Below are 69,787 nucleotides of genomic sequence, written 5' to 3'. Positions count from 1 at the left end.
CCTGCAGCAGTGCTATGTGTTTTGTCGCCAAGAACTAAAGCAATGAGTAACTAGTCTGAATTCTCCCATCAGTTGAGCAGCAGAGAAATGTTCTTCTAGTCAGACAACACACAAACAGGTGACATGGCTTTCTACAGAAGAAGAGTGGCATGCGCATGGAGAGTGCTCTTAGACAAGTGTTCTTGCTTGTACAGGTGCACTACAACATGAGACCAGTTCAATAAGAGCCCTTAGAAGAGTGCCCTTAGCAAGCTGGTGATCAAGAGGAGGGCTTAAAATGATGGAAATAGCTTGAATGTGCATGGGGAAGCTGACAAGAGTTGGTGGAGGCAACCTTATCCTCATTAGCAACATCTTAAATCACCGAGGGAATGTCCTTTCTCATGTTTCCTGCAGTTGCTGCAGATAATTCTGAGTCTATAAAACTCTGTTTGCAGGATCTCATTCCAGTTTTGAGGAGTAAGTACATTCTTGTCCGGTCTTCAGAGTGATGCAGTTTGGAGAAAACAACATACCAAAGCAGTTTTCCTCCATGTGGTCCTCCATCAACATAGATGTCTGCACTATCTGTGCCCACCAAGTGAGTGACACACACACCTTTCAGTTTAGAAATATTTAGAAATGTTGTGGGGATGATAGTAGAGTATCCGTCTATGTATGCTATTTATTCTCTTTAAATGAGCATTTGCCCTTTAATCTTGCTAAGAAGCACAGTTTAATTCAGAGGACACTCCACTGTGAAACTTTTTGGCTCATAAGGGGCTGTAACAACTTCTTGCCATGTAAGTCTCAGTCTAGCAAGGTACCATGGGATACAGTAAGGTGTCAAGAAATCCCACCTCATGCTCAAACATATTTGCAGTTGTCATTTAAAGATGTGTTTACATATATTTTTCAGTTTAATCTGATTTGGTTTAATTGGATTTGGAGTGTCCCTAATGATTGTGCCACAGCCGTGTGATCACCTGACTTGATGCTTCAACCAGAGGTTGCACAAAACCACATCATGCAAACCTGCTTTCACCCTTGCACCCAGCACCTGCAATCCTCTGTTCATCACATATCTCAGTAAAATGAAGACTGCAACTCTTTGCTGATCTTGAAAAGCAGGTTAGACAAACATCTGCCAGGAATTGTTCAGGTGGCTCATACCTTGGGCTGGAAGAATGACTTTCTACAAGCAATTGCAACGCAATTTTCTGAGACCTCTAGGAAATTAACATGATGGTTAGACTATTAGAGGGGTGACAAGCACAGCTACTAGCTAGTAGTCAAAATTAAAACAAATCATATTAATTATTCAGATTTTTCTGCAGCTCTTAAACCTTTCTAAGTTTACCTAGGTATCACCTTCAACAAGAGAAGACGGGGAAAGAGAACGTTTTCCTGTTGAGAAGAGAATCCTTTTCAACTTACTGATTGAGAGGACATGCTTTCCATCCTATTTTGTTTTTTATTTCTCCCAAGGATTGACACAGGCAGAAAAAAAGCCTAGATCACAAATGGCTATCGTAAGTCCCTTGGGCAGCTAAGTTCAAAATGTTTATGCTGTGAACTCCCACCCTAAGCTGCTGCTTGTCTGTGGCTAAATGTCCCCTGTAGCTCCATTTCCATGGTAAAATCTCCATCTCATCAGCTGCTGGCCATAGTTACAACTAGTCAAATCCAAATGCTTTTGTCTGAGCACAAGGCCTGCTGGATTTCCCAAACAAACACTTTCCCATCTATTTCTCTTTGCAAGGCAAAGACCTAATTTTAAGTCTAACCCTTGCTTCACATCATACTTTTCTGAATGCCTAGTTGAACACATCTGTAACATCTTTCTCTAGGTAATGGTATGCTTAAGCCTCTTTCACACCAGAGGTGCAGTTACAACAAGAAGGACTGTGAAAAACTGACTTAAAAATAACCATCAGCCTGTAAGCTGCACTGCCATTTTGGGAAGCAAGAAAAGAGTGCAACAGAGACAGTTGTACCTATAAATCATCTAGCTGTGGATAAAAAGGGGCTTTCAGTGTCCCAAATTTTGTTATTTTTCCAGCAAAATAGGTTTATTTTGGAGAGTCGGGCTTATATCTTATCTTAAAATTTAGTATCTTGGGTCCTTCTTAATCACAGAGGTCTGATTGATACAGTCAAAGGAGCTTGAGGGATGATTCATATGCCCTACCAGCACAGATGGGCTTCCTTTAATGTCGGCTTTTCCTGCCATTTGATACTCCAGGACTGATGAGACATCTGCACAGGGCTTGCAGATATGATGTAAGACAAAGGAAATCCATGCCCTTTTGGTGAAGCAACTGGATGCCAACCAGGATACTCCACAACACCTAAAATAGCATTAGACACTTGCTTTTAGGCAACTGAATCCTGGTTTTAGAAAGATTAATTATTTCTAGGTTCATTGATTATACAGAATATATTTCCATGGACTTAAATGAATTCCCACATTCATGCCTGAATTTAGATGTTCTCACCTGGTATTGAATGTCCTCTCCCAGCAGGATTAAGTGGCCTAAATATGGCTGTCTAGTACAATCTCAGGTACCCCACCTGGACTCCAGCTGCTGCTGCAGGAGGCTGAGGGTCCCCCAGCAGTACCATGTCTTCTGTCAGCCCCAAGCAATTATTCCAGACATGCTGAGGTATCTCAGAGGGCTTTGGGCATCTGTACTCAAGCCATCTGTGTCTTGAAGAGGGCTGGGAGAATGCTGTCAGTATGGTCAGTGCCAGGAGCACTCTGATGTTTCTGGAAGGGGAGAGCCAAAGTCTGCACTGATATTATTCACAAGACTTTTGTCACGTATGCTGGCTACAGTGGGTTCACCACTGGCTCACATGGGCAGCATTCATCCACTCCATGCTTATTTTGCACTACAGTCTGTTTTCCATCTCAAAAAGCATATTGGAGACCGATGCTGAGATTTCCATTTTTTATCTGATCTGGTGGTCCTGTCAAAGTGATATGAGCTGTACCCTCTGATACTAACAGCACTTTCAGAGATTCCCAGCACTTTCTTATTAGTTAGATCTGTGCTTTGTATTTTTTTCTACCAACCCAGTCCTCAAGAGAGATTTGTAAATTTTCTTTCAATATTCAGTGGTTTGAAATTCGTTTTTTGGCATCAGCATAGACTTTGCGGAGCAGTACAATGTGCAGTGGAAGTCTGAGTAATTCAGATAAAATTCATCCTTGGAGTACACAGGCTTTGCCTGACAGTCTTTTTTTTGGGTGAGAACAAACTTTAGCCTTTGTGCACAGCCTTTGTCAGGAGAAATCCTGACCTGTAGTGGAGCTGTGACAGGAGGGATTAAACAAAAGAAATTAATGGGGATCCACCCCAGGCTAAGGAGGAGAGAGTGAAGGTCTTGACAAATTTAATGCTCCACGGTGCCTTCTCTGACTTTGCAAGGAGATCCACTCGATCAATGTACAGAATTGTCTCTGTATACTCCTGCTGGTGAGCATGTCTTTCCATTGTGAGACAGCAATTCACATAGTTCTGATCTCTTATTTTACCTCAGTGAGCAGGTGTAAGGATAATAAACTCCCTTCCAATAAACTGGTAATGCCACTTTGCTGTTTCATGCCAGGTGAGGAGCAGCAGGGATAAATGAAACCTCAGTGCCAAGGTGATGAAATGTTTCCATTGTCAGTTTGACACAAGCAGGTGAGCGGTCAGAGCACGGTGCTAATAACATAACGCCAAGGTTGCAGGTTCAATTCCCATATCAGCCATTCACCTAGGAGTTGGACTTGATGATCCTCATGGGTCTCTTCCAACTCAGAATACTCTGTGATTCTGTGAACAAGAGAGCAAAGATGACACCCAAATTGAAAAGGGTTTGGGTGAACTTGTTATTTGAGAGTACATCACTGTGCGCTCACACCTGTGTGCCTTTACAGGGTCTGGTCAGCAAGGACTGAAAAAACATGTCACAAGTGCCTTTGCAATAGATACCTCTGCAAGAGCACAGCAGGAGGACCAATAGCTGGGAGAGAAGTACATCCATCACCAATGGGCAGGCACTCCACGCTGCTCCCTGCCTCCCAAAACCTGCAGATGCAGCAGGGAGCTGTGGCTTCCATCAGCGGAGGAGCTTTACTTATGGGGACATGCAGGGTCCAGCACTGATCATGTTCAAATCCAAGTGACAGCGATGGCCCAAGCACCCTCCTACAAACACTGCGCTCTGCACGGGAACAACAGGAGACTGCAGTCAGAGGGAACAGCTGCCTCAACTCAGACGGATGCTGGATATAGGCACAGCAATTAATACTACAGAAATAATGTATTTAAAAGCCAGTGTGACACAGTTATGCAAGTTACAATGATCTCTTTTGCAAAAGGTTGAGTCATGCTAATTACAACAAATCTTGCTCATAGTAGACAGTGTCTCTTGTCTCTGTTTCTGTTTTTTCCTTTTGCCTACAGCAAAGACAGACTTTGCTGAAGATTGGGTCAGCCGACCAACAAAGATGACTGAAGTCTCTGAAACATTAGGACAAGAGTGTGGGCTAAAGAAGACATTATTATAAACAAGTCTAATACTGCAAAACTCAGTTCATGGAGGTTTGGAACACCAAGTGTAATTGTCCAGGGTTGCTACTGTTGTAGCCTATGCTCTGTGGCACAATATGGCATACTTTTCACTTGAAGATTATTTCCTACAGAGGACAACTACCCTTCCTCTGAGCTTCTGTCTGTGCTGTAATGCTGCAAGTGTGGTCCTTAAAGAGTTTTTAAAAAAATTTTCTTTTTGATCAATTGGCTTGCATATGGAAGCCTGGAACTACGTCCTCAGAGGGGAGCAGGACAGCAAAGTGTTTGTGGGGCCCATCACTGGCTTAGGAGGCTTGAAGTAACCCCTCATCTTTTTGGTGGTGCTGGCAGGGAATAGTTTTAACCTTGATGTAATAGCCATCCCAAAATATCTCTTCTGAATAGCCTTACAAAAGCTGCCAGGCAAATCTTTCATAGCTTTAAGTATTACTGGTACTTTCCAGATAACGTAATTCTGCTTTTTCTGGGCCATTCCTAAAATATTACAGACACGCTGCATGATTGCAGAGGCAGCAGAACAACAAAACATTTGCCAACTCTGACTTTCTCCCTGCCACTGAGTTCCTGGGCCTTCTTGCCTCTCACATCCACAAAACACACTGATACAGTAGGTGAGGCTGTGGAAATGAGCTAAGACTCTGCTGTCCCTCTCATAGAATAAAAAAGCCAAATCTCTCCTTCAAACAGTTAGACTTTGATTTATGTCTCCAAAAGGCAGCAAAGTCCAATTTGTGCTTCTGCAGATCAAGACCAGGAACTAATCTTGATGTCCTAAAGAAATCATGATGGGTACATTGCCAGGGGATCCCTTTTTAGTGAGCTAGGAAGGGCTTTATGACAACTTCTGACTAAAGTTGTTTGTTAAATATCCAGATTGCAATCCTTTTAAACTTCTATAGAGCCAAATCAGCATCCTATTCCTACTTAAGAGATGGACAGCACAGGTTTGCCTGTGAAGCAGGTGCACAGTAAGATTTGGACAGCAGTTGAAAAGATGTGATGATAGATGTTGGAGCTAAATAGATTCTTTAAAAATAAATATTACTAGTGACTTAGGATTAAATTCTGCAGTTCTCACTTACACAAACCTGCTGAGCTTTCAGACTTATTGCACACTGCAGCACACAGATGTTGATTAAATCCGAGTGAAACTGGAGGCTTCAAACCTAGCCCTTTCACACCCAAACTCATTCTATAAATGGAAAAAAGGGGAGAAGAGAGAAAAGAAATCAGAAAAATAAAAAAACCTACAATGCTAAATATATAAGAGCCCTGCTACAGGTAAACTTGCAAAAAATATGAAATATATATTTTTTGCGGTTCAAGGCAAAAAACCCCACTGACTCCAATGACATAGAAATCTACCTTATTGTCACCATCTCACATTTCAGCTATGGTTCCAATGTCATCAAGAGTCTGTTGACTAATTCAGGCACAGAGCTACCTTGATTTGCATTAGCTTTTTGATTTGCACACACAATAGTTAAGGAAACAGACATTGTATTACCCTTTGTATCTGTACAGTTAAGCTCATACAAGCCTCGGTTTGTTAAAAACTATATGGTTTAGTGGTGGGCTTGGCAGTGCTGGGTTAACAGATGGACTCAATCTTCAAGGTCTTTTCCAACCTTAATGATTCTAGAATTCTAAGTCAATAGAAACTCTTCCATCTAATTTTTTTTTAATAAGGTCAAGTTACTTATAATATTAGTCTGTAAAAACTGATTTCTGACTACTTAATTCCTCTTGCAAAACAAATTGATTCATTGTAATATTGCTTGAGCTACTCATTAGCCTTTCATTTGAAATGACTTTAAATACATTTTTATCTTCCTTCTAGAGAAACATCACATTTTTCACAACTGGAAGAGAAGCAAGGACACTCTTCAGTGGGATACCACTAATCAGAACCTGCATTCTTGTTATTCAGCCATTTAATCATCCCTTGTCATGACAAAACTGCCTGCTTTCAGCAGCTTTACCTGAAAAAGAACTTGAAGAGTTTATTGCTTGGCAAATATTATTACAATGGGGGATAACTAAATGTCTCCCTCAAAAAACCCCAAACCAAACCAAAACCAAACAATTCAACAAAAACAGAAAGGCAAGATGTTAAAAAAGCCCTGACATTATTAATGGTAGTAACTGTAGCCAAGCAAACGCTGTAGCACTGAGAGTGGTGTGCTCCTTCTTGACACAGCCAGCTTAGGCTGGTCCCTGATTTGTGTATATAGTAACCAGCCCCAAACAGACCGAGTAAAGGGAGCCCCAGCTGTAAAACTTCCAGTTCAGTATATTAAGACCATCACACTCTTTGCTCTATAAAAAGCCACGTAGAATTAGGTCAAGATCTCTTTCCTTGCCACAAAGAAAAAATAGAAGGTGGCATTGAGTCCTTCTCTAAACAACCAGCTGAGAAATGGCACAGGGACCACAGAAGGTAAGACAACACTCCATGGCAGGGTAGAGAGGGATCCTCAGCGAAGAGCTAAAATTCTTCCCAAGCTTTGAGAGAGTTCAAATGAAAGTTCAGCTTTAGTGACTTCTGAGGGAGTAGCGGCTCTCCAAACAGGTGGGATGAATAAGCAGATGAGAAAGAGGTAGCACCAAGGGAAAAACCTATCCCTATTTAAAACAGAGGAGAACTAGGATTAATGAGGAAACCCAAACTAAAACAATCCCTTGAAGGCAAACAGCTTCAGATTTTCAAAAACTAACTACAGAAGGCTTGAAGACACCCCAAAACTCATTGCTGAGGGATGCGGAAGTGTGTGACTTTATAATAAGACAGGAATTAATCTGCTGCAAAAAAACAATCCATGGATTTTAGTTATATTGTCTCTACTGTCAATATGTGAAAATGAGGGCAAAGGATCTGATTTGCCTGTGGCTTCATGCATTCAAATGCACTTTTCACATGCAGCAATACCAGATGTTGTGCCTCTGTGTTCCACTTCTGACTTCCCTTTACAGTTGTACCTCTCTCGCCAATCTCCTCATGCAAATGCATGGCATCTAAATTATCTGTTTTCTTTTATCTAACAGGTCTTTGCCATGATAAGGGGCACATACAGAAGCTGGACAAAAACCTCAAGAAGGAAATTTGTAATTAAAAATAACCCGAATCTGTTAATTCTGGTATTAGAGTTTGTGCTTAAATAATATTCCAGGGCTCTTCACTTAAAGACAAGTGAAGGAAGGTTCTGCTCAGACCACCCAAAGCCAAGTTTTGACTCACCTGTCCTCTTGCTTTTTAGCAAGACAGGAAGAGCTCTTGTTCAACAGATCACGTAGATGGACACAGGAAGTACAGAACACATGTATTCTCACAGGAATAAGGCTCTTTAGCCTAATCCAGAACAGCCTAAATCACAGAGGATGGTTAGATGATGGAAATAAACACTCATTTAGAGTCCCATTCCTCACCATCTTGGCTCTTGTGATGAGCCCAGGTGGTGCAACACTTGGGGTTTCCCCAACAGCTTTGCTACTGAGCAGCAGCACTTGCACTGCCAGGGAAGGAGAGAGCAGGCATTAAATGCACAATACACGGCTAACAGCAGTCAGAAGCCACTGACCAGGTGGGCACAGCCTGGTGTCACTCTTCTTAGCATAAAATCTTGGAGCATTTCTTCATTATTCCATGCTCCTGAACATGAAGATCTCCTATATAGCCCCACAATTTTAAATAAATACTTAGAATCACAGAATGGTTTGGGTTCGAATGGACCCAAAGATCACCTAGTCCCAAACCCCCTACCCTGGGCAGGGACGCCTTCCACTAGACCAGGTTGCTTAGGGCCCCATCCAGCCTGACCTTGAACACTTTCAGGGATGGGACGTCCACAGCTTCTCTAGACAAATTGTTCCAGAGTTATCTGCTTTGTTGCCTTCTTTGAGATGTGTGTCACCTGATTGTATGCGAAAATAAGGTTAGGCCTGATTAACTTGACATGAAACATTTAATCAGCTAAAGAAAAAAAATAAAAAGGTTTCTGTAAAGCACTGGAACGGACTGCCCAGGGAAGTGGTTGAGTCACCATCCTTGAGTTACCTCAGCTAGGCGAGCAAAAGGAGCTCTCTACCAATAAGAAAGGATTTCTTATTTCAAAAACAATGAAAACAGTGTGTGTGGTTTGAGGATCATATTCAGTGTTCAGTGTTATCCTTCGCCTTTGGCTGCCCTTGTTTAGGAGGGCCACCACAATTAACTTTGGGTATTAGTGACTTCAAGCTAAGGAGTCATTCCAGAGCCATAAGGAATAGGATAAGAAAGTGCCAAACACCAAAGATCATAGAATGGCTTGTGCTGGAAGTGACCTTTAAAGGTCATCTAGTGCAATCCCCCCTGCAATGAGCAGGGACATCTTTTACTGTATCAGGTTGATCAGTAAAAGGTCCAACCTGACCTTGAATGTTTCCAGGGATGGGAATCTGTTCATCTCTAGCCTGTATTGACACTGGGAGTTGCCCCAACCCAGGTGCAGCACCTTGGACTCAGTGTTGTTAGACCTCATGAGATTCCCACAGGTCCACTTCTTGAGCTTGTCCAAGTCCCTCTGGAGGGCATCCCATGCTTCAGGTGTGTCAACTGCACCACTTAGCTTGATGTCATCTGCAAATTTGCTGAGGGTTCACTTGATCCCTTTATCTGTGTCATTGATGAAGATACTAAGTAACACTGATCCCAGTTTGGACCCCTGAGGGACACCACTTATCACCAATGTCCATTTGGACACTGAGCCCTTTACCATTCCCCTCTGGTTGTGACCATCCAACCAATTCCTAATCCACCAAACAGTCCACTCATCAAATCCATCTCTCTCCAGTTCAGAGAAAAGGATATTATGGGGGACCATGTAAAATGTTTTAAAGAAATTCAGATTAATGACATCCGTAGCCCTTCCCTTGTCCACTGATGTAGTTGCTCCATCACAGAAGGCCACCAGGTTGGTCAGGCAGGACTTGCCCTTGGTGAAGCCATGCTGGCTATCCCAAATCACCTCCCTGTTCTCCACGGGCCTTATCTTACCTTCTAGAAGGATCTGCTCTATGATCTTCTCAGGCACGGAGGTGAGGCTGACAGGTTAGTAGCTCCCAGGGTCCTTCTTCCTACCCTTTTTAAAGGTGGGTTCAACGTTTCACTTCTTCTAGTCACCTGGGACTTCACCTGACTTTTCAAATGTCATGGAGAGAGGCTTGGCAACTATAGCAGCCAATTCCCTCAGACTCTGGGATGTACCTCCTGGGGTCCCATAGACTTAGGCACAATCAGGTTCCTCAGGTGGTCATGAACCTGATCTTTGCTAACAGTGGGAAGCTCTTTTCTGCTTGTGAGCTCGATGCCTCCTATAGCTGGAGCAAAAAGGCTTCATCAGTAGGGTCGCCTTGATCAGGGGCCTGTCATAGACACTGACCAGGAAGTTTCCCTTAGTTGTTTGTACTTGAACAAACTGCACAGGTAATGTCAAGACAATGCCGTAGACATTTAGCTGGCTGCCAACTGCAGTTAAGAAGTCCCTGTGAGCTGGAGAATGCAAACCTGCTTTCCACATCCAGAAAAGTCCAGCAGATGCCTCCAGCAATAAGGATGAGGAGAATATACTCTAGAGCTGTGAGTTTGTCATTCTTCACCAGTCATTTGCCAGATCACCCACTTCAGCAAACTCTGTAGGATTCAGGACCCTGAATGTTTTAATCAAGGACTTGAGGCACACACTGAGCACATGAGACAATCTCTGAATTCCTAGAGTGGAAAAAACAATGTTTCTTTTCCATTGTTTTTTGTTTCCTGGTTTGTTTGCTTTTTTCCTTATAAATGCAAAAATCTCTTTATGTTTTTGATTACAATGTGGTTTTGCAGAGGTATTTTTACATAGCTGTCTCTGGTGCCATTAAGATCTCTTTCCCAGGTGGTTAGAGGCTGTCTCTGTGTATTATGTTATACTTGTCAACACTGAATTTCATTTATCATATTATCACCTCTCGTAACATGTCAAGAGATTCTTTTGGAACTCTGCAGCTTATTTTTGTTTTCACGGTCTTGAATAATTCTACATTATTGTCATCACGTTATTTTCTACATTTCCCATTAACTCTTAGGAATACACTCAGCAGCACAGTTGCTCCTGGGTCATTGTAAACCTGACCATTTATTGCCTTCTTGCTGTTAACAAATTATTAAAAAAAAAGCAAAATGACTCCTTATCCCAGCAAAGCTCAATTCCTGTAAAGATCTTAAGTTAGTGACCTTTGAAAAGGTTGTGGAAATTCACATATGCTGTAAACTGGAGGACCCTGAACTACATGTTTGTAGATACCGTCAAAGAACATATAAAACCTTCTTCCTTTCCCATCCTATGCCTATTACTTATCAGCTAACACCAACACTGCTGTTCTTCTCAGTTTCCCTGACACAGATGTCAGACTCACTCGCTCCACTGTTCCCTAGATCCGTCCAAAACCCCCCTAGACGTACACCTCACATTTGTATCATTTCCTGTGCTTTGATACCAAGCCTACTTTCAGATGCAGGCACCGTGCTCTGGTTCACAGCTGGTAACTTAACTGCAGAGTTCCGGGTAGCCACCATCTGATCCTGGTGCTCTGCTTCTATTAAATTCATTGACAAGTACATCTTTTAACTTTTCTGGTTTAACCTTGCCTTCTTTTGGTACAAATCTGGCAGGTTTCTTGCTCCTGATGGGTTAAATGACCATAACATTTTCCTATCTCTCTCTCGCAATTTTTCTAACTGATTTTTTAACAATTTTACATTATTTTACATTGAACTTGTTACCTTTAACAGCAGAGAAACTTTTAAATTTAAATTTGTTTTAAATTTAAATCACTGTAATCTATAATCCAATAATATGAGTATAGTTTTACTCTGCCTGTACACTACCTACACTACCAATTAGGTTTCATATAAGTGGGCTTAACCCCCCCCAAACCTACCCAAGCTACACAATTCATACTAAAAATAAATACATTCTAAAAATATTTGAAGTTTTCTTTACTTCATTGCATTTTTCAGCCTGTTGCATTTTGTCTTCCACCAATGGCAAAATTCCCATGAGTGCTTTGAGAAACAGAAAAGCCAATTGCATAATCCAGAGCTTTGTGGAATTTGATGTTGAGTTAATAACTGAAAATCACTCTTTTGCACATAGAACTGAGGAGCTGTACCCTCCCCAGCCTTACTATTCATGGAAGTCAGAAGGAATTTTAATTCCATGGGGCTACCCCTCCAGACAACACACATTTTCAATGTTAAAGAAGTGCTTGGAGATAGAGTGTAGAACAAGAAGTATTTATAGAAATTACATAGTAAATCTTTGTCAACTAACACTACATTTCAGAGCATTAGTGTCGATCCCTTTATCAGTTATAAAAAAGAAATTAAGCCATGCCTGCATCAGTCATAAGCTGTAACACTGTCCATACAGTTGGCATCCTTTCTAAAAGAGATATAACACAGAGTAAGCCAGTTCCTCTGATTTAATTTAAAAAATAAACTGTTTATGTCCAGCATCAACCCCATTGCCAAAGCTTAGGACACAACTTTGACAGCAGCACCAGTCTGAGCTACATTCACCCCTGGTGACAAATACAATAAATATGACAGTGGGAACATGCCTGTTAAAAAAGAACCACATCTTAACAAAAGCTATGGCAGTCATTCCAACAGCAGTATATTTGCTCCTTTATTTCCAATAACAGGACGTGGCTCGGGACCACTCATTTGCAGTACTTGTAAAGTCAGGCGGGTCTGTGAAATGCAGTGCTTATATCAACCTAATGCAGTTAATATCTTAATACTAGCTCCCAAGTATAAATTAAAAAGTATCTTTTAACTATAAACTTTCAGAGGAAATAAACTGGTGAACATCTGAATGCAGAGCCAAGTGTCTCCTATACTTGGTGTGACTACTAGAAACAGCAGCTAATGCGTGAAACAGCCACAGTGACAGGAAAGGTTCATTTTTTCCCTCTGCCACTCTTCAGGAGAGCATTACCTGAATTCAAAAGCTCTTCATCCAAAAATGCAGATGCCTATACATTGAGTTAAAAATCTACATTTCCTCCCACCTCCCCCATTTCTATTGCCAGCCTTCAGTTGTTCATTAATTAGCCAGGGGTTGTTTTCTAGCTTTATGACTTTCAAAGTTGCTTTTAATTTTTTCTGTCTTCTAGTTAAATTTCTTTCCACAGAAACTTTTCCAAGAAGGAGAAAGGAGGGCAGAAGGGCAGCAAAGGAATAAATGCATATAAGCCTCTCAAATTCTTGAACCATGAAAGGAATACACATTTGATTTATCTACAACATCTACAACATCCACCTGTTTTAAATAAAGTAACTGCAAGATTTTCTGATTAAATTGGTATTTTCAGGTTTGCACTCTCTCTTTCAGTGGATATAATATCTCCTATGGTTATGACCTGCACTAAAGACAGTGGGAAAGTTGTTGTTTCCTTAGGAATGTCAGTTCCCTATACCCTCTGTGACTCAGGACAGGGGAGGGTACCCAGAGCTTCCCCAGCCAGACACTCAGCAGGGCAAGTAAGACTTGACCTTTTCCTGGCAGTAGGAGCTTCACAAACTTTTCTCTGCACTCTGCTGCCAAGTGGCCACACACGTTATTTATGCTCTAGTTTGCCCACAGTAAGTTGCTTGCTTGGTTCAGCTCTGCTGACCTAAGGCAAACACAGGGAGCACTCCATCTGCAAAAACAGAACAAGAGGTTGGAGGAAACTGAACCTTATTTCTGAAGGTTAGTATGCTTGGGACTTCAAAGTCTAAAAGAGTTTTCATTTTGTACTGCAAATGTGGAAGAGTTTAGTGTAACATATTAAGTTCTTGGAGCGCTGCCTGGTAATGTTACTCTAAATAGCCTGCAATCCGACTGGCCAGAGAGGAGAGTTATTCTTTTCAGGTGCACGCCTGTATAAAAAACCTCTGGAGCATGCATCCACCCACAGGAAACTTCCCGTGCCCTGTCACATCAGGTACCCACACAGCTGCTCAGCTAACTTCATTTGTGTTCTCTGCTAACTAACAACAGAATTACCTTTGCCTGAATTCTTGTATTTCAGGTCAGCTCTGTTTGCCAGCAGAATCCAGCTTTCCTAACCCCTTCTGTTTTGTGAGGATTGACTGTCACTGCTGGTTTTCAGTATTTGGGTCCATTTACCTTGTGAATTGAAATATCATATAAGTTTCTTATATTGATATTCCTAGCACTGGCATTTTCTTTATTTCCTAGCATTTATACTGGTTTTTTTTTTGGTTTTTTTTTTTTTTTTAATGTAATGTATTTTTTTAATGTAATGTAACATGAGAAAATTGCATGACCTTAAGAAACAGAGATGTTACTGTGTGGTAAGAGTCTATGGTTAAGCCCTGTCTTGCAAAGAACACACTGTAATTACATTTCCCATGTGAGCAAATGAAATTGGCTTTTGCCCAAATACTTCAGACTAAACCAGAGTACACTGTGCAACTTTGTGTAGAGGTGAGAGAAACACATTTCAGCAGAATTGTGTTTACATTACCACTCAATAATCTACTTTTTTTTTTTTTTTTGCCACATAGCTAGATTTGAAAAGCTCTTTCTGAGCAATGGATTTCAACAGTTTAAGAGGCACAAAGTTTATTATTATAGGGGATAAACTGTGTTACCTTAAGGTTTATCATCATCTTACAATTTGCCCTTAAATGTTTGATTACCTTGTTAATTCTATGTGGTATTGTCAAATAGATATAATTTTATGAATTATTCTTTCTTCCTTAGGTTTTGAAGAAATCAAATGTGATTTTGTAAGTTTTGTTCACAACAGCTTAAGGCTATTACTGAAGTCAATGCTGGTCTTAAAACTCTGAAAGAATTTAGATGATTATTTCCCAACAGGATCAATTTGGAAAAAAACTGGCTGCTCACATTCAGAAAAAGCCAACACTTTCAAAGGGAACAGATTTTACTCGCAACATTATTAAATCAAAATTCTTTTAGAGATATATAGTTTTCAGTAAAATATGGAACAGAAAAATATCAAACCAGTAAGAAATATTTTTTATAATTCTTGAAGCGCATCAACAACTTGACCATATTACATATAGAGGGTGTAAAAATGCAACCACCTATTTGCAAATAGCTTCTCAATACTCACCTGTAGTCTTCAGGTAGTTTGCCACTTAAAATGATAAAATAAATGCATCAATAAGGCCAAGACACTAATATTCTTGAATTCTTGAATTTATATGACTAAAACTGTCCTGTAGAGTTTGCAGCTAAAAAAACAAGCCATACTTTTAACTCCTATGAAATATATAACATAATAATTATGGCAATAGAATGTGTATATATATATATATACACACACACATATAAACTGCTTTCTGTTTAGCAAAAGCTACACCTATGATAAGATATTAATATAGCATCGTGAAGCCCCAGTGATAAACCAGAGCTCAGTGTGTTAGATGACATACAAATGCAGAGTGCCTAGTGTTTATCAACAAACTTGTATTTATTAAGCATGTTTTCAAACTGTTTTCTGGAATTCACCACTACCCACAGCTAACTGAAATTGTGGCCTGTTGCAGTGACTCGTTTAAGGAAAGAAAAAAAATACAGAGGGATCACTTTCTACTCAGACTGACAAATTACAGTTTACTCATTAAAAAAGCCCTTCTGGTTTTATACATGGAAAAGTACTGGACAAGATAAAGTTTCCTCCTGCTGTTTAATTTCAGGATTGGCTTTTTCATTTATATAGCACAAATTTCATGCTACAAGACCCTTACAAAAAAACCCCCACCAAAACAAAACAAAACACTCATCCCAAACTCCCGGAATATGGCAATGTAGTGCTCTGCATGTTTCAGCATGAAATGTTAAGAAGACTGGGTCTTTAACCAACTGTTTTCTGGCTTTAGCCATCACCAGTTCTGACAGATTCTTCTCATTTCATTATGTACCTTCCCAATTGCCCAAGTCTTATTTTTCACAGAGATTTCCTAAAACATTTAAACATGACCAGATTTTATTCTAGCTCAAGGCATGAAGGAGGTATTGCTGAAAACTAGAAGTCTACTTTTGATTACATGAGAAACCACTGTCGTTGGAAGGAGGCACAATGTCATGTGTGACCCGTGGACATGGATGAATTCACTCGTCAGGGAATGCCGTAACTGCAGCATTAACTTCAGCCTCTTAAATACTGTCATCACATCTGAAATCACACACAAAAAGTGCACAGCCAGAACTTGTTACTAGCCAGATGGAGGGCCTCTGAAGAAAAGAAAATCAAAATCTGCAGAAATCAATTTCCTTCAAAGCACTCTTTTCTGAAACAGTATAAAATTGCTGTCAAGACTGAGCAAATGCAGTGTCAGAGGAATTAGAATCTAAATCCCATCCTTGTGAATAAACAGAGCAGCAATAAGGAATATATCACGTATCAGTAAAACTGCAATAGTGTCAATATCATGTCCAAATAAACCACTCACACAAGTCAGCAGGTACTCTGCTCCTTAAAAAACTACCTGCAGGCATTGCTGAACTTTTTGGTCACTGCCAAACATTTACCCCTTCTGGTCAGGATATCCACAACAGCCTCCTGCAGTATGATGCAACCCAAATTATACAACGCTTAGTCTGCAGTGCCTGGGGCTGGAGAGAGCAAATATGCAGTCTCAAGAATGAGCAGAATGGATAAATGTTTTCATCATGGATAAAAACATAGCTCACTCCAGCTGTCAGGTTATGTGGGAAGGGTGAGCTTGTACAGCCTCTGGCCAGAGCAGGTTATGAACCTTTTTTTTGCTCTTTACTGTGTGTGTATACCTTATCTATTTTTCTATCTATATACACACACAGATATAGGCTGGTGCTTCACTGAATAAAATTCCAGTCAAGCAAGAAGTGTCGCTGACATATTACTCCCCAGGTAAATTTAGATCCAGTCCTATTCCTGCTTTTATTGATATTAGTTGGTATCAATCAGTTCCTTTTTAGGCTGGGTGCTGCCCTGTACACTGAGGATGCACAATCATTCACAACACATACAATTCTCCAAAAAGCCCTATGGATTCAAACTGCTCACTGCAATGATTTCCTGACTGCTATCTGCATACTCTGCAGTTCACTACATTTCAGAGTAATTCATTAAGCTGTTCTGCAAGAAAAGGCAGGGAAGATTAGGTAACTGGATGCTGAGACAAAATCAAGAGCACTGGTTGCAGCAAATGAAACAGTTTTATCTCAGGAATGCCAAGTCCCAAGTTTTTTGGAAAACAGTAAATTGCACAGATTAGAAGTCATAGATGTTAAAAGACAGTTATCTTTCTCAGTTATTGCTTCAATTGATAAAAGTAGCTCAATTTTCAGACTGATTAGTGGCATCAATTCAGTGACATAATGCAAAGAGTCTGTATAAATGTTAAAATAAACACAATAATAAATATGATAAATGTGATAAAATAAAAATTCTGACAGCATTACTGCATTATCAGAAAGTGGTCATAACACTCAGTGGAGTGGGAATATTATGTCATCTTGTCCCTTCAAACCATCACTGAAAAAAACCCCCAAAAGTCCACCAAAGTCCACCCAAACTACTCATGTCTTCTTCCAGTCATGTCTCATACAAAGAGAGTGCCTGCAAGATTTTACATTAGTTTTCCCCTTCTGTTTCAGTTCTTCTGCTATGATCTCTGCACAGCAGCCACCATTTCCCAACAAAATTCAAAGAGCAATGGACTGCCAATCTGAGGAAGAAGAAACCTGTGAAGAGCAGTGTGACTCTGAAAACTGCACTTGCAGCTCCAAGCATGCAGAATCTGACACAGGTTTAATCCCATTTAAATTCTGCAATTGCTATGGCATGCTAGCAGTTCCTATTTTGATTTTTGTCAGTCTTCAAATAGTAGATGTCACCATGTCACTTTGCCTTTTGACATCCAATTTTCCCATTTCTCCTTATGTTTGCATATATTATCAGACTAAATCTACAAAAAAATTACTATCTCCATAATTCAGATGTATATTTAAAAAGGTCTCTGAATTTTACTTGGACATCTAAGAATTATTTGTCAATTACAATCAGAGATATGATTATAATATGCATTAATTGGGCTGGCACTGTTGAAGCTGTGGTATTACAAATTTCAACAGGCTAAACTGCTCCAACAGCTACCAAGGATTCCTGGCAGGTAACAATTAAAATCCATGCTAGCCAGAGCAAAATTTTTCTTTGCAGTTAAGGTTAATTCTGTGCATATCCTGCTAACAGGCTTCCAGCAACAGTACAGTCATTCAGATCTGTGTCCTTGTTTTCAGTGAGATCAGATGGAACAGTTCAGCACAGCTCTTCTGAAAAGCCTCACCCATGAGCCTGCTTGCTATGATGAGACACACTAGCACAGCCATAGTACTGACTTGCTGAACCACACTGTTTTGTCAACACATACTTAAAGAGTATCTTACAACTCTCCTTCTGTGGAAGGATGCTTAAAAAACAACCACTAAAAAGAGTTAGGTTTTCTTCAATGAAAGAGGTAAATTCTAATCTCTTCTTATTTAAAAAGACATTTGATGTTCTAGAGCTGTTGACCCCACAAATGAAATCTACAGCACAAACACCTACATACTATCTTCATACTCAATATGAACTATCTTACCCCAAAATACAAGGTAACTTGGTCCTGAAAGTCTTCTAGCTGTAATTAGAACAACTTTATATTTGATTTAGTAAATTGCCCACGTGAACACTCAGAATGGCAGGAAATGACCATTGTTTCTTTCACTACCTGGTCAGCCAGAGTGTCTGCTTTTGGACAGCAGCTAGTCTTCACTGAAAGGGTGGTCAGGCATTGGAACAGGCTGCCCAGGGAAGTGATCAAATCACCATCCCCAGAAGTGTTTAAAAGATGTGGCACTTGAGAACATGTTTTAGTGATGAACACAGAGGTGCTGGGTTGGTTAAGGGTTAGATTCAACAATCTCCCAGATCTTTCCCAACCTTAATGATTCTGAAATTCAAGGCCGATGGCCTGACAGCTTTCTAGTCTGTGTGCCCACACACTATTTTTGCAAGACACTTTTTACCAAGTTGCATATAAAGACACCAATTTCAACTTTTCTCTCACAGGCTCACCAGTAACTCTCAAAATACTGCAGAACTGGGTTCCTAGAGTTTCGCACTACTTCGATAAAGAGCACTATACATATGTTGGCCACCGGATCATCATTCAGGAGTCCATAGAACACTTTGGAGCCGTGGTATGGCCGGGGGTAAGTGCATGACACGGCAGAAAGCTGACAGGACACAAGAGTAAACCATGACAGCAGCACACAAACATTAAGGAAGCTTTCTTAGATGATACTTCCGACAATGGAGGTTTCCCTACGCAGGACAAAGACCTTCAGCAGAAAGTTCTGCCTTAGGGTAATTTGCCAGTTCACACCAAAAGGACTATGGCATTAAAGCATTCGTAAATTGGATGCAGGCGTTCAAAAAAATTCAGAAAGGGAACTGAGGAAGAAGCATTCAGCTTCCTTCATGTTTCCAATCAGTCACTGCTAGGAGGTAAGCAATCAGCAGTACAAAAAGGAGGCTGAAAAAGAAAATTGTGAGAGATTAAATAAAGGAGGTTATAACAATTAAACATGCTTCCTTTAAAGAACAGGCTGGAACAGCTCCATCACAGTATAGGAAACCACACTTGCAAACAGTTCTTCAATCTCTGTTTCTCCTGCTCTTAAAAACAGAATTTCACATGGACTGAGAAAACTGCCTTTGAGGGAAGAGAGGGTCAACGATAAAGACATGAAAATTAGGATTTCAAAATTTTCAGATCCACATTTATTTAAAAAGCTCACAAAAAAATGGCAGACAATTTCAAAACAATAGAAAGAAAGCGTATGTGTGGGTGAAACAGTATCTTATTTTGACATGTCCGATCATCAATTCGCACATTAATCAGGTGTTAGAATGCAGATGGTACAACTATCCAAGAAAATGGAGAGGTTGCACAAATTGGACTAGTGATTTATTAGCTGTCAGCTTTCTCAGAGTAGGTAGACAGTGTTGCATTATGAAAAGCACAAGAATTAAAATAGTAACACAACTCTGAAGAAGAGAAGCAAAAGGGGGAAGACAGTTTCTTTGGCATCAGTTTATGTTGTTTATAAACAGCCCCTTTATATTCTATTGATAAGATCTTTACAAAGGCCTGACAAACAATATTTCCATACAGTGCTGTTTCCTTTTTAAAGTTTATATGATTACCAAGACAAGTGTCAAGTTGGTAAATAAATTTTTAATATTTCCTTTGCTAAAAAAAATTGAAAAAAAACAGGTTTTCCAAAAATCTCTGCTGAAGTCTGAATTTACTTGATAATAGCAATAATAAAGCATAACATTTATGATCATAAACCAGAACATTACTTTTTACATATTGTTAAATCTCGTTTGGTGCTCTGACTGTATGGTTTACATTTTACCACTGCGTATCTTGAGCTGTCAGAAGACTCACATAGAAATGTGTAGCAAATCCATATCCCATAAAAGTAAATTAAAAATAAACTGCTTTAATTTTTTAATATAAAAAAACAGAACATCGCAATTCTTTCCATATTACATTTTTATGTTACACCCTTCAGTGTTTTTCATTTTACTAAAAAAACCAACACCTTTGCATAAAAACATCTAATGAATTTTTGTGCAACTTAGCTGTTACCCTCTTATGGATATGTGTTAACCATTTTAGGCACTGGCTTTATCTCAATATCTGGAATCAAATCAAGAACAATTCAACCTCAAAGACAAAAAAGTTTTGGAAATTGGTGCTGGAACAGGCTTGCTTTCCATTGTGGCCTGTATCTTAGGTTGGTAAATTTGTATTTTCTTTTAGATTTTCTGTGAAAGATGATTTAGTCCTGCCACTGTGACTTTAAGGAAATGAAACAACAATTGAAATAAACTTCGTCACTGGTTGTTTGGTTTTTTTTAAATGAAAATTATTGTAAAAAACTCTTTTGTTAACTACCCTAGTTACTGCCAAGGGGGAGGCTGGAGAAGTTATGTAGATAAAGTTTTATATATGTTTAACTATTTATCTATGAATTCTGCCATGTTTCGAGTGAAAGGATGAGAGGAAATGGCCTTAAAGTTAGATGTTTTATTTTTTTTACTGTAGAGTGGTTTAGGCATTGGAATAAGTTGCCCATGGAGGTGGTGTAGTCACCATCTCTGAAGTTTTCAAGAGGCATCTGGATGTGGGACTTGGGGAAATGGTTTAGGGGTGATTATGGCAGAGCTGGGTTCACAGTTGGACCAAATGATCTTGAAGGTCTCTTCTGACCTTGATGATTCTGTGAATTGAAACAAATTCATGTTTTCTTTAGGAGCTCATGTTACAGCTACCGATCTGCCTGAAGTTCTTGAAAATCTCTCATATAATATTTCAAGAAATACACAAAACATGAATATGCACAAACCTGAAGTGAGAAAACTGGTATGGGGAGAAGGCCTCAACGAAGATTTTCCTGTATCAACTTACCATTATGATTTCATACTGGCAACTGATGTTGTGTACCATCATGCAGCTCTGGATCCCCTGCTAGCAACAATGGTGTATTTTTGTAAGCCAGGAACAGTATTACTATGGGCCAATAAATTCAGATTTACTACAGACTACGAATTTTTGGAAAAACTTTCCAATATATTTAACACAACTATTCTAGCAGAATTTCCAGAATCCAATGTCAAGTTGCTTAAAGCCACAGTAAGAGAAAATTAAAGAGAAAACTATCACTATTCTTGATTTAGTGGCAGGACCTCACAGTTTGGAATGCTTTGCAGGATTATGTTGCACCTTATGTGCATTTACATTTGTAAAGTCGCAGTTGTATTTCAGTTTTGCATTGCAAGTATTGAAAAAACTAGCAAGGCAAAGGATACGGCAATTTGTCTCTGGTTGATACATATGACCTGTTCAAACAGACCAATTTCCCTTCACTGAAGGAACAATTTTCATAGCAGTAGTCAGTAACAAGGCTTTAACAAAAAGCACTGATCTTCTGGGCTGCACTGAACTTTTGTTTGTAAGGTGTTTTCTTTCAGCAAGTTTTTTTTATGTACTAATCCAGAAACCAATACAATTTTTAGCTTCAGTATTTTTATTAATTATAAAAATCTTTTAAAGTATCAGAGTGCACATAGTGTTTTTTTGATCTTCAGCTTTGCACATTTATTCTGCTGTGGTTTATACTTTTAACATTAATAAACATATATGTATAGCTTTACAATATCCGATCAAGATGTAACTGTCTGGCACTTTCATACATGTATCAGTCTGTCCTTGATACTCAGCTTCACACAGATTTTTGAGTTTGTCTGAAATCACTCCAAAATGAAGATTTACAAGAGCACCTATGCATCAGCAATTCAAACACCATAACAGTTTGAGAGGTTGAATTTTTCTTAAAAAAAATTAAATGTAAACTCTTGCAAACAATACACGTATTCCATTATTTTTGTCTAATAAGTAAGAGTTTAGCCACTCTTGAAGTAGCTTTAAGGCCTTCATACAACTGAAATTAAGATCAAACATGTTAAAATTCAGTTTATCGTAAAAAATACAGAACTTTTACAGGTTTGCAGTTAAAAGTAACAGTTCAGAACCTAACATGCATGCAGTAAGTCTTTCCAACCTGATTCCAAATCCTTGGTGTTGGCAGTTCTGGCACATCCATTGCCAGCAATGGGATGCACAATAAGGAAACTCCCTAATTATAGGAGTTAGGTTAACAGGTATTAACTGTACCCAGGTGCCTTTACTGATAAATACACACAATTTAATAATCAGCATTCAGTAATGAAAACATGCGTTCGAATAAAAAGTCAAACTTATCTTTTTCTATCCTGCCCCATATAAAATCATTTTAATTTTACAACTGTTGATTTTCTAGAATACGCAATAATCAGGTGGATACATGACAGGAAGCCAATTCTCAGTGAAAGTTGCACAATGAGTCCATCCAAGCAACTTCATTAGCTGAAGAAAAAAAGCAGACATTAAAAAAAGAGTCATTCTTTTTAACATCTAAATCTAAACGAACACTGCACAGATATCAACATCTTACTAAAAATGTCAGTTATAGAAAGATAACAGATTGGAGAACTAGTGATCTTTGAATTCCTTAGTCCTGAAAGGGGGAAATTTCTGCCTCCCCCATATGATCGACAGTCTTTTAACTCAATGCACAAAAATCTTATCCTAGGAACTACCGTAATTTCCATTAATTCTCCACCTATATTCTACTAACAGTAATTATGATTAATAATAGTAAAAAATAATAGTGGTTAAACCGCAACATAACAGGATTTTAAATATGCAGATATCTTTGGCTAAGCTGTCTACCTCCTTTATGCCCCAAAGGAAGTTCCATAAAGTAAATCTGCTAAAAATGACAGTTACTCACAAATGAGTTATTCTAGAAAAAGAAATCACTATCAAAAATGGAGGGCAAGCTACCAAAGCCTGGATAAAGATAAAATGTTCCATTTAGTGGTTTCTAAAATGTAAAAAGTATCAAAAATTCCAAAAGACTTATATCTTGCTCTTAAAAGTTTACTCAGCATGATCATAGTCTATTACTTGACCAAATACTGCTTACCTGAATGCAGTTTTTCAAGTTGTCCTTTGTTGGTTTTTCTTCTGCAAGTTTTGTGGCAAACTTGAGACCTCTCCCGTACATTTTATTTACCAATGCATGCTTATAGGCAAAAGTCAAAACCTACAATGCAAATTAAAAAAACCAAAACAAATTAAGTATATCTTACAAGGTTTGACAAGTAATAGCAAATTCTGTTCAGGCAGAAGAAGTGATTCAAAATAAAACATTTACAGAAGATAGCTTTTTCTTTGCAGTAAAACAGATGATTCCCAGTAGTAGTTATAAACATGAACTTCCTAGAGACTATTTCTGACGAACATATTTGACTTCAGAACGTCTTATGTAACACAGATGTCACTATTCTAATTTTTCATTTATCACACTTCTAGCTTCTTTGGATTTTCATTCTCTAGAGGCAACTGTATGGTACATTAAAAAAAAAAAATTAAAAAAAAAAATCAAGAACCAGGCAGGTATATCTTCAACCCACAGAAGCAAAGACCCAACTGAGATTTTTGATTCCTAGGTAGTCACTAACTTACTGCAGAAAAAAGTATGAATGTACATAGTGAATGATATATATACAGACACAGACAGAGAAATGCACATAATTATAAAAAAGCAATGAAGACAGGTAAGCATGAAGACAAGCCTCAGGTTTCAGGTGAGCTCCTCACTATTGGTAATGTCTTAAGAAGAGATCGTAAAAAAAGCTTTCTCTTGATAACACTAACTAAAGAGCCAGTTGACAGTCCCTATCAATGCAGTAACTAACATAAGCAAACAAATGTGTTTCCTTGAGTGCTAATGTGAAATAAATCAGGTTCTTAACACCAAACACTGATAGCATTCAGGGTTCTGCAAGATAGTTCATACCATTTCACCAGCTACAGCGCTAAAAATTAGAGCAATCAAGACACTTATCTTTTATTCCCTTTGGAACACTCATAGCAAATAGGTATTTTTTTATTTTTTACTGAAAAGTGACATAGCAGTAAAGTTGGTGAATATGGTGGTATGTCTGTTGTTGGCAGCGTTTATGAAATCTTGTATTAGAGTTTGCCATTCATTTCCCCTCATTCATCACAATATTTGTCCTTCCCTCTGACTCCACAATAAAAGTTAAATTTTCCCACTTAAATTATCCCATTAAGAAAAGCTAACAAAAACTCTTACAGGATGTTTGGAAATATGTTTTGCATAAAAAAGTAAATTAAATATATCTCAAGAATATAAACATTAAGGAACCAGAGACCTGAATCTTGCAAGGACTGAGGAACCTGCCTAATTTTATCAGCCTGAACACTTTCATTTAGTGTTAATCACATGCACAAGTCTTTGCAGGATCAATATTTAAAGGACAGGTAAAAAAGAAATAACAAGCTCAATTATCAAGCAAGTAAAGGTGCAATTTTGAAGCTCCAAAATACTATGTCAAGTACTCAGAGTTCCTCATTCTTGTTCTTCTATCTTCAGGTACTTATTTTGCTGTGTTGAAGTATTCACTTAATCTGTTGTAGCTTAAAACACACACATATATGCAACAATGAGCATACAGCACCATTCACAGATACGATTTTCCAAATATTGCTATTGGAAAAACACTTTGCCATGCTGCATTCTCAATCCAACTATGCTGGATATTTTCCTAAAGCAAAACACATTAGCAAACATTTCTGAATAACCTCTCAGTGGATCCATTAGCATTTAGTTGGTTAAACTAAACTTAAAAAAAAAAATTCCCTTCTGTAAAAGATGATAGAACCACAAAACAAAAAACAAACAAACAAAATAAAATCAAATGAAAAATGCATTGGAGCTCTCAGCAAATATAACATATCGGAGGCTAACCAGAAATAATGTCACTGCTCTATTAAGAAAGCTCTTACCTGACCCTCTAAGTTTTGAATGGTTATTGAACATCAGTGATAAAGGCAGGAGGAAAGCCACTTGACAGCATTTCTTTCGTAACAGGGCTTCCTAGAGTTTTTATGGCAAGAAAACAAAGCATTTTACGAAACACCCTTGCTCTGGCCAAATAAAAGTTTGGGTATTTCTAAATGAGAAAAAGGTTCTCTGCTGGACCAAAAGGTTGAAAACAATGCTCCAAGAGCTCTTGATAAAAGACAATTTCTGTTGTAGTGCTTGGAAAAAAACCCTCAATCAACCGTATACAAGTTCAGTAAAACTACTAAAAATTCATTAGCACTTTAGAAGTTAAGAACAATCCATGAATTGCTTTAAGATCGGAACTGGTTTACGAAGAAAGGTGTTAAGATATTTTACAACTTGTACACATGTTGGTCAAATTAAGCCTTATAATTATTGCAAGCTTTATAAGGTCACAGAAGTAAAGATTATGGTTCCTTGATGTGTGTAAACAAAATGTAACCTGGAATGCTATTCAGATATAAAACAAAAACCAGCTGCTATATGAATGTATAAAACCAGCAAAGAAACCAATTTGCAGTATCCAAAAGCAAATTTCTAGATGAAAGAAGAGGAATTAATTCAAAGTATATTAGTATTATTTAATAATTGCAACAAATACAATTAGGGCTAGCTTTTACATCACAAATGATACGGCCCAGAGATTGTACAAAGAGCGATAAGAAGGGTAGTAAGAAAAGGTAACACATACTTCTAGGATACTGAGGGGAGGAAAAAAAAAGATATCACTGTTAGATACTTTATTCCCCAAGCTAACAGCCTGGAATACTCCACGTGCTAGGAGTCAGACCCATGAAAATGGTTGAACATCTGACTCCTAATTAGCTGCCTAACTTGCTATTGGCTATAAAGATGTTTAGGAGAGTAAAATGCTAAAACGATTTCTCCTAAAACATTTGTAGGGCTGAAATATTTAAAAACCTGAAAACACTCTTAGAAAAGTGTTTGAATCCAGCAACACTAAACTACCTAAAAAACCTGTTCTAGTGTCCTAATGTTGTTACCTATGAAAACAGATTTGTATAATCAATTACTTCATTATTTAAGCAGTTGATTAAAATATATCTACATGTACAAATCGTTAAAATACTAGATTAAACAATATAATGTGTAGATAACATACTGCAACTACTTATTAAGAACACTGAGGTTATAATGTTTACAATTCACAGCAAACGAAAAAATTGACTCATTTTCAAGAGAGGGAAGGCAATTAAGGGAATCAAGTATCCAGCAGCAAGTTTTTGGCAGTGACTGAATACAATCAGCTGGAAGAAACAGCTGCATCTAATGGTGCAGACAGTACTAGGAAAAATAATGCAGGCTAAAGATGTTTAAAGGACAAGATGGAAAAGTCTGCACCTTTTACTTGTTTTTAAATGTGACTTTAGGTTTGTCCCCAACAGCTAATAAAAGTTGAGGGGCATTAAATTATACAGATTGGTCATTCCCATTAACAAACATACAACATCCTACTACTCTCCTGTAGCAGCTTTGTTTAAAACTGAGGATTTTGGTCTACAAAATTTAAAGCTATGTTCTAGGTAAAAGAAAAACTGCACAACTTATATTCCATTACTGAAGACCCTACAGTGCTGTCATAAACATGTCAGCATAAGCAATCAAATGCTGCATAAAGCTGTCTCAACTAGAGTTTACTTGAAATGCTTTTGTGTACACAAGGGACATAAATATTTTCTTTCATGTTTCATTTAAAATGAACCTTCAGAGAAGAGCTGAAAGTCTGAACAAATGCACTTACTATCAAAAGGAAATTTACTTCCCTACACATTTGCTACAATACAGGGAACAAGCACAACATTTCCATGAGAAACAGGCAATTCAAGGAAACCAACAAATGCCCTGTGGCCACAGAGGTGCAACAGCTGCAGAGGAGAGATGAAACAAGTGACAGTACTTGGTTTACTAGAGGGTGAGCAGAAGCACACAGAAAAGTGATGACATTCCTGATTCATCTCTTTGTTTTCAAAAATTTACTTAGCCTTTTAATTACTGACATCTGGATGTAATTTGATTGGTAGAAAACTTAGAACTAAAAACACTTAAAGCAATGTTTCTATCTAAAGCTCTCTATATATACTTGAATGATCAGTGCAGTATTCAAAAGCCTTATTTCCATGCTTTCTCATCCAGGTGTTCCATCTTTCAAGTGCCATGTCCACATACAGAAGAGGTCCACATTTTAATTTACTACACACTGCTTTAGAATATGCTGGTTGCTTCTTGAGGATTCTCACTGAAGGACATTCATACAAAGTCTGTCTCCTGTCTGACTTGACTATTCCACTCTACCCTTCCTTCTCTTTCATTTCTGCGCTGGTTTTGGCTGAGCTAATTTTCTTCATAGTAGCTGGTATGGGGCCCTGTTTTGGATTTGTGCTGGAAACAGGGCTGATAACACAGGGATGTTTTAGTCATTGCTGAGTAGCACTTGCACAGAGTGAAGGCCTCTCACCCCACCTCACCAGTGAGCAGGCTGGGGATGCACAAAGAGTTGAGAGGGAACACAACCAGCACAGTTGACCCCAACTGACCACAGGGATATCCCACACTGTATGGTGTCATGCTCAGCATATAAAGCTGGGAGAAGAAGGGGGAATAGGGGAGATTTGGAGTGATGGTATTTGATTTCCCAAGTCACAGTTACATATGAGGGAGCCTGGCTTTCCTGGAGATGTCTGAACACCTGCCTGCCCATGGGTAGTGGCAAATGAATTCCTTGTTTTGTTTCACTTGTGTCACGGCTTTTGCTTTACCCGTTGAACTGTCGTTATCTCACCCTGAAAGTTCTCACTTTTACTCTTCCAGTTTTCTCCCTCGTTTCACCACAGGGGAATGAGCAAGTAGCTCTGTAGCTCTCCTGACCATCAATCAGTTTAGATTTCAAATTGAGTAGTAAAACCAAGAGGAAAAAGAAGACAAACGTACTACATAAACAGGATGGAAATAATTTCCATACAAAATGCTACAGAAATGTAAAACAGTTTTGTTGGCTTTTCAGTACCAATTTAACAATACAGCAGCATAATTTTCAGAGCAAAATCTGAATGTGCACTTAGACAAATCCATACTTAAGCCACTCAAAGAGAAAGGTTCAAGTTCCTAATCTGTAGAACTCAAATCAGTTACTTATTCCCGACCCAGAGCATTCAGCTCAACAATACCTGGAATCACTACATGTCTTGAAAAAAAAAGCCATTAACAAAGAGTGATAAACTCCTAACAGAATGTCTATATAGGCATTTTTCCCCTGAAATTCTATCAGCTTTAAAAAATAAAAACCAGAAGACAGAAGTAAGCCAGGAGTTACTATACTGGAACAAAGTACTCCATTTACAAACAGATAGCAAGAAAATTACGTACCAAGGAATATGATTAAAGCACAAAATCTGCTACCACAGAATATTATAATCAGTTAACGATTAGGAGAGGTATGCTGAAAAGATGTATGGGTACAAGGGCATACACACTAAGCGAGAGTGAGCACCATCAAACTTCTTGTTCAGGCCTCCACCTAAAGCATAAGTTCTTACACGGAGTTTATTTACTGCCAAGGAAGTTAAATGTTTTGGGGCTTTTTTTTTCTCCACTTTCAAAGTTTTTCTTTTTTAACTACTTGAAGTGCATTTGTAATTTTACTCAATTATAAACAAATACATTGGTCACTTCATCTTCTACTAAAACAGTCACATGTGACAGCTACGTACAGCAACTACATAGCTCAACAGCCAAAAATACAAAATCATAACCTTTATAAATTAAAAGCTACATAACTAATCACCTACAATGACTTTTTTTTCCTTCTGGAATAACTGTCTTGAATGAAGCAGACAAAAAAAAATTCAAGTCTCAGGATCAGGAACCTTGAAATGTCAAGAAAGTCTGTGCTAATAAAAACATAAGTGTAATTATTTCCAAGGGATTCTTCCTTTACCTCTACAGATACTACTGACAGCAAAACACAAAACTTCTCTTGTCCATGGTGTGGAAGAGACTACAGCATGCAGGACTGAACAGAGTAGGGCTGCTGCACACTTCTATGTGCACAGCTACAACAGTGCAGAGGTTAATCAAAAATATTCCCTGGAAAGTACAGAAAGAAGCAATTCAATAAAGCAAGTAGCTTTTTTATGTAAATCTGGTACTGTCCTATACCCTTCCCTTAACCTCTACATTCATATGCACAGAGATGGGCTTACCATGGATTTGACAGGCTTGGCAAAATCTGTGGAAAAAGGTCATTTAGGAAGCACAAGATATGGGGACAGCATGAAAAAGTACAAGGGAGGAATGTACAAGGTTGTGCACACAAAGGTGGTGCATAATTCCAGGAGAAACTATCAGAAAACCCAACATGCAAAAGAAAAAAAATCCGTTCTGGTCTCTTACCTTGCTGTCAAAAAGATCAGTCCATTTTGTTGTTTCCCAGAATGTCTCTGTCAAAACTTCTGAGCACCTCTCATGATCCTCATCTTTGCCCTCTGTATCACTGGAAGCAGCCCCTTCTTGGGCCTGCAGATGAAGCAGTTGGTCAGCCAGTGCACTTCCTTTTCGACAAAGTGCATCCACTAAAGTACTCTTCTGTTTTTCCATTTCACTAGAAAAAGAAAACAGCATGAAAAAATATTTAGAATTTTTGCAGATACCTCATTAAGAACAGAATCAGTGCCAACTGAGTTTACAGTAGTTAGTATACACAAAATGAAAATAAGCACAAAGATAATTTTTAAATCAAGGCTAGTTACTATAACTTAAAATAATCGTAAAAAATTACCTTAAGACACTGTGCATTACAGAAACTCAATCATTCTTCTAAGTCTGAAATGCCTTTGATGTCTTAAGGCAAGGGCAACTCAGACTTCTAAAAGTAAGCCAGCATTTAGATATACAGTTTTATAGTTCCTGGCATTATCAACAGAGAGAGTTGAATCCACCACTAACATAAGCAGATACAATTCTGCTGACTTCAAAGGAATTGCATCCATTTAAAGCACCATTGAATCTGGTGTTTAATTTCAGATGTTAGATTCAACTGCATGACCTAATGGGTCAACTTACCAAGAAATGTTTAGAATGAGGTTTATTATGTCATGGTTTTGCTTTTACAACAGCAATTCTAAAATTACCCACAAATCTGAATTCAGGATAGCCAGAACAGATAGACTAGATTTACAACTGAAATACACTATTTTAATATTAATATTAATTAATATTAATCAACAAATATGCATCTCCCATGTCGAGGGCCTAATCTTCAAATCTGCTGCTCTGTTCATGACTAAAACAGCACCATACTACGTCCAGCAAAATCCACCACTTATTCTCTAGACTAGGATGTCACCTTCAAAACAGTGTCTCCTTGGAGATATATATATACACACTGGTAATTAAGAGGAATAATCTAAAACTAAATAAAAACAATGAGTCTCAAAAATACTCTGAAGCAGAAGTATGGTCATCATGCTTATCACAAATAAAATCTTTTGCAAGCAGTTAGTTCTTTGGCTGATGTCAATTTTGTCTTCAAATACAGATCTGAATGGTTGCAAAAGATAAAGAAAAGGCATGTAGCATTCAAAACACACACTTCTACTAATATTCTGCTGGTCCCTCTGATCTTAGATTGAGCTTGATACAAAAACTTAATACTCTATTTTTCTGATACAATTAAATCCTAAAAGCACCCTCGTTTATTTTATTGAGTAAATGAAAAATTGCAGGTTTCAGTGTTCCTGCATTCTGGAGATATAATAAGAAAACACAGTAATTGTATAGTCAAATTTGAAATTACCTATGTCCTAAAAAATACCACAAGTTATCAAAGTTATAGTAATTCAAATTTTTATATGCAGAGACAAAGTACACAGATTACAAAAATAGGATGCAAGAAAATTATTTACTGGTTAGGTACTTTTTTATAGTAGTTGCATCAGGCCTGGGATCAGTCTTCATGGCAAAATATACTGCTAATGCTGTCTGATCAATATGAGAGATTACAGTATTTGCAGCTGCAACAATTTCATCTAGTCTTTTCATTCGTTCCTAAAGGAAGAATAAAAAAAGATGTTCAGCTCTATGAAATCACACCGCTTCACTGGATAACACACTACATTAGGATAACTGCAAAGTTATGCAGAAGTAATGCTAGATAATTAAACCTGTTGTTTTCTCCCCTTTCTCCAAAGTTTGCTTAAAGAAATCTGGAAAGCTTGCAAGATTTCCTGCATACGTAGTCCATTTTACTGAAAATAAGCAGTGAAAAATATGAGGTCGGTACATGGAAAATGCAGAGTTTATGGAAAAAAAATCACCTTTCAGTACAAATCAATACTCTTAAATAATGGTAGTAGTTATTCAATTCAGAAATAAATTTAAAATCAGAACCAAATGAAAAGAAAAATATTCAAGCTAGTGGCATATACACAAAGGTCTTTATCTTCAACATAAAAAACCTCAGATGCAAACTTTTCTGTTCACAGTTCTCATTTTTGAGGACAGATTCTGGATTTAGCTGTGTCATTTCAGGGGATTACTGTCCTCAGTTGTCTAAGCAATTCTGCCAGAAGAAATTACCAATCCAGTAGAGGAACAGATTGGGATGTGTGTTTTTCTCAATAACCACCATTCAGAATAATACTGTTGTAGACTAAACCAGTAAGGAAATTTACAATTTGTTTAACCGAACAAGGAGTTACTGATAAGCAAACAGTATAGTTAAGCATACTTTCACCCTGCTGTGGGATTAAGTAAACCACCACCAGCTCAGGAGGCAGTTGTTACTCTAATTAGGAATTTCTGCTTTATAGTACTGAGTACAGTCACTTCAACATATATGAAGAAAGACATGGATGTATTGAGACATCAAGTTTAAGAAGTGTTAAATAACCTTTTCAGAATCCAGCTGATGAAGTCTTGCAACATATAATGGAAGATGATTAGGAAATGCTTCTTTCAACTCATTATACATGTCAGTGGTATCTAGCCTAGAAAAGAGGAGGATACATCATGAAAGTACAGATTCTAAATATTTTTTTGAATTTCAAGCTGCTTAAAGCTTGTGTAGTAAGGACAGTAGACATACTTAGTCATCCACTGTATTTTTAGATCTCTTAAAGCTTCAGCAAATTCTTCTTTTACGTCTTTTTCTTTTTCCTGTTCTTTTTCTTTCTCTTTGCTGCCATTTTTACTCTTTGATGGTGATGGTATCAGATGATAGTGAACAGTAAGGACATCCTGGAGGTGGGAAAAGAGACACATACTGAAAGGGATACAGTACATTTTTTTCTGATGCAATATAAAAGCCAAATCATAGCCAGCAACTACTCTGAGCTACACATACAACGAGTAAAGATTCTGAGAGCAAAGTTATTAGATATTAAGAATTCAGGAACTGCTTTAACTTTTTATTCTAAGCAATGCAAGGACATAAATATTAAGACAGCACACTAGGTGTAAGAAAAGAAAGCCTAAAATTTATGAAGTTTGACATTTTTGTATTCATATAATTTTAAAAGGTATTAGTTAGGGAATAAGAAACATGGAAGGGTTTTTGTTTATAAAAAAAGCAAATAACTTGGATAAAGGCAAAGGAAAAGAAGACAGTTAGAGATCCTATCCTATAAATCTGGAACTAAGTAAATTAATAAAGATGACTGATTTCTAAAAAATATCACAGTAGGATAAACACGAAACATGTCACAGGATATACAAATTTATTCCACCCAAGATATTATTTCTTCCATGTGCCTACTGAATTAGCTGATGTATCTACAGTCAACTGCTACAGACTTTCCAGTTTCATCTGTACATGTGCTCAAATTAGTCATCACAACAGCAAGTTTTTTTTTAAACATTATATGTTTATACAAATATCACTATAGTTTGAGTTCATGCTATACTAGTCAACAATTACCATAAGAAAATCACCTACAGCTAACTCATCTTTGACCATGCTCTGAAGTCCTTTTCCCAAGGCAACTTACATATAAGTTTGCAAATAAGCTAGCATTAGATTTCAGTCACTCATTCTAAAATATTACAACTGCTGGGGGAGGCTGTTTTGTTCTTTTTTGGGGGTTGTGTTGCAATCTTTAAAAAAGCTTTTCCCTAAACAGTGAGGGCACATGTCCCGTTATGTTACATATAAGATGTTTCGTAGAAGATCATTAAAGTTTACATCCTCTAGATACCATTACTCTGTTGCAACATTGTGCCAAATATTGAGTTGCATGCTCAATCACTGTGGCAATTTAATTATTCTTACCAATTGTTCCACAATACATTTGTGGGAATGCTTCCCGTAAACCATGTCAGTGTTGTGGAATAAAATGAAACCTTGTGCACAAGATGGAGTTATTTAAGGTTACTTAAATAGCAGGTAAAAGGGTGGCTATTAGAAACTGCTATGCTGTCATGGGTTAAGATTGGCCCCCCCTGAGAGTCGGGGGCTCAGAGGTGATTGGGTGCCAGGGCAGTGTTCCCTGGAGAGCCAGTCACCACTTGTCTTGTTTGCTTCTGCTAAAAAATCATATATACACAGCACCGGACGCCGCTGGCAGTTTCTGTTGGTGGCTGCTGCGCGTAGGTGTAGAAGGCCAGGGGGTGGCTGGGCTCTTTCTTCCCCCTCCGGGGGAGAGAGGGGAGCCCTGCGGCCCCCCAACTCGGCCTAAGGCAGAGTTAGAGACAGCATTGGAGTAAGTGTGTGTTTGTGAGGGACGTGACTCACAAACAACTGGTAAGCGAGAGAGAGAGAGGCAGGCCTTGCGGCCAGGCTCTCTTCTTCTTTCCCCCCTTTGCAGCCAGGCTGCAGAAGGGGGCTGTTTTTCCCTCTCACTGTTTAGTGGGAGTGGTGCAAGGCTCAGCATTGAAGCAGAGCCAAGTGGATGGGTTGATAACGAAGGAGACGGGCCAGAGAGAGAGAGAGGCTCAGGAGTTGCCCTGATGAAGTTTGACCAGGGGCAGCTGAAAACTGACTTGCAGGACGCGTATGTTGATAAGCTACACTACAGCAGCCTACAGAACTGAGGTATGAGACTGAGAGAGAGAGATCACACAGTAGAAATGACACAGGACCAAGGAGAAAGGACTCAAAGCTACCTTCTTGGACTTCATGAGGAAGGAAGGACTTCCACAAACAGCTGGAGCTTGGTGAGGGGGGAGTATTCGGGTCCCCGAACACTCCCACGAGAGAGAGACTGGTTACTTATCAGCCTGAAAAGGCTTTTCCTGGACTAAAGTTAAAAGGAAAAACTTCGAAGGGACTGACAGAAGTGTAATAATATATATATATAGTTGCTTTTAGTTTGTACAGTATATTTATTTGTGTAAATAAATGTAAATACTTCCCCTTTCCCCTATAGAAGCCTCTGGCCTGAAAGTTTTCTCTTTGGTGTTAGGATAAATTATGGGAAGGGGTGGGGAAGCCTGGAAATTGGATTTTGGATTTCTAATGTGGCTCAAACTGCCACATTGCAATAATGAACTTGAACACTACACTTGTGAAACATTCAAGGACATTGATGCAGAAAAATTTTATTTGAACTGATAATTCAAACAGACCAGTAACTTGCTATGTGTTATCGAACACGGTACTGGTAACAGTCACATCAGTATTCCCTTAAAACAATTTTTCAAGCTACTTAATATGTAATCATAGAACAACAACACTGACATTTAAATACCGTTTTTTTTAAAGTAGTTTAGACAACTAATCTATATTAAAGGAATTCCTTCACAGGAATCATATAAAGAAAAAAAATAATATAATTACAGGATAAGAATATAATAACAGGGATATAAAGAATAATTCCTTCACAGGAACTATCCCTCACACATGCATTTCAAATATGAAGCACATGACCAGTCAGTACAGCTATTTAGTACTCAGTACTCAGCAAGACCTAGGCCAGAGCACAACGAAAGAGGTCATGGAAGTAAGCACATGCAGGAAGGTACAGAGGTCAGAAACATGGTAGGGGTTCACTAAGGTAAAGAGAACAGTAGAAACCAACAATGTAGCAATGTAGTCCATTAAAACAAACTAACATTTTAAGATACCTAACAGGTTAAGCACAAAAATCTGAATGAGTTTATCATGTTTTCTAAAAGATGTCCTCTATTGAGACTAATATTTTCTTAAGAAGGAAACCAGCCATTCTCAGAAACATTCTTCCCATAGTTCAGGATTTCCCTCTTGAAAGCCCTTTTTGATCTTACTTGGCAACTATTTTTGGAGTTACGTATCTAAACGATCTCTGCATTCTCAAGCCCTCTCTATATGAGAAGGTTCTACTATACTACTCTGGTTTAAGTTTCAAACGAAGCATAACTGGATTAACAAAAACCCACTTATGTGGAAAAACACTTTCACTTAGACAGACTAATTCTATGTAGCTAAACCATTAACAGTAAAATGTCATCTCCCCATTCTCTCAGCAAGATACTTTTGGTCATGAGATTCTGCAAGCATTACAAGCTATGACCACTGAAAGGAAATCAATGAGCTTCAGACACAGGCACCCTCCTATTAAAAGAGCTTAGAGAATAAGAGGTACACTCTTTTACACAGACTTCAAACTTATTTCATGGGATAAATAAAGTTTAGGTGCTTATAATATTTAATTACATATAATTTAACTATAACAAGACCGTAAGATGGATTGAAAGCTTCTTTCTCTATTCTATCTGCAAACACTAGGATCATTTATAAAACCTGGCAACCCCCTGGATATCAGAAGATCTCAGAATGGCACTGTCATTGCCATCAAAGAGACGTTCATCATTAGAAACTAAGGAGAAGAAAGGCAGTTCTTTACAATTCAGCACTTCAGTTGGTTTTCTTATTCAAACTTCCCTCTGAACAGAATTCCTAGAATGGTGTACTGATTTTACATACACCTATAAAAAGATACAGAACTGCAGACAGATAAAGATAGCAAGTGAGAATATTATCCATTGAAAAAATACTTTAAATAATCTTTCAGATTAATGCAAAATATGCTTTTTGTTTATCCTCTAAAAATTAGTGGAGTATTAAAAACTTTGGAAGTAGATAGGATATGCACTTTGGTCAGTGTACTCAGTGTAGTTTGGTAAGTCTGAATTTACTTTTAACTAGAACTACAAACTGCATCCATAAACAAGAACAATGTGCTCAAAACAATCACCTCTCAAAAGAGCTTAATTAACTATTAATTTTGCTTCAAGATTTTAATTTTTAAAGATTTTTGTCTAGTGATTCAATTTCTAGTCCTTTATGTGGAAAACACATATGAACTACTGTTTTCTGTACTTCAAAGCATCCACAGCAAAACTAACTACAGGCAAACAGCTCCTTCAAGAAACACATCCCAGGTCTCATTTTTCATTTAATATGCATCTGCATATTAATACAATTCTGCATACACACAATTGAATGCACATATGAAATTTGAATCTGCTTTAAGATGCATACAATTTGTGCAGTGTTGCTTATTTTTATGATAATACTCTAATTTAATGGAAAATTAAGATTCTTAAAGTCATCAGCCAGGCTTACACAAGATTTTATTAGGCACATACTTCATCCTATTTTTGAAGGCCTCATGATTAAACAGGGATAGTGTCTTAATGCTCAAAGGAAGTCACCCTTCATGTTTGACTTCACAATGCTATTTATTAGTCTCCCATTTGTACTTATCAATACCTGCATAATGCGTTTCTTGCTTTAAATCAGAGGAAAGAATGGCAGAACAGGGAGAAAGATGTAGAAATTTTCTATCCCTTGGCTAGTTGTTACATATTGCTGTTCAAAAGCTGCATTATGTAAAACAACACAAAATTATTGTTACAGACCAGAAAAAGTCAATGATTTGTTTTTCATTCTAACTGGGTTCTGGACTAAACTTAGAGACAAGGGGAAAAAGTAACCAGATTGTAACTGATTTAAAATCAGTAATTGTAAAAACAAAGACACCTGCTTATTGCGTAGAGAGAACATATTGACATTTTTGTCCAAGTTATAAAAGAATTCACTATCTTTGAAAAACTAGGCTGCTATTTCCTGGCATAACCACAAACTGCTTTTATGCAATACAGAGAAGCTGTTCAAACTGGGAGGACTGGGTGATAAACCAGAGGATCATGCTGCCATCCAGAGGGACCTTGACAGGCTGCAGAAATGGGCTTGCAGGAGCCTCATGAAGTTCAACAAGAAGAACTCAAATAGAATAAATCCAGGTACAGAACATGCTGTGGGGCAGCCAGCTGGAAAGCAGCTTGGCAGGAAAGGACCTGGGGGTCCTGATGGACACCAGGTTGAACATGAGCCAGCAGTGCCTTTGTGGTAAAGAGGGCTAATGGTATCCCTGGTTGCATTACACTCACTATCAGCAGGTTGAGGGTTGTGATCCTTCTCCTTTGCTCTGCAGCAGTGAAGCCTCACCTGGGATGCTTTGTCCAGTCCTGGGCTCCCCAGTAAAAGAGACATGTGAATCTACTGGAGCAAGCCCAGTGAAGGTCCATGAAGATGCGAAAAAGATGTGAAACAGCTGTGACTGTTCAGCCTAAAGAAGGCATTTAGGGGGTGTGGAGCATTTGGGGATTGAACTCCTCTATCTGTGTAAATACCTACAGGGAGAGAGTAAAGAGAAATCCAGACTGTCTTCAGTGGTGCATAGTGACAAGACTGGAGGAAATGGCCATGAACAGAAACACAGGAGGTTGCCTCTGGACATCAGGAAACACTTTTTCACAGTGAGGGCATAGGCAGGGCATAGGTTGCCCAGAGAGGTTGTGTAGTCTCCACCCTTCAAGATACTCAAAAGCCGTCTGGGCATGGTCTTGGGAAACCAGCTTTAGGAGACCCTGCTCAAGCAGGAGGGTTAGACCAGATGACCTCCAGAGGTCACTTCCAGCCTCAGCGGTTCTATAATTCTGTGAAAACAGAAGTACTTTCAAACAACCAGAAATACTTGCTCTGGATCTCTCACAGTGTCATGCTCATGTGTGCAAGCTAACAAGTTCCATCCCTCCTCAACTAAAAAAAAAACCAAAACCCAGAAACCCCAAAACAACAAGAAAATCCTTCCACAGACCAGTCATTGGTACCAAAACAAAAAAACCCCACACATAAAATAAAAATGTCACATGTAAATTAACACTCCTAATCTTACAAGAGGGCCTGGACTTGTCTGTGAAAAATACGGAAAGTCTACACATACTTTTTTGATCAACTGTGTCACAAAAAAAAACCCAAAAAACCCAAGTTTTCTGTGCTGGAAAACATTTTACCTGCATGTAAACTTAGGACAGGGTAGGGTAAGTATTGAAACTTGTAAACTAGGAAGGCCTTGGAGTTGTAATCTCAGAAAAATGCATTAATTAATAGAGGTCTTACAGAACAATGCTGTGAAATGCATTGTGTTTTATTTATTTGCTGCTAGTACACTGATGAGTAATAGACAGAAGTAACAAGAGCAGCGGTTTTTATTTTGACTTCGAGTGGGTATACTGCTCAGTATATCTGAACACAAATCTCTGTTCAAAAAAAAAAAAAAAAGAAAAAACCCCAGAACATGAAACCTCTAATCTGTTTAACAGGTTTTGTTATGCAAATTAAATTATGAGTAGAGTTTAACTCCCTTGTTAGAGATTCACTTTGTGAAGATTTTATACCCTATTCATCAGGAAGCCATGCATTCACTTACTAAAAGTGATCTGCATTCACTTACTAAAAGTGATCTGCATGATTTTCAGATATGAAAATAAAATTCAGCAACGTGCACTAAAATCCTTCCTTGTAAAGCCTAATCACATTCCCACACAGTTATTACACCAAAACCAGAGTAAGTTAGCAGGTTCAGTTATAAATTCACTGTTAACAAAATAGCAGAATGTGGCAACAGACTGAGTTATCCATGGTTCTCAGATCTTATTTCTAACAAGAAAAAACCCAGTAACCTTATAAAGGTAGTCTAACGGAGTATTCTTTGCATTCTTTTAATAAACTGTTTCACACTCTGACTTCTGGTAGACTATTGTATTACCTGATGTAAAAATACGAGAAAGCACAATATTAAACGCTGCTGTATTGAAAGTCACTCACCCCCTACCTAAAATATCTTATATGTACTCCAAAATTCATTCTGTAAATTCTACTACCTGCTACACAACTGTATAAACTCTAGACTGTAACAAAATACATTCAATTTAAGTAGAAACATGAACAAAGAGACTTTTCCACCAAGTCCATCTCACCTAAGGAAAATATTGCTTCCTACAGTATGTTTTTTATGACTGTAATGAAGCCAACTCTCAATTCAGTAGATTGGGTATAGAGTTAGATATTCATTTACTCAATTCTATATCAATGGGTTAGGTTCGTAATCAATTCTCAATATGCAGACAGAATAGGCAGAAACACTTGCCTCAGAAAATCTAGACCACAAACACTTAAGATTCCTGAATATTTAATAATGAGAAAAAATACAGGCCACTAATCACCACATGCATTTTACACCACTTATTGCAAAAGTATACACATGCTCACGTGCCTCCCAGTGTTTTGTCATTCTACCAGTAAACATACGTAAGGTGCTGAAATAAATAATTCAGGTCTAAGTAGGTAGATAAAGGAGACAAATTAAAAACCAAGACTGGTAGACAAATTCTTTAAGTCATATGCAAAAAGACTTAAGCATATCTTTTTCAAAAACTAACATTCAGTACCTTTTTAAATTTTCCTTGTCGTTTTGCTGCAGACTGCCCCTGGGAGTTAGAATAACATACTGTAAGAAAACATGCACACACCACACAGGATGGAGACACCTTCTCTGTACAATTATAGTCATACTTTCAACCTACAGATTGCCAACTTTTAGAGTCACATCTATGTTCAAACATGCTCTTAAAGCATGCTCTTTCATGTTTTCAAAATTAATAAAACAATGCATCATTGTGTATACAGTCCATTCCTCCTGTAAGATAAGCAAGTGTTGTTAACCACTTAGCTTCAATTAATAAATTACAGAAATTGAGTCTCAGAATTTTAGTTTTTAGATTGTTGACTGTTTACTGGCATTGTTGTATTTCATAATAAATATACAGAAATTAGATACATTTTCCCTTACCTTGCATCCACCTGCTGACTTAGAGACAACTTTGCTGCCTAGTCCTCCTTTTTTGTCTCCTGGTACATATTGAGATTCACTAAAGGCAGCAGAAAGTATCTGATGCTATTTGATACCATCCTTTTTCCAGTGAAACATGACCATAACAGTAATGCCTTAGACTATGACATGAGACACGCCTCAGCTAGAACTTCTCTCCGAGAAAGAAATTTTTCTCCATCACATGAAATTTGACAGGCAGTATCTACCTATCTCCTACTTCCTATCACAGAAACTACTGTACATAGCCACTTAGTCTGGTTTTAAAATAAAATGGGCAAGAATCACAACCAATAGTTCAAGGAAGTGCAAAATTCTAGTTAGGGAAACTATACTACACTAGTGTAATGAATTTACCACAGATTTCATAAAAGCACACTTACAACCTCACAGGAATCACAAAGAAATAATTAAACTAGGTATTTTAGAGTTCCTAGTTACTGGATTTTTCCTCACTGATATGTAAATTCTCCTGACAGACATTATCTCACCTGCAGTTATACGCAATCTGCCCCAAAAGTACTAGCTACAGCCAAATCAGACTGAATGAACTAAACTTTTATGCTAGACAAGATGTAAAGGTATATGCCCCCCTATACAGAAACCTATTTTGTATGAAAACATACTCTAATTTCATATATATTGTTCAGCCACATCTAGCGATATATAGACATAGATCAACTACCTTTTAAGTACTAACAATCACCAGGATTGACTAAAATTTAATCTCAGGTATGACATCTGTTTAAAAATAGCTAGGAGAATCTTCTAAACACTGTACCACCAGATACACAGAAAATAATTGTGCTTACTACAATCACTGTTGCACTAGAAAGTCATACAAGTTAAAAACCATTTTTTCACAGGATGTTGCATTATGAGCAAAAGGACCCTACAGTTGTTTTTCTAGCATCACACACAAAGATCTTATCTCTTGCTTTGAAGCATACAGTCATACTAGTGGTTGACAACATCAGTGTGTAGCAGGTAAGAACATCTATGTACTTGAGCCAGTAAAATTCCTACTACTTGGTAACAGTAACACGTAGGTATTTAGAAAACACGTATTTTTGCTCAAAATTGTATGCATGCAAGGAAGAGTATAGGTGCTTGTTACAGAACCAACATGCACAAAACACTACAGATGCATGTATTTTTCATTCAAAAATTACAGTAAGTTATGGAGTTATAAAAATCAATTTTAAAGGCTCCGTGCCAACAAAAAAGCAGTTGCTCCTAGAAATAAAAAGGTTTCAGAGTGAAAGAACTAGAAGACACAATTTGGAAAATGCAACTAAATTTGAAATTAGAAGATGAAAATAAAATTAGAGATACTTAGAAACTATGCTGACTTTATAATGAAACAACTGCTTCTAAAATGCATTATATATTATCAAACCTAACGCTCTTTAAAGTAATAAACCCATACAATACAATACTTCCTGGCATGCCATTCACTTGCTACAAAAGTTTCAGAAAAAGAAACTGTCATCCATCTCATATACTCACAGCTTTCTTTCCAAGTTCTGTTTTAGATAGTGTAAGACTTCCTGCAAGATAACATCCTGGTCCTGCTCCTTTAGGTATTCTGTTCAAAGAAAGTAAGTTAAGTGTTAAAATCAGGTTAATTAAGGTTCCATGAAAACTACAATGAAGAAGCCAAATAGTGAAAGAGCAACACAAGAGGAATTACCAAGCCTGAGTAGGTAGACACTATTCAAGTATCATTTTAGTTAGGTGCAGAGGCAGCTGGTTAGACATAGATGGGAAAAACAGGACTTCAGTAACTTACTTGTCATCAGGCAGAGATGTAACAAAGAATGGCTGACTGTGTTTTGGTGGTAACGTCAAACTGTTGGATTTCTTCTTCCCTAAGAGAGCAAGGCTATGGTTTTCATAAATATCTAAGCTCAAGGTACTAGACAACCTGTGAGAAACAATAAATGGAAGGTCTTTGATGCGATCCAGTTCACTGTTCTGTTCATGACGAATTTGTAACCGAATAGTGTAATCTCCTTTTTCCAGTTTCACAGAATACTGAAAGAAAGAAGTTCTCATAAATGTCTGGATTAAATATTTCACCATTCACAAAAAACCACAAACCCCAGAAATAAAACTGTCATGTTCTTCTTGATCTATATAGCTCTAGCCATTTAAATATATTAGATTGCTTGGTTTTGGAATCTCCTGAAAACAGAGTGCTTTCAAGACAGGATAGCAGCCAAAACATGTTTTGTACTGAGGGAAAAAAAATTAAGTTTTCAGACCACTAAACAGGCACAGATCAGAATTCCTGTTAAGCTTTCAGTTCAAAACCTCTGCAGGTTTGCCTTGATACACTTTCAGTGTACTATGTTTGGGTGCTCTGGGTTGAGATCACAGAACATTTCCTACTGTCTCAAATACCACCAATTTTCACACTGAGGGACCCAGTATTCCTGTGAGATCTATGGCTACAGTTTAAAGAGCTGACAGACTCTTTGCCCTGAGCTTGTCACTCAGTTAAAAATATGCAGATAAATAATCTCCATTTATTAAAAAAAAACCAAAACAAAAAACAAACAAAAAAACCCCAAACAAAACTAAGAATCCTCTCCCTCCCCACATCAAATCACCCAAGAAAAAAACCTCCAGACTATCAAATTCTTAGTTTTGAAAACATTCTTTCATTTCAGTCAATCTAAAAGGGCAACAATGTGGATGTTGGGAGCAGTGGCATGCTAAGTTTCCTTTCTGCTGCTGCTGCAATAATACAAAAGGCAGCCCCAAGAGGAAAGGAACAGTAATTCAGAACTACCCTGCTCCCAGAATATCCCTCTCCTAGGTTAGGGAATCATGCTTTCTGTTGCTATTTCTTCCTGGATTAATTAATTTTGAGTTGCTTTAAAATTGTCCCATGATGCACAATACCACAGAGTTACAGCATGGTGGTCCACCAGGTGAAAGTAACAAAGTACTTTTTCTAGAGTTCTAGATTTTATAGCATCTTAAAAGTGCAGGTTAAGGAATAGAAGTTTAACGCAATTTCTGAAAGTAATTTATAAACATTAAAGCATGTCTTTTGAAACTATCTTTTGTACACTTCTGGGATGATCAATCTATCAAAATAAACATTTATTGATGAAGTTCAACTGGATTTTAGATTAGTAAAAAAAAAGTTTCAAAACCATAAAACCATGGAAAATGTTTACATCTTTTTTTTTCCTTCTTTTTTTTTTCCTTTTTTTTTTTAATTCCTGCCTACTTTCCCCATGATCCAGACACACAAACTTTTAAAGCAGTAAGATTTCCACAGAGGTTATAGTATCTACAAGTGTTGTGCAAAAATCTCCCTTTGAAAAATGGAAACAAGAAGAAAACCATGCTGAAGCATTAAAAGCTGTTTGGAGAAAGTACCAGCACAGAAAACCACAGCCTTCATGGATACAGAAACCTCTGATTTAACAGCAGACAAGTCAAACTACAGAAAAATAATGGATTCTTTCCACCTCGCATAGAAAAGTTTACGGTATTGTCTTTGTAAAAACCCCAAACATAAAGACACATAAAGACAAGATTTTGAATTCACTTCTTGAGATTTTGAATTCACTTCTTGAGAAGTGCCTGTCAAAATCATAAGTTAACAGCTTTTCCTGTTTCTCCTTCCTTAAAAGAGGAAAAAAAATCATGTTCTATTTAATGGACACAAACCTATCAATTTTTTAAAGACAAATACATCACCATTGACTATGTCTTCTTGAGAACACATAAGAACATTGCATCTATGCATCAGGAAATATTAAGAGCTAACAGCAGGGCTAGGTGGTGAAAAAGAATGAAAATTTTCACTGTCTGCAGAAAACAGAAGGTAAAATATATACATTACTCTGTACCTGGTGTGGATAGGCATCTCCTGAACCCATTTGTCTTTTGTTCTGGTCAAAAATAATCCACAGCTGACTATCAAATTCAGATTCATACAACAATTCACAAAGAAGTGGACAGCTTGGAGTTACTTCTCCACTCTTAGGCTATTAAAAGAAAGGTCAAGGCATTTAATCTTGTACAGAATAAAACAAGTACAATCCTTATACACATGCTCTAAAAGACAACTGAACTGTGGCCCATTTCATGCAACAGCAGCTCTTTAAGTGGACCAAATCAGAATGTTGATGTAGAGTCCAGAGTGTGAATCTAGACCTCCTTTCTGACAGGAAGTTAGTTAGTTAAAATTAAGATCTATCTGGTTTTAGAAAACATGCTGTACTTATCACCGACTTTTAAAAAAACAGTTACCTTACCTGATGAAAATTATATGTCAAAATCATCTCATACAGTTGACGGTTATTTGGTAAAATATCTCTGGAACCCAAAGGTTTTATTTTTGCACTCACTGGTCTGCAGTTAAACAACAAAAAACAACAAAAGGTACTCTTAAGAAACATGTATCCTCTACCAAAATTTGTCTTAAGTAGAAGCATATTCTGAAGTACAACTGAATTCAGCAAATGCAATAACATCTCTTAAATATTGTAACTATCCAAGCAGCATATACTCCTCAGTTAAAATTAATATCAGTTCAAAAACAAGGTTTAATGACATTACAGACACAGCCAAAAAAAAAAAGAAGCCAATGTAGCAAGCGTGTCTAAAACTCAAAATAAAAGGTCATTTAAAAAAAAAAAAAAAGGAATACCAGACTCAGGTTTAGGAAACAAACAAACAAAAAAAAATCAGGTTACACTTCTAGTATCCATACTGAAATCAGCACTTGTATTCATAACAAAAAGATTAATGGTACGGCAATTAGGAGACAGAACAAACAGTTGACAATTCCTTGTTATAGAAGATTGTATCATAAGAGAATCTATAAGAGGCCTTGAGAAATCTGAGTAGTAATATAGAAGAATGTACACTACAGAGAGTGTATGTTAATTCAGAAACAGTTGGGAAAAGCCACTGCTCAGGGCAACACAAACACTTTAGACATTAAGCATCAAAGAATATAAACTAAATAATAATGATATAGGAAAATCTGAGCTTCAGAAATAAAGAGTAGCAGAATCACGGTGGCCTGGCATAATTTAAGTTTACATTTCATTCATTCAATCTGACAACCTTTAACTACATGATCAGAATTCTTCTCTAAGATTCTGCCAACTCTTTCACTGCCAAGAGCACAGACTAGTCACCCAGTAAGATGTGTATGCTGAGTCAGACCACGTGTCCATTTAACCCAGGTTTCCTAGTCTGGCAAACACTAGGTAGACTGCTGACAGAAGACTTAAGAACCGAGTAATACCACACATGATACACCTCCCTAACATTCACCCTGCCTCCAAGCATTTGAAACAAGAGACAGAATGAAAAGCCATTCACTGTTTTTCTTCTCTGTGTTATGACTCTTTAGTTCACTCAAGAAACACTATTCCTACCTTAATTTAAATGCATAAGTATTTCTCCATAGTTTACTTAATTGCAGTTCATTTACTGTCAGACAAGTGCCTTAAAGACTACAAGGACTTAAGAGCATCTCCATTTTTCAAACCAAGAATGAGGCAAAGCTATGTTAAGGGACTGTTTTATTTCCTCACTTAAGGCATATCAAATTGAGTATTTCTGAATATAACATTAGGTGACAAGTTCATTAAACAGTAAACTCTTAGTGACCTCAATTCCAGTTACAAGTATCCAAAACCTCCAGACAGAGATCCCAGGTCTCCACTGACAGGCCCAAATAAAGGAAAACTTTGGACTACTGAGCACTAAGAAATTGTCTGTCTCACATCTTAAAAGCACCGGTTAAACCACATGGCATTTTTTTATCCTTCTGAAGTGACCAAATGTAATAATTGCTGCACTGTTTAGGAATTTTCCAACAAAGCTTTTCCTCCAAATCAGTATTGCTGTCAAACTGACAACAAGATAAAAACAGCTTTCCACAAAAAATTCTGCACTAGATCCTACAAAAACACTTCTAATCAAGCAAGAGAGAAGAGTCTTCCCATGTCGAAACTGGGCAGGATCTGAAGCAGCTGCTTAAAAAAAAAACCATAAACCCAAGCCAACAAACAGTAGCACCAAATAACTCTACAATTTGTTTCTTTATGTATTAAAGTGCCTTTTAGATATTAAAAGGCATTTTACTTACTCTAAGTGTCTCCTTCAGAAGCAATGGAATATTTTAGTATTTTTTTTTAAATTAGCTTAAGGAAACTAATTTGTATGGAAAGAAGTCACCATAAAGAAACCAAAAGAGGGAATGCTGAAAAATTAATTGATGCTTCCAAAGCTACTTTGAATTTGACAAGAATATTGTTGTAATTTTGAATTTCACTGTTAACATGTTACTGTTTTAATCCTACGCACAATTAGTTTTCCCACTCTCCCAAAACAGTTCCCCAGAAACTCTACCTGAGCGTTTGAACCCAGCTTTTCAGATTTATGCATGGAGCAATATCTTCATATTTCAACAGGGACTGAACATCAAATCGTACGATGCCTTCTGAAGCATGCTATAAAAAGAGTATATAACAATTAGGCTTCTGTGCACTTATAATATCAGATGTGGACCACCTGTTATATCCCTCAAAAATATAACACAAGTTGTAATTATTTACACTTTAGCAAGAATACTGCATGATTTTGAAAGTATCACAAGTGCTTCTCTATTTTACAACAGTAGACATACCAGGACTTGCAAAACTTTAGCAAGTGGGGCTACAGTTTTATTTATATACTTAGATACTTATATTATTATAAGTATTTATATATATATATATATGTAATATATAAATACTTTGCATAGAAGTGACAAGTCATACTTTGAGCAAGGCTGGATTTTGTTTGCGCATTTGGGATGATTTTTTTTCAATACGTAACTCAATATATACAAGTATTATTCATCTAGAATATTAAAGCAAGTATTTTATTGTGCTTCTTAGGATTATTATTACAGAAGAGCTTAACTCTGCAAAAAAGAAACAATACTACACAGACAGATCTAGTGATGGGCAAAATCATTTGAAAACTTTCCTTTTAGCAGTATCCCGTGACAAAGACTATACATGAGCACTATTAAAATTTATTTTATGAAAGTCACCAGTGCTCAAAAAGGAAGAGCAAAACTGTTCCTATTCTCTCATTTTTAACTCTATTATTTATTTGACGTAATCCTGCTGGGCTGGGGGCAGCTGCTGTGCACACCACCACCACTAGATCCTTCTTTTACTGTTCTACTGGTTGAAGACCCTGGGACCTCAGCACATTGCACCCACTCTTTTTTCCCCAGTTTATTCAGCTCTTAGAGCCTGACTACATCTAAATTCACCCATGGGACAACTATAATTTGCTCTGGCTTTCAGCTGAAAAAAAAGAGAGGAGTCAGGATAAACTGGCATGGTGCTGCTTCATGTATGTATTTCCCTATCAGCTCTCGAAGAGCTCTCTCCTGAGCGAGGCAGTGTCAAGCTAAGCCAGCTTGCATAGGACAGCAAAAATATAGGACCAAGACAGAGTACTGTAACTATTATGACACTAACATTTTAAGCAACTTTTCAAATCCTTTAGTGTCACAGAGCCTTAGTCATCATGACACTGACCCATCCACTGTGCCTTCAACTGCCCTAAATGATGACCCTCAACCCAATCAGCTTGATGACTCTCAAGCTAATCTCAATAAAACACTGAACAGAAAATAAATTTTAATTAAATTTTATTCTGAATATGATATTGAGAGTATTGTCTTTTTAGCAATGTTTGCCTAGATATTCAAGTTCAAGAACTGTGGGCCCAGTGAAATTTATTTACACAAACACTTGCTAGTGTAAGCGTATTTACAATTTCAGCCTTTTAGTATGGTTTTTCTATTGGTGTTGAGTTTAGGGGTTTTGCTTGGGTTCTTTTCCTTTCTTTTCCCACTACTGATTAACAATGAAAAGGCAAAGAAAAAAACGCATAAATAATGGTAATGGGCATTTCTATGGGACTGAACGAACTATTTTGCAACTTTTAAGAGAGAACATGAACATCTCATGTATAAGATACTTTAACTCTTTCTAAATACAGTCAAGAAGGAAAAAATCTTTCTTTTTTGAGGTACCATAGGATTTCAAAATAATTAAAAATAAACACTCTGGAAAACTTACCATGTTTAGCTGAGGAGCAGCGCAAAGTACACCATGGAAAGAAATTGTGTAATTAATGCTAACATCACTAAGGCTTGCCCACCACCGAGCAACACAAAATTCAATTGTTTTTCCAGCCTGGGTAAAAAAAAGCACAAAGTTAGACTCAAGCTCCCATCTTCCTCTTCTATTGATCCCAATCCCCAACCTCCTTCTCCCAAGACAACAAAAACATCAAGAGTACAGCTCAAAAAAGACCTCTTATGTCCAGTTTACTCCAACGGTACAGATTTGCACCAAATAAGACATACTTTGTTAAAAAACACAAGACAGCTCCAAAAAAACCAGCATGACTGATGAATGCATCAGAACAAAGGGTATTGGGATACATCCTACACAGAACGGTAAAGCTTTTAAAGGTTACCTTTTCCTTTCTTATCCTTCAAACTAGGCAGACAGGTTAGGTCATAGATGAGTTTAACATATGTGCCCCAGAAAACACCTATTAGAAAAAGAGATCCCACTCCCTGCCTAAATAAGATGACATGAAGCTTGAGAGCTTTGGGTTGATTTTATTTTTGTCTGGTTGGTGGGGTTTTTTGTTTGTTTTGTTTTTTAATTAATATGATAAAATTCATAACGTGTCAGTGGGACCAATTTAGCTTATGGTCCCCCACCAGACATTTTCACACAGGTTAAGAGACTGAATAGCACAGAAATTATAACTACTCTTTGGCTTTAGAGCTATACAACTAAATTGAGCAAGGCAGGGGACAAACTTTAGAAGGAGGCTCTGTTATCCACACCCCTGAACTGTTACCTCATTCCCAGGTTGTGTTCTGGACTCTTGAGCTAGCATTATCTAAGCTAAGCCTGCTCTACCAGCTATCACCTGGCTTAAAAATCAAGATGTCCCAGACTGCCACATTAACCACTAAACTACAGCTGAACTAAAGTCATAGTTCCTACTTGAAAGGGAAACAAACTGCTTTGTATAAACAAGGAGAAACAAACTGAAGACATTAACATGTACTATATTACTAAATAGCTCAGAAACCCTAGAAAGCTCTTAGACTGAAAATCAGATGCGCTAACTACTGTAACAAACACATGATTTCTTGGGTTGGGGGTTTTTCTTTGGAAAAAAAATCCAGAACAACGTTATAACGCATGGATACTTTATTTACCCCACACCACCCTAAGTAACTTACTAAGACAGGAAATGCTTCAGTCACTGATCCTTTTTCTGGTAAGGATGAAAATTTGTAGAACTCATGACTTCTATATGCCTTTTGTTTCACTAGCTGAACAGCATGAAGCACAAACTTGGCAGTCACATCAGCTGAACATGAACTCACTGTCACTTCTAGGTTATAGAAAAAGAAATTAGGTTTAGTTTCAAGACCCAAGAATTTTAGAAGGAAAGCAGAGATTCATCAGAGAAACACTACTTTTGCAAGTCATTTGTAATTTAAGAAGTTATGCAGCAGCCCAAGTGGCTCCATATGTGAAAAATGCTTATATATCAGTTATTTTCAAAGACCCTTTCAGATCAAGGCAAACTAGCTACGTTCAGAGAAAAATTAAAAGAAACATTATGTTTCACAAATGGTGAAAATTAATCAGATACTACAGAGTACAATCTGTACAGGACAGACTACCAAATTCCAGATTAAGAGTCTTATCATTAACTTCTGTTTAAATGAAAGATTTTTGAAAGGATTATTATTTAATAATTTCATGCAGGAATACGAGGAAAAAACCCCTTTTTTTCCTTTTTCCAAATTACAGGCTACTTGTCCCTTATGAAAATCACATTTTCTTCAGTTCAACATCTTTCAACACTGCATCCATACACCTTAAAAACTAGACAAACCTCAGACAGTAATACTTTTCCATAAACATGGGGCATTCCTCCAGGTATAGGAAATCATTTCAGATTGTTATTTGCTGGTTTCTTTAAGACTGAGAATCATGATCCTACTATACCAAAAAACATAGGATAATTCACAATCACTCCTTTAAGAGCTTAAAAATCAAATAAATATTTTACATATTCATGGGTTGAATCCTTCAGTATTGATTCAGGTAGAACTTAAAATGATTTAAAAATAACTTTGTCAAGTTTGACAGATGTGATCTTTTATTTAATTAAGGTGGTTATTTCCTCACCAGCCCATGTAGATCCCTGTGGAACATCAATGAAATGCCTTCGGATCTGACCAGGTTTAAAATGAACATCTGTATATGTCAGGTCATAGCTTGATGATTCATCTACTCTGTATGCCAAAAGGAAAACACAAATCGTAGTCAAACAAGCTGTGAAGCCAATATTTAAAGTATTTTTAAATGCAAAAACACTCTAAAAATGTCTACAATGAGGATATTTAGTCCTCAGCACCAATTATTTTAATCCATAATAGTACAGAATCTGACAGCACAACGTATCCAAAAGATGTAAAACATCAGCTCCATCACAATAAGTAAACATCCTCCCCACCTCCCTGAAGTTACAGCACTTAAACATAAGTATCAAAGAATCCTCATTTTCAGTGGATCTGCTCTTCCTGGCTGAGTGAATTGCCACTGAAGTAAGCCAAGGTATCAAAGAAGCAATATCTCTGTGAACAAGTCAGAGAACAGTTACTTCCCCCCCCTCACTGCCTCAGGGCAGATTGTTCACCAAACAGGTTTAATCAAATACTGCCTTTCCCTATCAACATTGCTGAAGTCATGTTTAAAACAGTGATGGACACAATACTATTTGTTAACTCCCTATATTAAAGTCATGACCAAAGTGTATGCCAATGTACAATGGCCAAATAATGCCCTCTGCCTCTGTGTACTCTAGTCCACCAGGCAGAAATGAAAAGCCAACTCCAGTTGACCTATGAGTACATTGATAGATACTTTGTAAAACAAGCCAGAAAGCATCTGTGTTCTGATGGAGCAGTAAGCTGCTGCCACTGTGGCTAAGCCCACCAGAACAAACTGCCTTCTGGCTGTCAGGACCAAAACTATGAAAATGTCACAGCTGCCTGTCTGCTGTAAGAATCTTTTCAGGTGTCTACTCCCTTAACAGAGTTACTATTAAGTTCTAGAACTCCCAGAGTTCTGGGTTTACTGACCTTGTTGGTATAACAACAGTGATTGGAACTCTGAACAGAGGGCCTGCATTAGGCGTTGCTGTATCATATCCACACACCTAACAAAATAAATACAACTACTTAAAATCTTTGGTCAAAACTAAACTACAGAAGACAACATTCAATTTAAACTACTTGCAGAGTATTTTGAATCTTTGTAATAATCACTGAGAAAAAAAAAAGCCATTTGACCACTGTAACCCTAGAAATAATAAAACACCAACAACCCCAGAGGAAAAAAGAATTAGTTTTCACACTGACTCATTTCAGTCTTTCCCCAGCAGTCTTCAAACTTTCAACGCACATTTGATAGTTCCTATTACCAAAAGCTCAACCTAGTTTCAGACTTACTTTAGTTCAGATATTTTTATTGTTATATAAAAAAATATTTTTATTCTTGTCTTCCAGGATTATGTTAGAAAAAATATAATTTGATTTACTATGCTTTTCACAGCCAAGCTTTAAATACTATCTTTGAAAAATATGTTCAATCACAGAATCTCATAACGGTTAAAGTTGAAAGGGGCCTTAAAGATCATTAAGTAGCAACTCCTCTGCCATGGGCAGGGACTCCTTCCACTAGATTGGGTTGCTCAAAGCCCCATCCAACCTGGTCTTGAACACTGCAAAGGATGGGCACCCAACAGCTTCTCTGGGCAACCTGTTCCAGCATCTCACCACTCTCACAGTGACTCTGCTAAAATGTTCTCAGTGGTACCATAGAAGACTTGCAACTCTAAACATCTTAAGCAAGCACTCTGAAAGAGAAAGCTGGTATCATCTTTATTATGATCAAGTACAATGCAATGAAAGCATTTCAATGTTAATATAAGGTTTGTGATAAGGATAGAGAGGGCTGAAAAATATTTGTTGTTGGTGGGTAACTTTTGCAGGAGTAAAAGAGGATGACTGGGAGAGTAAATGAGAAATTTAATGCCTTTGTTATTAAAATTTGACAAAATTTGAATGTAGATACTCAAAGTCAGCTACATCTTCCAGTACACAGCCATTACCACACACTTTTCTCCTTCGCCTTCCAAAATGGGATGTAGTAGAGGTAAGGAAACAAGAAAATATGTTACATCACTGTAATCACACGAGCAACTTCTAAAGCCAAAGCAAAATCTTGGGTCCATTTAAGGTTGCATGGCAACATCACAAAAGCCAAGCCAGTCCTTAAGCCACCACAGAAGAAATATTTAAGACCTCATAAAAGCACAAATCTCTATCCTCAATAACAGTATCTGTCAATTGAGACAGATAGCCAAAGGTTAAAATATATCCAGAGGAAAAAACTTAATCAATGGTTATTTATTTGGTTTATATTTTTTATATATTTTTATTTTTTTAAACATAGATAATCAAAGTCCTACTGGCATGTGCTACACACCATTGTATAGCATAATCATGGTTGAACCCTGGCTTCAGCCTTCTATAGTGAAATGGAGTGTGGCACTATTTTCTGGTCTATACAGCACACAGACTTGATTTCCTTAAAAATTACTTCTATAAAAAGTTGATAGAGACCACATGAAAAGGAAAGAGCACACAATCTCGCTTAGAACACCAATATTTCCATACTTCTGTATAATGTACTCCTTCTCTGAGGCCACGTGGATCCACACGAATATTTATGTGTCGACACTGGTTCATGAGCTCTAAATGACTAGGACACTGGACCCACAGTGCATTTGAGGTTAAAGCTAAATGAAGCTGGAGAGATATTCTTTCAGTATTTTCTGTCAAGAAACAAATTTAAGAAACAAGTCAGTAACACAAATATGGGCACATAGCCTGCTATAAATGCAGCATTTACTATTACGTCAATAAAATGTAATAGGAATCAATTCCTTAGGGCACTTAGACGTCAGATTCTGCACAAAGGGCAGTGTTCTATATTACTTCTTTTAACTTGAGAAAAACAGAATAGCAGCAGTATGCAGTAAAATAAAGTTTGTATCCAACTTTGAAAGTCCTCCCCCCTAAAACAGTCAAACCCAACAAAGCCAAAGGTAGGATGGTAAGCAAATGCTTCAGTTACCCACAACATAGTCTGGAAGTAGTTATATAGTTCCTTCTATAGATAAAGCGTTGCCTAATGCAGAGAAATACAATAAAAAGCAATCCCATTGATTCTGAACGTTATGTTAATTACCAAATTACATTATCAAGCAACCTAAGCAAGAAGAAAAATCTTTTAAAAATTACTATTATAATCTAGTTTGACTTTGCAAATAGTCAGATTCTATAAATTAGCTTTTATGTCAAAAAAAGTGCTAAGCTTCCAGGAAAGTATCCAACCCAGTTGAAATGTTTTAGTTATTAAAAACCAACTTCCTGCTCCAAAGATAACACCTCCAAAAACTTTTTTTCTGGTTTCCTGTTCCTAATTAAGCTTAGGTTAATTTTCAAGACATTTCATCACATCTTTATTAGAGAAAAGAGCATTCTATTATGAGATGTAATTCCTTTATGGGTAGATGAAAAGCTCAAAGAGAGCTTCAACAGACAGACTGAGCAATGAATGTCCCTTAACCACTTACTACAGTTTCTCAAACTCAGTCTTGTTGAAGACACCAGACACAGTACAGAAATAACAACTGGACAGGTACTAGGGAAACAACAGCATGCTACAAGCTTCTCACCCATTACAAATGCTTAATTGTTTTCAAATTGTTTGTTTCCTGCAGAAGAGTCTAGTGTATGATGACTTCATTTTTTTGTGTCACATGTTAAATTTAAAATGCACTGATTGCAATATAAGCTGTCAAATAACTAAGCTATTCTGAGTCAGTAACCCGTCCCAAAAAATACCCTTTCTTCCCCTAAGCAAACTCACCCCCTTTGCCACATGCCAACCTTCTTGAGAATCTCCAGTTTTAGGAAAGGAATTAATCTCAGTAACAAGCTCTCACATGGCTCATTTTTCAAATACAATGTAATTCAGTCTCTCAGTGAGTTCCAATTTTCATTAAATAAAGTAAAGCAGGGCAAAATGGTTTACAGAAAAAAAAGATGTCAAATCTTATTTTGATCTGCATAAGTTACTTTTACTCTGTAAGTATAACCTGTATCAATTGCTGTATTGCCCCTAGATATATTTATGATTATCAATTATTAGATACTGAATGGAAGTCTAGATTGTTAAACAAGATTTTTGTCAGGTTGTGGAAACTTAAAGTCCAAATCTAAAATTTATACTCTTTAAACAAACTCTTATACTCTTTAAACAATTTCTGGGTAAGTGCTTTCATCTTTAGAACAGTAATCATCCCTTGTCAAGAGTTATCTACAATAAAGCCCCTATAGTTCTATAATTTCATGAAACATCAGGAATGTTTGACTTTTTTTTTATTTTTCCTTAGTCCCATAACTTCACTTTAAATTTCTACAGAACAGAGATTCTTTCAGTGGGAGGAAGCATGAAGCAACAGACTCTCCCAAAACATTAAAGCACTGCAGTTATAAGTCTGAGGTTAGAATGGAAAAGTTTTAGTTGTGTCTTCATTTACCACGAAATTTAGAGTTACAGTGACTCCTTTTACAGTACAGGTTCCTATCACTCCTCATTATCAGAACTTTTTGCTTCAAGATCACGCTTTTATGTCCCCACCCACCTTCACACACAAAAGCTCTTTCCTACCTGTATTCTCAGGAAAGACAGGTTCTATGCCAACCCCATGATCAGATGGTGCAGCTATCTGGGCCGGATCTCTGAGGTAGATTCCACGGTTGCTGCCAACAGTAACTGTAAAGCCGATGTTGCTTGTGAATGACGAATTCTGAATGAGGTAGTCATAGGCTTTATCAACCTGTTAGAAAGAACAAGTTATAAATTAACAAATTGCTACTTAATAGTAATTTATGCATATTCTCTTCAACATGAAGTGTTCAGCAAGCACAGCAACAGTGAAGTACCTCATGCTACCTGAGCCACATGTGCTTCCACAATACCAAATATAGAAAGTGAGGCAACTTTTCCTGTCTGCAACAGCCACACAGAGCCCAGAAAGCCAAGAACATTTAAAATAAAAAGGCCAAGTCTCCTCTGCTACAAATCAATTAACAAATTCATAACACAAGTTTTCAGAGATGACCTCAAGGACAAAGAGGACTTCAAGGCCCAAACCTATGATACCAATTCAGGTGACTTTTTCACAGGTGAAGCAACACTAGTTAAACATTCAAAACTTTTATACAACAAAAAGTTGAGCAATTCAAAAGAGACAAGTAATATGGGATGCCCACGTAAGTTTTAAAAATTGGTATGAAATAAGAGAATCAGGCCATGAAATCCATCCCTAGGTCTAAGTAAATGAGCTGTCATAGTAACCTTGCAGGACAAATTCAGTTTTTGTTTTAAGAAGACAACTGTCTAACTTGCTTGCTATTTTACTGACTACAAAAATCTTACATTCTCTTCTACTTGGCAGCAAGGTACCTTCACCAGCAAAGATTAGGGTGCTCTCCTTTGGGAGAAGTGTACATACAATAGCCTTGTCTCACAGATAGTTCTAACCACATTTTAACACATGCTTTAATCACAGGCTACTAAAACACAAAGTATAACTGGTGCATTCCATTTTTCTGCAGCAACGTTTTCTACTTGGTATGGTTACCACCACTGCTGCCTTTTGTGTCATCACAGATGTGCTCAGTGGACATTACCTACTACATTCTAGCATCTCCAGAGTGTGAGTTTAGGAATGAGCAGTTAATATCTACCATCTTGAAGCATGAGAGAAAAATCTCAGTACTTCTTTTGACTAGGATGGGAGTGACTGTAGGCAAAAAAGAGCAGCAGCTCTGTAAGAATACAAGCTTATGCATACGGAGACACTAATTCAGTAAGCCTTCATCATACAAAGGATCACATCAGATTGCCAAGTCACTTAAAAGTCCACAGGATACAATGAGCACTTCAGTGCAAGCCTGCAGCAAAGTCACTGCACAACTGCAGCTGTACTCCTATGTGAACCAGCACGGGCATTTATTTTCACTGCTCAGAACTTACAGTTCCAGCTTTTGTCTGAACAGAACAAGTTCAGTTCTCTCTGACAATACATAAAAACATTTTTGGACATTAGGACAGAATTTAGGCACACATTCAAATGTGGGTGATAAAAACCCACATTCCATTTTTATTTCCATGTACTTTTTTGATGAGCCTAAAAATGTGTCCAGTTAACACATTTATTCTATAGTAACTGCATGCTGAAACTGGAAGAATTTCTGATTTTTTCTCCCCTCCCACTACATTCCCTTCCTCTTGCTCAAACAGATCTGAGAATCAAATAGCATGAGAGCAAACTGAGCGAGATCATCAAGAAAGCAGCTTTTTTGTGGGTTAATTTTCCACTGACAGTTACTTATATTATCCTGGAGTTTTTGCTAGCAAATACCTGAATAATACCACGTCCTTGTGCAAACACTTCTATGTTTTCAGCTTTCACTGCAGTATTTTCTAAAGCTCTTCTGACAGAATGTACAGTGTAGTGAATACCATTAGCTTTCAGTCCTGAAATTAAAAATAAAGGTGTTATTGGACACAACAAAAAATTTGAAAGCTACAGCATTTTTTATGAGGAAAAACTATTTAATCTCTTTTAGATAACCCATCTAAGTTTAACATTGTAGCACATTACCTGACAACACTAATGCAATGCCTCCACATGCATTGGGAGAAGACATGGATGTGCCATTCATGAGTTGTGTTCCTCGCAGAGTCCAGTTTGGAACAGAAGCAATAGCACCTCCTGGGGCACTAATACTTACTCCAAGGGCTCCATCAGTGCTAGTGTTTAAAAAAAATTGGTTAAAAAACAAACTTTTTTTTTCTGCACAATTTATCTTGAAGTTATCAGTACACTTCAAAAAATTTTAGCTTTAGGGAACATTTGCAATCTATTACTTTATTAAATCCATTAACCCATTAAGCCAAGACAAAGCACGGCAACAAGTAACAGTTTAAAATGTCACATTAATCATCAGCTATGCCTGTTTTACAGTGAAAGGTTTCTAAATTTTCACCCCTTCGATACTCTTTGGTTTAGCCAGCAGACTATCTTCTGAGATTTGAATTAGAAAACGCACGTAAACAAACCTATTAAACACTTCAATACATAAAATAGTATTTTACACAGCCTATTAAATGGTTACTATTTTTACAGAAAAATAGTAAAAGGCAGAGGAAGGTTAGAAAAGATCCAAACCCCAGATGTCTAATTTTCTATGTTGCCAGTTCACTACCAGGTCGAGTTCTGAATTACAACAAACAAACCTGAAACAAGGAGGGCAGGGGAAGAACAAAAAAAACCAAACAGAATGTCAAGAGCTGGATCAGGATTAGCTAGGCCTATCTTTCACAAGCATATTTAAGAACAGAGCAAGGATCTCTGGCACAGTTAAAGCATCATCTAGTTTTCAACTCTACGAGCCAGATATGCTCCATCTTTCTTGCTCCAGATAGACAAAAATTGCATCTCTTGAACAAGGACAGCACTGTACCCAAGCTATTGGGTTCTGTAGAGAGGCAGGGTATTATAGGGCATTTATATACCACACTAACAATTTCTTACGTCTAAAATCTGTCTCGAATCAAGAGTACTCTAAGTACAATGCTCTAATGTGATGTTTGGACATATTTTATGACAGACACGTATAAACGTATAGAAGGTTCTGTACCAGAACACCTCTGGACACAGTGCACAGCACAGCTGCCTGAAAGCCTCTGCCGCTTACTCAGACACACTGATCCCCTATACCAAGGCTGCTGCAGTAAAGCTTTAGGAACTCTCCAGTCAGCTGCATGTTGTACCCAACACAAGAGGAATCCTCCTTTGGCCAGACTTGGGCCTTTCAGCTGACATATGCTCACTCTGACTACTTTACAATGCACAGTGACTAAGCACACAAAATGTAGGTTTTTTATATGTATGTGTGTGTGTGTGTATGAATATAAAAATTAATTACAAATCTTTCTCCCTTTCTCAGCTGAAGGCAGAGACCACATTTCTCTTTTCCCTATATGAAACATGACAATTCTTCATAGCAAGATTCTTGAAACAATATCCTCACCACTATGCAAACACCATGACAGCTACAGAACAATTCTAAAGTCTAAACACAGGTAAGAACTCAAACAGACATACACTCTTTTGGTTCTTCTTTTGTCTACCACATTAGTACCAAATGCTTCTGAGACATGAAATAAAAACTGAAGTTTATATTGCCCCTAAATTTTCTTTTATAGTTCTTTGAGGTAATTTTCTATAGTGTGAGGTAGAAAAAAAAATTTTCTTTGCCTACTCACACCTCTGCCAGACTCAAACAAAACCCTTGAGTAAGTTGTGCCACAGCAGCAATGTCAGTGAAGCCAGAGGTAACACCACTGCAGTATTTCTTTTAATCTTCAGCACTGACAGAACAATTACTTTCACCACATTAACTTAATGACATAAATTCTATGAAAAAATCTCTCAAAAAACTAAATTAAAAAAACCCAAACAAATTTCCAAACATTCCATCGACTTTTATCATCTCTGAATAGGTCTGCACCCAAATACACTTTCCTGAAAAATACAGGTTGTGCTGAAGCTGTTCAGTGGTATTCCTCCTCCCCCAGGAGTTCTAGAGCCCAATATTCAAAGGCCTTCCCAGAACAGCAGGCTATCTATGATCTTTCCACAGGAAAGAAATTTTTGTTCTGGTATTAATGACCAATTTAGATTTTGAATTACCTCAAAGTAATAATTTGTTCTAAGAGTATAACATACCTAGGCCCTCTGGATGACCAAGTATATTGATTTGCAGGCAGTTTTTCTCTTAAAGAGTATTCAGCAACCATCATGTCAGGTGATACATAGGCACCAACACCTGTAAAAAACATTCAAGTGTTTTAGATGTAATATGAACTTTTAATAAAAGCTAAAGTGGAATATTTCTGTGGTTTTAATTCATTATGAGAAGAATTCTTGTTTTTTATAAAACAGAAACACACATTTTCCATCTCATTAAATCCAGGTATTTTTGCTAAACAAATGTAAAGCAGCATGCTATGAAGTAACAACACTGATGGGCACACCATGTAACATTAAAATATTACACTAATTTCCAAATTTCAATTTTATTCAGTTGGAATAGGATGTATTCACCTTCCACATTTCTTTCACAACAGATGCCTTTTACTCATTTCCACTCTCTCCTGCGCCCCTTTGGCTGTGTTTACACTGCTATGACCTATAACAACCATACTTCAAAGCAATCCATACATGATTCGGTTCATGTTCACGTGGCTCACAGCTATACCACCTGGAGCCACATCCACACAACTCAAACTCAGTTATGAGACAGTCATTACTGTGTATCAGTTCAAAGTGCAGAGAGTACGTAAATAACTACATCAAAGCCTGACAAAGTAGCATTTTTAGAACAGAATGCCAAGGATGCACGTTACAACTATGCCATTTACCTATTCTAAAGTGTACACTCCACTTTGTTTACAGCACAAGCACTATCAGGATGGTAGAAAACCACGTCAAGCTGACAAATTTGGCAAGGCCCATGTCCATGTCTGTGTAAACTAAGCCAACCTGCCAGCTGTATTTTGCTTTACCCTCAAAACCAAAAAAAAAACCCTATCTGATTCACTCCAGATGGAGGACAAGGACCAAGCTACTTGGCATGCAGAGTGAAAGATCATCCAGTCTCTAGAGAGATACAACAAGTAAGTTGAATTGACAGAGTAGATGCATTCTAAGAGCAAAGCCAATAAGACCTGAAAAGAGCTTTTTAGTTCTAGTTCCAACCCCTAGTCTCAGCAAGGAATTAATTGTAGATTAACTTTTAGAAAGTAATCAGCATTAATTCTACTAGCTGCCCTGAAATAGCAGCTCTCCAGCTTTCATGACTTCATGCTAGTCTCCTTTCCATGCTAGTCTTCTTGAACAAGAATTCTGAGACTTAATAAGCATCTTGCGTAACACAACAATGAGGCAACAGAGGATTTATATAAAAATTAAGACTAAGGAAGTTACCCCCAAATGCTAGACATTTTGTTAAGTCTTGTAAGTCAATCTTTCACTGAAATATCAAAAACATGTTAGTCCATCAGAAAACCAACTCCTATGCCAGTGGTAGGCTTGCACAGAAGTTGCACTGCACCTGGAAGATTCCTCCCCTCAAGGACTTGTCTAGGTCCTGACATGCGATTATTTCATATCCAAATTAAAAAAATTTGTTTCACTACAAAAAAAATTAGAGTATCTGATGAAGACAGATGATCCAAAACCACATTTCTGACAATTCAGAATGTACTGCAAGACTCTCCAGAAGACTAACTGGAATCCAACTTAGAATCATATTTTTTACAAGTTGCATTAACCAGCAGCTATTGGTCTGAGCAAAGTGGTGTGCTTAGACAAAAAATTAATTGAAAAACTAATTAAAAAACTAATCCTGAAATGTTCAAATAAGTAAACCCAAAGATTTCTTTTATACATTTGATACAAAGCCATATCGAATCAAGACCATTTGCCTCCTACCTCTCTTTTCTACATAGGGTCTTGCAAGAAATGTAAGGAGATAATCTACATTTTTATCCCTAAGCATATAGCAAGTGCCTTCGTCACAATTAATCTTGTAGCTCCGCAGCCTGAAAATTTTTTTGATTTAGTTCAGCAATCAAACATAACAAAAGTACAAAGTTTGAAAAGACAGAAGCTGACTATTGTAAAAATTTTTTTCAAAACAAAGTGTGTACCTATCACACTCGATGTAGTTCCACCAGGACATCCTACTGTAGAGAGGCAAGGACCATTATTTCCTGCACTTGAAACATAGATCACGTTGTGTTTCCACACTGCTTCATTAATCACTTCACAAATTCTCCTGAAGTATGAGGAAAAAAAAGTCATTTAACAATATTGCTTTAAAGCAACAATATTGCTTTATTCCACAGGACAAAATTCCCATTTTTAGTAGAACTTCTGAGCAGCCACCAAACAAGGAATATGTAGCCTGCTTCCCACACCTGTCAGAGGTGGTTCCAGTATAGAAGTTCACCACAAAAATACCTTCTGGTTTTAAAAAGGAGTAACAGCTACAGCAATCTTAGGTCTTCAAAACATACCCCACAGATTATGTGGTGTTGCAGCTACAAAAATTCTTTATTAATCTAAAATATTATATATATATAAATTTGTATATTATGTATTTGTTTGTATATTATAAATTAATAGCTTTTTGGATGGGTTTACTTAACTTTTAAAGACCGTTTCAAATGTAGACTGCAGAGTTTCTAACACATGAATCATATGGGCCTGGACAATTCATTCTTAGTGACAGATGGTTTACAGAAAGCTCAACAAATATAATTCCACTTCTGTGAAATTGAAATACTTTAACTACAGTACTACTCACCCAGAATTTGGCCAGTGTGTTGCTTCTCCATAGCTATAGTTGACAAGATCACATTTGTATTTTATTGTTTCTATCATCTGATAAAATAAAAGCAAAAATATATACCAGTCACAGAATAAGTCACTTCCGGAATGACAAAAAACATCTGCTTGAACTGATCTGCTACATATCTAAGAAAGTGGGATAAATCTCTTTTCACTCTAGAAAATAATTTAGTTCAGTCAGTTATTTAAGTGCTATTTTCAAGTGCTATGAACAAAGAGAATTAAAACAAACCACTCCCTGAACTGCCTTATTCTTGCCACATTCCAAGCTATAAATTAAGACATTACCCTAAGAGAAAACTGTAGACATCATCAGTATTGTCACTAAGGTCTGTCCTCAATAACATAAAATTCTCCTTTTCCTGTGCAGTTCAGCTGAACTCCAAAAAGTTGCAAAACATTATTGTACATCTTCATGTTGCTATATCAAAATGTACTATGGGCCAGAAACATAATTTTCTATTTTCAGATCCTTTTCTTGTGCAAAGTTTTTCCCCATCAACTCACCATATGGAAAAGGTCTTGGGCCTTTCATCATTAAAAGGAATGATATTTTTCCTCACTTTTAATAAAAAAGTTCACATAAATTCAGCCACATAGGTAGATACTAGTCTCTATTCTAGATTTATTTAAGTCTTCTATAAATATCTAAGTAACTATAAAAAATACACTCACAACACATAGAACTTAAAGCAAACGTGCAAGTAACTTCACTTATGTGTCAAGCTTGACAGACACAATGCAAGCCTGTCAGTCTGAAAAAACTCTGTGGTCTATGCAACAGAAGTCCTGTTTTATATTAAAACATTAGTCTTAAACTATGCTTTAAAATACATTTTAGTTGTTTTCAGGTTTTTTTTAGGATTGAGTGGGTGGGTTGTTTTGTTGTTGTGGTTGTTTTTTTGGTTTTGGTTAGGTTTTTTTGTTGTAAATACTGCATAACCATAAAAACATAGCCTATAAGCCTGCAGAAAGGTTCACAATATTCTACACTTTAATCACAGCGCTGAGATTAACAATTTATTTGGTGAAACACCCACAGCTCTTATTAGACCAGTGCCAGTTTCCATTGTACTCAGTCTCGTATCGCCAATCTTGATTGCAAGAATCTGAGCTCCAGGAGCCACACCATTTCTTTCTGGTTCTTCTGGAAAGTATCCAGCTGCAATACTAGCCACATGTGTTCCATGTGCTCCTGCGCAAATGAAAAGTGTGTATGTTTAGTGAATTCCATTTCTATCAATTTAATATACTACAGCTCAACTAATTTTCACTTATTGAGCTATAACAATATAAATCCAATCAGTGGCCAGTCACCAGTGGTGTTCACCACGACTCAGTGAGGCCAGTCCAGTTTCATAATTTTACTGATGATCTGGACAAGGGGATCCAATGGAACCCTCAGTCAGCTTACAGCCAGCAACAAGCTGGGAGGGAGTGTTGATCTGCTGGAGGATAGGAAGGCTCTATAGAGGGATCTGGACAGGCTGGATCAACAGGCTGAGGCCAACTGAAGGAGGTTCAACAAAGCAAACAGCTTTTTGAGGAGAGAAAGGAGGCAGCGGGGAGAGAGAAATGAAGTATAACTTAATCCCACTGACAAAAGTTACTTCAAAGGCTCAATGCTTCCTACTCAAAGTTATGAATACTGTATCTGAGATGACTTGGATAGTGAGGATTAGGAAAAAAAATAGAACTGCACAGTAATACAAAAGGAATGTCTCAGAAAAACTACCAACCATTTAGGAACCAGAACTGCTTTTGTTGTTGTTTTGTAATTGAGATAGTTTCATGAAGAATTAAGAGCATTTTTCAAATCAAATACATCCATATCACCCTAACCACTCAGGATGCTTCCAAAACATGCTTATTTAAAGAGTACACCACTATGGGTTCAGAATAGTTGGAGTTAGAACTATAGTAACCCCTGACATCACAAAAAAAAAGTTTGTATAAACCTAAAGAAAGATCAATACCCATTTTGTTCATGGATATCTTATTTAAATTCTTAAAATATACAAGCACAAAGTATAGCAACTAAAAATCAATCATCCCTCTATACTTAACAAACAAAACAAAAATGGTGTTTTGAAAGAAGATTCTCTCTAGTTTAGGCCTTAAGATGCAGGAGCATCTTAAGGAGTACCTAAGTATACACATTCTATGTATACATGCTTATGTAAGCAAATTTAACAATATTTCAGAGAAAAATGTAAGCAAGTTTGGTAATGAGCTGTCATTATAGGTTCAGTTCAGGAAATCTGAATATCAATCTTAAATGCCATAATAATGAATGCTGTATTGTCGTAAGGCAAAAATTGTGTGAACAATTTCCTTTGCATTTCTGTGTGTTTTACCTTGGCATGGCTGGGTGCAGATAGTAAAAAATGCTGCGCCACTAATATGGCTGCAGGCCTTGTGCCAAGATGCCAAGGAGGAGTTTTGGCAGGTGAATAAAGTTTTCTCATCTCCTATGACCACCTGTTGTGGTCCAATTAGCAGTGGACAGCAGAGTATGTTTTCCTTATGTAACCAATGTTGTGTGAACAAGAAGCTGAGCGTCATGAGCACTATATAATCTGTGTTTCTCCAAATAAAGAAGACATTTTGCCTGATCATATTGATCCTGGAGCACTCTGTCCATACCCTTCCATCAACACTGTATTAAGACAATGGCCTCAAGCCATCACAAGTATCAGAATCAGGACCTAATATAAATTGCTGCTTCTCACAACATCTAAGCAGCAGCAAAATATTCTTAAGTTTACTTTCATTTACCTCCACTTGTTACAATGGACAGGAGGTTTCCATCATCATATATATTCACAGAATAATTCAACATCTCAGATGTTCCAAAAGATCCATATTCCTGAGCCTCTTTGTAGGTTCTCAGCACTGTACAGTTAGTTAAGTCACCACTCTCACTTGTATCTATGCAGGCTCTGTTGACAAAAACAAATAAAAAGACAATTTTCCAGTTGCTGCAAACTTTTTGTTATCTCCCCCCTCCAGCACAACATACTACAAAGACTTCAAGAAGTTTGGTTCTGTGTTTATGGTATCTTACTTCTTCAAATCACTATTTTAAAATCTGGTTGTTTACACTTAAGACTCAGAAATTACAAGATCTCTAAATAAACTGATTGCCAAATGCTACTAAATTCAAATAAATCCACCTTTGAAAAGCAAGGATATGAAAATTCATCCAATTTCAGGGACAAAATTTTACTAAAGCTACCCGTTCAGGGCTGGTACACAAACAATTGAAGTCTTACTCACTGTTTCATATGATGCACATTATCAGTCAAGAAATGTGACGTTACAGCCTGAAGTCTGTGCACAGACACCTGTTTTGTTTCAGGTGTTTTTTTTCCTATCCTCAATGGATACTCAAAGCCATTTTATTCTCCTTCAGAAAAAAATCCCACAAGCTTCCACTCATATCATGCTGTCTTCAATTTTATTCTTCCTCATCTTCATTTGGGATCAGAATTTTGTCAAAAAACTCAATTGATACAGCAGGATTATTTTAAAGTAAAATATATTTAAAACCTCTATAAAAGGGGCAGATTTAAAAATTAACAAGAGTCTTCATTGCAAACTGTTGTTTTATGTATACAACAAGACATTTTAGACAAGTTTAGGCATTTACCTCCAGGTCTCACCATCATTCCACACTAAGCAATCATATACTGGGCCAGGATCACTGTATTTTTTCTCAAAAGAATTCAACAACTCCACTTGATTTTGAAGTTCTTCCTTTATTAGCTTATTTACCTAATAAGGTAACCAAACTTCAGTTAGAGTATTTCTAAAATTATTACAAGACAGGTAATCCTAAATTCCTTTCTGATGTTATATATTTGTTCCATTGTTTCTTCAGGAATGTTAGACTATCCTAGAAGTCACAAACGTCTAGAAGTTCAACGGCCTTCAACAGTGCACTGTTTATTTTCAGCTAATTATGCAAAACTATTTCCAATTTCTGTAATTGTAACATTTAAAGCGATTATTTTTTTAAAGACAGTTAAATGATAAAGTAGTAACCTGAGGCATTTCTGGTACTTCACTGAAATAGTACATAGTTTACAAATGAAAGAATATATTTAGAAGATTCCAACTTCAAACAAAGCAAAGATGGTGGCCCAAAAAATAGCACATTAAATTAAAAATAAAACTTACTAAAAGTATCCTACAAAGTTTTTGAAGTAATACCATTTTCATATTTTGACAACAACTTTAGAAAGTTAACAGCACTAAGCAAATCAAACAATCATCCATATAAAAACTTTTTAAATTAATCAAAAGATACACTGGTAAGTTATCTACCAAAATAGTCACAAGTATCTTTCCTTTGCTCATCTAATGAAATATTTTAATCCTGTCAACTGGTAACAAATTGTTGCAAACAACAAGTTTATAAATTTAGACTTTTGCAAACCTGTGAAGGAGAGCTAAAAGCGGCATCAAATTCTTCTTGTTTCCTACAGGCCTCTGCTAGAGCCAGTCTGTGAACAGGATCCCAGAGCTTTTCCTTGCGTTCTTTCTGTAAAATAAAACCAGGTTCCTCACTAAATTGGCAAATACATGTCAAAGTATGAAATCTTCAAAAACAATTTGAAAATTCTGATTTGACACACAATGGCTAAAAGTGTCCCATACAATATTATAAATAAACATAAACTGCCACACAGAAAAAAAAAAAGGGTATCAGTAATTTCTAGACTTTTTGTCTCAACGGAGCACTGTGAGGAAGACTACTGAGCCGATCGCTCTTGCTCTGAAAAACTCACAGAAGAAATTGATCGTATCAAAAATAAACAAAAATCAGTGAGAGAACAGCACTCAAGTGCTGCCTAGCAGCCTAAGTGTGTTAGCAAATCACATGCTGTGGTTTTCCAAAAACAAAACTGAGAAATAGAACAGTGAAATACAACTATACACCAAAACCAAAAGGTACCTCCTTACCTGAATCCTCTCCTTAAGAGCTTTAGGATAGATATCGTAGCCATTTTTTATGCCAATGTGATATTTGCCTGAAGGATTCACCCAGTTTGCTGGAATCTACAGAAAAGTATATTCAGAAATAAGTTAACTAACCATAAAAAAACCAAAAAAATCCCAAGAAAAAAACAGTAAACAAACAAACAAAAACATAACTTAGCAGAACAGACTTGCAAATACTGCCAATTTAATTCCCTGTCTCCAGGACAGCAACTACCACACTGTTTCAACAACAGGACATGGTAATTTCAATCTAGTTCCAAAAGAATCAGTATCAGTTCCTGTGACACTGCCATTGAACATCTTTAAGTATCAGTTTCCCTGATACTCTACTTTTAAAACACAAAGCCCCAGCAGTGACCTTATTCACCAGAGATCTGGGGAAATAATAGTCCTATAAATTAAAAGACACACCCTTCTATGAAGGAGCATTATAGTTGGAAGTCATGACACACATCTGAATGTCTCATTTTACATCTTGCTGAAATTTAGATTCCGTATATTAGATCCATTAATCCTAGTAACAACAGCAAAAGAGCACCCTTACAGTCACCTTCTGTGCAAAATTAAGAAGAAAGCTGATAGTATGGAGAGATTCAAAGATGTGATGCCCCCATATCACCTCATCAATCCAACTAGGAAATCAAGAATATGTCACAACATCAGCAGTTCTGTGCACCCAAGACCTCTCCTAGATCTCATTGTGTCCTTTCTGAAAACCCTGCACCGTTTCTATTCTATGCATAGTGAGAATTCAGTGAGCCAACATCTAAGCTGTCACAGATTTTTCAGTCTCTAAAACTATTTACCATGAGCTTAGCACAATTCCTCTTGTAGTTTATGCAAATGTGGAAAATACTAGCACTTTTAAAGAATGTTAGTGTGTTTTCTTCAGCCAGTTTCCAAAGCTATATCAGATACTGTTTTGAACAAATAATTAAACTATAATCAAGCACCCAACAAAACACTGTACACCCCCCCATTTAGCTACAGAAAATATTAAAAAGAAAGACATATGAAAAGTAAAAGAAACACTAATCAATCTGTATGAAGATTATCAAGTCCAGTACTAGCTTTGGATAAGATCTGTTTTGCTGATTTTGGTTGGGCTGGGTTTGATTTCCTTCACAGTAGCTGGTATGAGGCTGTGTTCTGGATCTGTGCTGAACACAGTGTTAATAATACAGGGATGTTTTAGCTGTTGCTGAGCAGAGTCAAGGCTTTGTCTGTCTCTCACCCCACCCCACCAATGAGCAGGCTGGCCATGCACAAGCTGCTGGGAGGGGACTCAGACAGGACAGCTGACCCCAATTGACCAGAAAGGTATCCCACACTGCATGGTGTCATGCTCAGCATATAACCTGGGGAAATAAGGGGAGATGTTCAGAGTGATGGCATTTATATTCTCAAGTCACCATTATCCATGATGGAGCCCATCTTTCCTGGGTATGGCTGTTTACCTGCCTGCCCATGAGAAATGGTAAATGAATTCCTCCCAACTCATGGGTTTTCTCACTTTTACCCTTCTGATTCTCTTCCCCTCATACTGCTTGGGGGAGACTGAGCAAGAGGCTGTGTGGTGCTTGGTTGCCAGCTGGGCTTAAACCACAAAATCTGATTAAATGGAAGTTAAGTTCTGCAGAAACCAAAATAGGTGCTGTATTTGTCATTAAGCAATCAAGAAGATGATGTTCAATGGTGCTTCTGTACTACCAAACACTCACCTTTAAAGTTCTTCCAGAAAGACCAGTAATTTCTCCATCTTTAGGTTCTACAATGGTACATGTAGTTACATCACCACTGCCTGTTGTGTCAATTATATCAACTATCTTCGGTTTCCCATCAGTCGTAATCTGAAAACATGAGCACCAGAGAATTGAAAATGTAGTTGATTACCCTTGAGCACACAAAACAGGAAAGTTTTCATTTTTCTTATCAAAAATAACAACTAACTTTCTTAGACACCAAACTTTAACTGAAGGACACAAAACCAACTGGAACTTGGTTATATTTTAAATGAACTAAGACCAACATGTTCATCTTTCTGGTTTATACAAACCCACTTATTTCTAATAAGGACTTAAAAGAGAAACAAGTAAAACCACTGTATCAACAAAGCACATGCAGCCTCACTTTAAAACCAAGCCTAAATTTGCAAAAACTACTATTTGTGGTCAAATTATTTGCTGTGTTGCTTCCATCCACCCATTATGGCCAAATTTTACAGTAATGAGTGCACAACTAACAAAATGAAAGGTGAAGTACGAGCTCTCACAAGCTTGAGTCTCTTAATTGACCTTAAACCTAAAAGGAACACAAGTTACCATCATCTCCTTTGTCCTGTTTCAAGGATTCTGCTTCATTGTTAGTAGCTAAGGCTATATACTCCTAATATTCATATAAGGAGTATTTTTACCAGAGCAAGAAGAAAAAGAGCTGACTACCTATGAGGAGTTTATGAACATATATTTAAAGCCTCCTCAAATTAGATCAAAACTAGCCCTGATGGACTTTACAGTAGTTGTGGGTAACTAAACAACATCAAAATAGCAACTACTAACCCTTCTAATGTCCCTTTCACCTAGAGGAACCTCCAACACAATTACCAATAGTACAGTTAAGATTTTTTTATTCATTTAACATTTAGCAAAAATACCCAAAATTACTTTCTTGTAATAACATTCTTCATCTAGGAGATACT

General features: G+C 37.2%; 2 protein-coding genes across 3 annotated transcripts; one reads left to right on the top strand and one right to left on the bottom strand.

Moving 5' to 3' along the window:
- Positions 1–13,468: 13,468 nt before the first annotated feature.
- On the top strand, positions 13,469–21,777 carry METTL21C (methyltransferase like 21C). 2 transcript variants are annotated; one of them, XM_018071014.2, is made up of 5 exons: positions 13,469–13,574; positions 17,267–17,418; positions 18,720–18,862; positions 20,341–20,458; positions 20,978–21,740. In XM_018071014.2, the coding sequence occupies exons 2-5, from the start codon at positions 17,277–17,279 to the stop codon at positions 21,370–21,372; spliced, it is 798 nt and encodes a 265-aa protein (XP_017926503.1). In that variant the 5' UTR covers positions 13,469–13,574; positions 17,267–17,276; the 3' UTR covers positions 21,373–21,740. The 2 variants fall into 2 exon arrangements, with proteins under 2 accessions (XP_017926503.1, XP_008920905.1); XM_008922657.3 differs by having other exon boundaries at positions 13,553–13,574; positions 17,270–17,418; positions 20,978–21,777.
- On the bottom strand, positions 19,405–68,945 carry TPP2 (tripeptidyl peptidase 2; the record flags this gene model as incomplete). Its single annotated transcript, XM_029961002.1, has 29 exons — positions 19,405–22,629; positions 23,252–23,371; positions 29,612–29,819; positions 31,134–31,264; positions 32,109–32,205; positions 32,304–32,455; positions 39,929–39,967; positions 41,878–41,956; positions 42,161–42,405; positions 44,241–44,378; positions 44,649–44,745; positions 46,762–46,862; positions 48,495–48,611; positions 49,685–49,839; positions 50,646–50,752; positions 51,602–51,678; positions 53,201–53,358; positions 55,263–55,431; positions 57,022–57,137; positions 57,265–57,413; positions 59,395–59,494; positions 61,380–61,507; positions 62,039–62,115; positions 63,123–63,277; positions 64,861–65,024; positions 65,735–65,859; positions 66,524–66,628; positions 67,051–67,146; positions 68,811–68,945. Coding segments are annotated over 29 exons (3,630 nt in total), but the record flags the coding sequence as incomplete, so codon positions are not given.
- Positions 68,946–69,787: the final 842 nt, after the last annotated feature.

Source organism: Manacus vitellinus, unplaced genomic scaffold (assembly GCF_001715985.3).
Source record: "Manacus vitellinus isolate BGI_N305 unplaced genomic scaffold, ASM171598v3 scaffold_2_pilon, whole genome shotgun sequence".
Taxonomy (NCBI): Eukaryota; Metazoa; Chordata; class Aves; order Passeriformes; family Pipridae; genus Manacus; species Manacus vitellinus.
This window is presented reverse-complemented; position numbering and strand designations above follow the sequence as displayed.

Excerpts from the sequence above, each read along its gene's own strand:
- METTL21C (XM_008922657.3), top strand. The coding sequence starts at position 17,277 with ATGATCTCTGCACAGCAGCCACCATTTCCCAACAAAATTCAAAGAGCA. Across the intron at positions 17,419-18,719 it reads GCATGCAGAATCTGACACAG|GCTCACCAGTAACTCTCAAA; the intron begins GTTTAATCCCAT and ends TTTCTCTCACAG. Across the intron at positions 18,863-20,340 it reads GAGCCGTGGTATGGCCGGGG|GCACTGGCTTTATCTCAATA; the intron begins GTAAGTGCATGA and ends TAACCATTTTAG.